The following is a 72,089-nucleotide window of genomic DNA, read 5'->3' as shown; positions in this document are numbered from 1 at the left end:
TTCTGCTCAGCCACTGCAGCTGCTCACCCCAACTCTGATGGGGCTCGGAGGCACATCACGACCCTTCACTTGCACTCTGGCCTAATTGTGATATTTCACTCCATTGCAGCATTCACTGATTGTCATTTATTAACGTGGTGGTAAATGTTGCATCACACCCCCCTCACTCCAGAGCACTTCCCTGGAGAGCAGCATGTGCCCCAGCAGTGCAATTAAAATAATCTTTTCCCCCTTTTTTCTGTGGGAAAAGAAAGTGTTGACTCTGCCAAAGGGTATATTTTATGTCCGTGTACTAGGAGGGAACTCATAGGCCTGGTGATTTTCTAATTGAGCACTAGCGGGAAGCCCCAAGTCCTGTGTGAAATAAATATTCAAGGCAAAGTATGCTTTGTGTACCTATGCAACCTGCTCCTCGTGGTGATGGGTCCTCCGGGTAAGACCAAGGCCATTTAGCTGACTGCATTTGAGGCTGCAGGAGAGCAAAAAGGGTGTAATGGGTTCCCTGAATCATTCAAGCCCCACCTCTTTTGTTTAGAAAAATAAACTATGCTGTGCAAATACTTTGCTGATCACAAAATCTACTGGCAAAATTATTGTATTCTTCATTTTGTACAAAAGGGAAAACAAACGCTGGCAAGGATCACAGTGTGGATATTTATGTCAAATCCAATAAATGGAAAAAAAACCCCACAAGCACTAGTCAGCATCTGAACTGATACGAAATCAAAAGCCATTTTTGTTAAAGTTGGTTGACATAATCTAGAGTGATTCTTAATAACTCCTTTCAACCAGAAAGAGGTAATAAGTTCAGTTTAAACTGTGGGGGATTGTTTCACAAGATTAAGGAAGAAAAATTGAAAGTCAAGATAGAAGGCTATGAGGGTATAACGAACAAGAATGAATACGAGGTTTTAACATAGAAAGTCGAAGACCAGTAACAGGGTAATGTACCTTTTGAAAAGGTAACACCCATGGGATAGAATTTCTTAAACATGAAGATGCTACCATGGTGGTGGTAGTAAGATTTTTCACAGACATAGCATGCCTTCTCCTGGGGAGCTGTGAAAGGTTTGCAATACATAGGAGTAAAAAGGTCCTCTTAAGTGAACAAAATGTGGATTTTGCTTGTGTATATGTTCTCCTTTCTGGCTGAACTAAATGTAAGAGGTTTGCCTCAGATGCTCAAGCAGATGTTGCACTGTAATTACTGTTTTGGGTTATAATAATATAGGCCAAAGCCTTTTAATTCTTCCAGCCATGAAGCAGCTACCACTGCCTTGCAAGGTCTGGCTAGGTTACCATCCAGTGAACATTCAAACAACTTTTGTTTCAAATCAATAGAAATATTTGCTTTGCAATGTGAACCCTCAATTTCCATTGGAAAGCTCAGTGCTCAACACCCTGCTCCCATCTTTTTTTCATTGGGAGTGAGAAACGGTGTTTCCTGGGACCTGAGTTTCAAACTGATGGTAGAAACCAAAGTCTTTCAGTTCCAGTCCACCAAATATAAATATTTGGATTTGTTTGTTCTTACGAACATTCCCAATTTTTCCAGAAATTATATTTTCCTGATGTGTTCCAATTCTATTCGCATACTGACTGACAGCTGGGCAGAGACACACCACGGAGGGGATGGCATATTTCAACCACTTTGTGACTAACTCTGGCAGCAGGAAAAGTTCTTTGTGTCCTAATTCATAAATCATCCCCTTCTTTTTTTCTTTTTTTTCTGGAAGGCTTCTTTTAGAAGACAAACTGACCTGGCATGATGATAAACAGTCATGAACTTGAATCACAGAAAGGAAAGTACCTTTTAGAACTATTTTCTTTCTCTTTTAAGACTCAAAGAAAAGCAGATGACCTTTGCAAAATTTCCAGTGGGATAAGGTTCATATTCCTCAGTCAGAAACAGCTTGTCCTTTTGCTTCAAAAATAGGTAGGCAGCTGAACAAACTGGTAAGTGACGTTATCCATGATGTCCGGGTTTATCTGATATGATATGAAGAACAAAGGCTGAGCAATATTTTAAATTGTTACATTATAGCAGAAATTTATTGCAATATATGGTTCTTCCCTAAACTTGCTTTCTGGGTTCCCCCCACCCCTTTAGTTTTAAATAGACCAAATGTTTCAAAAGAACCTCTTTTTTAGCCTGTGACTAACCCATTACTAATGAACCAACCTGCTGCTCAGAAGATGGGATATTTTTGATTAGTGAAAATGCATTCTCTTACTGGAAAAAAGTAAAAGAGGGAGAGGGGCAAGGGAATTCCTGAACACTACAGCCACAAGAACAGACTTGTGTTATAAGTACATATATATACACACATATATATGTGTCCAGGTGGAGCTGCCCTGGGATCAAAGCTTTCCTAAAGGTTTTATGCAGCTGGATCAGTATGCTCTGCTTTATGAATTTTCTAGGAGAGGAGTTTGCCTGACATGTTGCCAGTCTTCAACTCCAAGCCTCTTGAAACCAGTTGAATATGAATCTACAGTAAGATGTGGCTATAAATTGTGGGGAATCCCTTTTGGGACATTGTATTTGTTGATTCAGGGCTAAGTGACTCAATTTGCTATTTATTTAAACATTCCATTCACCAGTACATAGCCACATAAAATGTGGAATCACATTCTTGTGAAAGTCCTAGAGGCCAGTAGGCCACTGCCCCATGCCAAATTTCACTTGAGTTCAAGCCAGGTTTTTTCAGTTCACATATACAATGGATGAGAAAATGTAGTCCACATATTACAGTAGATGCTCAGCAACTTAAAGATATTTAATTTATACCTCAGATTAAGGCCAGAATATTTTCCTTCTATTGTCCAATTACCTGGCAGTACAACTTAGTTAAAGCATTTAATTAAGACCAAGGCAACGTTTGATACCAGCCAAACCTCTCTTGTAACAAGATGAACTACAGCAATATTCTACTGCTAGAAAAGGGCTGTCCGAGGCACCCTCCTTTCCCAGGAAGCCATCTCCAGTTCTGACAGTGGCTCTTCCCTCATATTAAATTATTCTCTTAGTTGTATCCCTGCCGAGGTAGAAACTGCTTTACTGTAATGAATGCATATATATTGTTTATGAAGTGTCATCCTTACTCTGCAGGTTCCATTGGTGCAAGACTCCAGAAAGTGTCATAGAAATGTGAAATTAATTGTATGCTTGCTGCTTTCACTAAAACAGTCATTGCAATAGAAGAAGTTTAGAGAGCATGAAAATGAGTGAAATAATTAAACTGTCTGCACAGGACTTTCCTTTTCATTATTAAGTCTGTTCAAGGTAGGGAATGATCATACATATGCTTCTTTAACACACTTTAAACAAAATTCAGTTCATCTCCCCCTCTATAGAAGATATTAATTAGTCTTGCTTTAGGGGAAAGCTTTAACCTACAAGAGGGAATTGACTGTGTTTTCTAGGTGGAGTGTTTAAACCCTTCTGAGCTGCTGGGAAGGTAAAAAATGATACCACAGTCTAAGACATGCTTCCAGTAGTAAGTTTCCTTCATCTATAAGAATTCAACTGGAAACACGTACTTTCAAACCAGGACAGTACTTCCCTTGCCCATGTCTGCAAAGTGGGAAGGCAGGTAGGGGATGGGGAGTCAGGAAAGCATTATGTCAATCCTCTACTGTTGTAGGGCCTATTTGTTAGCCTGTACTCCGTCTCAATGTTTTACAGACAATTCACAACTATTAAAGTCCAGCCCCAGGACCTTACAATTCACATTTGACACTCATCTCAAGAACCTTAACATAAAAAGTATATTAATACCTTATATTCTATACAAAGCATATTTTATAATGGGAGATACAAAATGAAAAGGAGGTGCATTTATTTTTCCAAAACCAAACTCCTCATTTACATTTTAAGATCATTAAAAGTTGGTTGAAAAGAAAAGTATAACTGAGTTTCAAGCAGAGTATGTGAGCTACTACTGCTGGCAAACAAACCCACCTCCATTAACAACCGTTAACAAATGTGTAGCATGGGAGGAGGTGTTGGAAACATAAGAATACAAAAAAAAGTCAACATCTCAAAACACAGAACTCTGGTAAGAAGTATAGAGACTTGCATGAGGGAAACACCATAAGCCTGTAGGCAGAAGTGAATTGCTTGATCCAGTGAGCAGGATAACTAGAGAGAGAGGTGACTGACTGGTAGCAGAGGAAGTGGGGCAGGAAACTTTGAGAAAGAAAACAAATTTCATTAGAAATGACTGGCCAAGTAAGAATATCAGCAGCTATATCTAGTAGTTATAGATGGTGAATTGGCCCCTGTGGTGGGGAAATCAGAAAGAATCCCAAGCTACCCTGGAAACAAGGAAATTAAGAACTGAACAGAATTACCATGGCTGCTATACCCATCAGGGCTATTCCAACAGCAGATAGCTACCTGGATCTGTACCGTCCCTTACCTGACTTTGATTTCCCTGCTTCTGCCTAAGTTTTGGCTGCTACTTGCAGGGAACATTTTTTATTCACTTTAGCAATACAGGCTAGCCCAGAGTGTATAAACTGACATTTCTCTCTTTAGCATACAGATTTAGAAATAAGCTGCCACAGTCAGCTTTCAGAGCTAGTTTACTATTATAGATAGAAACTTCTGGTCCTTTTGATACTACCTTTTAAAAAACTTGCTCCCTTCAGCTGTATTAAGCTTACAATAACCTAGGTTCCTCAGGTCACTCTCTACGCTTTTACAACCTGAAATCCCAGAACTTCCTTCCTGATGTGGTCAGAGCCAGCAAACAGCTGGACAAGGTTGTCCTAATTGGTGTCAACCACTGCTTCTTATAAAGGTCAGGTGATCCCCCCGCCATACCACTATTTCTTAATGAGCTCTGACTTAGTGAGTTGTGGTGAGTGCTGTAGAGAGTACAGGCAGCTTTTGCTCTGCCTTAGGCATATCAATAGGTGAATGGTCTTCTTTCTCAGATATTACTTGTTTTGGTGGCTGTTCAGTGTGTTTCTGCTCAGTGATTTGGGTCTAAGAAGTTCAGTGTAAGTCTCCCCTTGTGTGTTCTGGCAAGTTAGCTGGTCACAATGGGCTGCGTGTGCTGTGTGGTTGCTCCTTCCCCATGACTGGGGAGGGGAACGCCAGTAGTCAGAGAAGCTGAAGAAATTGAGGTGCTTTTAAGGGTATTTAGCAGGTGGTATGCTTCTACCAGCAGATTTACCAATATATAAAATGTAGAGAGTTGAATGGTTCCTGTGGAGGTACCTTGTAGCACTGTATAAATTTACTGGAGGAATGTGCTGCTTCTCTGACAGTCTCCAACTACTGTGCTTCCCTTTGAAAGACTGCAGGAGCCTATTTCTACCTTGCTCTAAATACCATCAGCTCTCATTACTTGGTACCCTTATTTTCCCTATACCAGACTCAAGTTAAAGAGATGCAGGTAAAAGATACTTTAAACTTCCAGTTTACCGACACAAGCTGGTTCTACTTACTACATCTTTCTCCTCTGACTTTCACTGTGAATGACAAAGACACTGGCTCAATTTTAATGTCCTTCTTAGAGCTGGGTGGCCAGGTCAATATTTTTTTTATAACAAAAAATTACTATTCTTTTCCTTCACCAGATGCTTTTTGTGTACCCAGACTGGTTTCTTAAATTCATAGAGTAGCTGGTACAGTTCGTTCTCCTCACTTCTTCCTCAGGTTGTACATAGGAAAGGGCTCATGGGTACTGAGAAATGCTGCACAGCTAGGAACAAGGAGAGACTAAGCTTTTTCTGAAATATCTGCCCTGGGCAAGGGTTGGCCATCATGGCATATTGAAAAAATACAACTTCTTATAGAAATCCTTGTCCCTAATTTTACAGAAGTGTTCCTTCATGTTTGGATTTATATACAGCCATGTAAATAGATGTATTTGAAACACTTTCACCTCTGTGGTTTGCTATCAATATTAAGAATGTTACAGTATCCTTTGAGTCAAAAGTGCCTTTTTTCTTTTATATGGAAACTTTTTTTTTTTAAAAAAAGCTCTCACTACTGTAAAGATCAAGTATCTATCTCTGAGAGATCCCTACATTCCTTTTTCAGGAGCCAGGGCTTAACAATGCTGTAGGAAAAAAAAAAATCTATATGGCAAATCTTGTAGTACAAGTTTTTGTGGTTAACCGAGAAACATGCCATGAATCAAGCCTTTGGAAACAGTTTAGTAATTAAAGACAAATGCTATGACATAATCATTTACACGCAGCAGAAAGATTTTTAGATTAAATCTGGCCTGACCCATTGCTCAGCAAGTGTTATCTGGGATTCTTGAAAGTCATTCATTTATTTACATCCTAATTTGGCCCACATGTTTTATTAAAAACAAAAGCCTGTATTTCTCAGAGGAGTGAGCTCTATTCCAACTCCGGTTAATGAGTTTGGTCACGCAAGGTATGGACCTGTTCCAATGGGGTACTACACGGAGATACTCATAAAACAACAGAGAAAGTTTTGGCTTTCAAATAACTTTTTTTCACCCAAACTTATGCTTTCTAAGTACATTTATTTCAGGTAAATGAATGAGTCCTCCTTAGCTGCCCTGTCGATCATGCACTTGTATTCTACACATTATAAAATAAGCTGGTCCATAAAGTTAGTGGAGAAACCAGCTAATTTGGGTAGGGCAGCTGGGCACTCCTTGGAGGGGAAAAAAGTGCACATATAAACAGGAGGCGCACACCTTTGTGTATGTCGAGGTATTGCTCCATGTAACCATTGAGCTTAAATCTACCTCTTCTTTCTTGTTCAGCCAGAATTACGTTACTACCAGTTCAGCTAGCTGAATTGTTTCTGCTGGGCATGAGCTGAAAAGGAGGAAGGAGCTTTATATGGATGGAGTTTGGAAAGAAATAGTGCAGAGAGTATCACTGACAAGAGGAGGAGATCAAGGTGTAATACACTTTTGACCTGGCATAGCCAGAAGCAGAGGAGTGTAGTTGAAAGACTGATGACTATAAAAAAATTGAATAGAAATAGAGAAAAGATTTTTTTGGTTATGAAATTCCGGGTTGCTTTCCTCCTTCCTTCCCTGCTCCAGTCTTCCATTTTGCCAGTAAGATGAGCAGCGTGGGCTAATGGAAAAGAAGGGATTAGAAAATGACAAAACAAATGGGATGAGGGAGGACTGAACTTGATGCTTCTGCAGGAAAATAGGGACTTTTTCCAAATGGAACCATGTTGCCCAAAAGGCTATTTTTCCACCCAAAAAGAGATCATGCTCCTTCCATGCAGGGATGTGAATTTCTAGAGTGTCGTAAACAGCTATAAGGAAGGAAAGGTTAGGCTTTATTTTAAGTTGGTCCTCACACATAAAAGAAGCTTCTAATGACCTACACTGCTTCCTATCCCCAGTTGGTGCCTACTCCTGCAGAGACATAAGACAGACCAGTATACTGATAGTGGGCAGGCACCTGTGTGCAGGCAGCCGTCGTCACCTCTCGGCAGACCTTGGGGAGTACTAGCTGTTAATGCTTGTGTGGGAAATGAAGCATTTTAGAAGAGAGAAGTTGGGCTGAAAAAAATAAATATGCATTGCCTCAGGTACAGGTGAGAGTACTGCTGGACTTCTCTATGAGACTGGAGCCAGCTACAAATTCCTGCTCAAAGTGAGTGGAAACCAATGCCTGATCTCTCTGTTCTGCTCTGGAAAGTCTCAGCCAGCTATAATGCGGTTGACAGGGTTGAAGTCACATGTAAGGACACAGAAATAATGTCCCCCCAAACCCCCATGTATTTGGATCTTGTTGCCTTTACAGCACTGCAATGCTTATCCCTTAGCACTGAGGCAGGTGGGCTGATGTAGCAGTAGCTGTGATTGCAAGCACTTTGGGCAGAGTTGCTGCTCCACTCCTCCATGATACACTTCAAGTTAAAGATGGGCATCTGCTCTGTACGGTTCTGCTCAAGGCCCTGGCTGTGACTGGGCAGGTGCTTTTGCAGGACCATACCAACACTGGTACAGCTCCTTGAGCATGAGCCTGCATGTTTCCAGAGTCAGGGCACCTCACTGCAATGCATACACGCTTTGCAAGTAAAGAACCAGGGCCTCTGGCCCTATACATTCAAAAAGAAGTATGAAAATGATTGCAGGATAAGCTAATATTGTCCAAGATGTGTTTTTCACTTTTTCATGCATCTGTAGATCAAATAGAGAGTGCTGCAGGAGAGTGGCTTTCTTGATTTGCTGGTGCAAATTTTTTAAAATTTATTTGCTTAGGAGAGGTAAAATCTGATTCAAAGATGCATTTGCTATTAGTAAGTGTTTGGCACTAGTATTTAAAACAGCTCTTTTCTATCTGTGGCAGCTTTTACCTTTGCTTAAGCCTCACAAACCCAAGATTTACAAGCTAATGAATACTAACTGACAATACGTAGACGATACCCTGTGCACCGGCTGTTCAGTGTAGATAACTAAGGCTTGTGAGTTTACTCTCAAACTGACTGCCTAAGCCTGGATATCTGCTGAGATACTTTATCCTTTTATGAGGGTGAATCCAGAGTGCACTGAGTAATGCACAATAAAATTAGTTTGAGAGGGGAAAAAGAGAGCAAAAAGATAAGCACAGTAAAATAAGCTCAAATGACTTCACTGTTCAGTAATGACTCCTACCAAATAACTGCATTGTAGTTTTATCTTTCCAACCAAGATTGTGTTAATGCTCTAAAATTAAATCTCTTGTGAAAGTTATCTGGAATTTCTCAAACAAGTTTTAAAGGGGTTTATTTTTTCATCAGAGGTCATGCCTCAAGAATTTGTAGGAATTCCGCCTGGAAAGTAATAATCAGTGGAAACTGGCAGTCAAAGCTAATTTATATTACTCTTCCAGATAAAAATTCCTTCCGTCTTAGACCTGCATTTCAAAAAAGATGATTATCACTCTTGAGAGAATACATCAGTGAAAAAAGAGAAGGAATGACTTAAGAGACGTCTCTCCTGCATCTGTAGATTCAGGTTTTATGGTGGGTTTTTTATAATTCTTCCTTCTGAAATGTGTGAAGAACTGAGACAAAAGGGCAAGAAAAGAAGAAGGGGAGGTATGTATGAGGAGACACCAAAGCAAACTTAAGAAATCAGCTGCCAGGTAATTTCCCAGGAGCTTCAGAATAAGTGACTTCAAAGCAGGATGACACTTCACCAAATAGAGATGTTAGACCCTATTCTTTCCTTTTGTTCTGCTTGTGGAGTTATACCATGTCTGTCACTACTGTATCTGGCTTTCTGCCAATATTCAGTTTAACAGGTTAACTGTTGCAAGAGGAAAAATAAAACCATCTCTCTAACTTAAAAAAAGTTTCCGTCTCTGCGTGCTGGTGGGCCAGTTGTCACTCACTGGCTCTCAAACTCCTCCCCACACCACCAGGCTGAGGCTGAAATGGCAAAGCTCCTAACGCATTTACAGAGTGAATCCTGGACCTGTCTGTCCCCGTGTGGGAAAGGGATTCAAAGGAGTGTGCACTGGCAAGGTCAGAAGAGCAGGAGGTGGTATGAAGTCAAGACGAGGGCATCTTTGGCAATGACACCTTAGGTGGCTTTCAGGTGCCTTCACATGTGCCTTTTTCATGTACTGGCCCCGCTGGCAGACACTGCTTGCCTTCTAAGCCCTGTGGAATAAACACTGTCAAAAGTGGTATGAGTAAGATCTGGTGTTTGATGTTAATCATCTTCTGCAGTGCTGGTCTTCTGCAGGGCTGCCTCTGCTTGGTTTGTCATCAGCCTCATAACTGAAGCACTAATCAACTGCCAGCAGCACCGGTTCACATGATCTGTTTGTGGAAAACTGTGTTAAGCAACCCCACGCAAAGGCAGAGTGAGGCTGTTTGTTAATTGGATCTCAGTCTGAGATGCTGCCAAATGCTACACAGCCCATATGCATGTTACAAAACAATATGTTTTTGCTGTTCTCCTGCATAGTCATGCTAGATTAGATATTTTCCTGTTCAAGCACAAAGCAGAACATTAGCAAATATAGGAAGCCTTCTATTTATTACAAATTCAATCTCTTTTTATTGTAATGTTTCAACAAGTTTTTTAACTTAAATCTGTCAGTGTCACACACACGTGTATGTGTGTGTCTATTTATTTTTTCCACAGAATTCCAAATCATAATTTTGGTGTAAGGCCATCAATAACCCCATGTGCTTCAGAGAGTAGGTAATCCTTTAGGAGTGGAAACAGAAGACAGATTTGCTTCCAATGGTGAGCTCATTCCTAGGTCACCACTGAAAGCAGAAAGAGAAACATGCTCCAAAATAAACAACAGTTTGAACTCGAAAGCATTTTTCTTTTAGGGTGCCCAGCTTTGCATGAAGGAATTCCTGCAAATTCTCCTTAACTATTCTGAGGGCTATTTCAGTTTCCCAGGTCATTAGTGTGCATTTCTAGAGAGCACCGTGACAACCTACTGACTCTACAATACTTTTTGAACATGAGGATTGAAAAGAAATATGTAACCAGATCCCTCAGAGCCTCACAGTTGAAGCTACTTGGAGGGAGGAACAGGGGGGCAGACACAAAATCGGTTATGAACAATGCAAATAAAGACCTTGACTTGGTAAGCAAGACAAACCTGAGTGAGTGCCAGGCAGTTTAACGTTTCCTAACCTAGAGTTTTGCAGCAACTATTGGCTAGCAGATAACTATAGATTTGCATCTGTAGACTCTTGGAATCCTTTTCCAATTAAGCAAATAAAATAGTTTCAGGTAGGCTGCATGAAAGTAATTAATGAAAACTCTAAATTGGTTATCCTTAATTAAAGCAAGAAAAAGTACTTGCTTGTGAAGGTCATGTGCGAGGAGTACCATGTTGTGCAGTACCAGGTGAAGGATTCCTGGTGGAACTACCAGGTGGGACTCCTTACTAGACTGAGGGATTGCTGTGGCAGAGGAAATCCCAGACATAAAACCCAGGCTATTTTCCAATCACTTGGCTTTCATTCAAAGGAATATTTGCCTTTTGGAAATCCAGGCCAGTGACCGGTAAGATATGGGTTGCTTCTGATATTAAGGCAGATAGCTGACAATCGGAAAAAGCAGGAGAAAACCCCTCTGTCACAGAGTAAAGTGTTTGGTTTATGGAGAAGCAGAAGAAATGGTTGAATGAGGTCAGATATCCCCAGTGGAGGACTCTAATGCAGAAAATAGATGGACTCATCTGACACGATCAGCCAAACCCATCCTTGGTAAAGGGAGTTAGGTGGAATCTGCACAATCACATAGACAGTGGCTGTAGTGGAGTGACGGTCTTTTCTTTGAAGGGACAGAGGATGAGAAGGAATTGACAGACCTATTAACCAAATCAAAGGATTTTCACTCATATATTTAGGTGTTTGAAAGTTAGGGTGTTCTGCTGCTGTTGGGAAATAGGCAGTCTTTAGTTTTTCTTTAGAGTTGGATGCCAAATTTTGGGAGAGCTATTTTCAGAAGAAACCAGATGTTCAATGTGATAGTGTTCCACTAAATTGCCATGGCTTTATGAAATTGCTCTTGCTGATTTTTTTCAAAGTTGATATAATTTCATTTCTACATTTTTGAATGAATATGTTTTAGTATTTGATAAGCAAAGTTGCTTTTCATTTAAAATATCACTTACTTCTGTTGAAATGCAAAAATCTAAATTTGAAGCGATGGAAAAAGAAAAGGCCAACAAATAAGAAAAGTTATTCACACGTTTCTTTCAGACCTTAATCTCATGTTACCCCCCTGACTCATGCTCAGATTTGTCCTACTTAAGCAGAAGTACGCTTATGGGGTTGAAAGTTGTGTCCACTGGGGGCCTCCTTCCTTCCTCCCAATGGAGGCACAGGAAACTTGTCTTAAATGTATTTCCTCCCATCCATCCATCTGCCTCAGAAACAAGGGGTGGCCTCCATCCAACTCATTCAGTGATTTGCTCTCAAAGGTCTTTTAAAATATACTGTCAAATAAACAGATTATTTAACTCCTGCTTATCAAATCAAATAACCCATAACTATCTTTAAAAAAAACAACTTCCTCACACAGTGATTTCTTCATTCCCAGCTCTCTAACTATACCTACCATCAGTATCTAGGCCTTTGTAACAACCATCTCTTATTCTCTTTATAGAATAATTGCAGTGATGAAGACAATTTAACAAAATAATACAGCTATGGGAAGAAGTAAACCCTAAAGATCCCTAGGCATTAATTTTAATAGGTAAGCCAAAGCTTCTGGGAACGAAACTTGTTTGAGCAGAAGGTATCTACCTGCCATCCCCTATTAGAGCTCAGACACAGTCATAACCTCAGAGGTATTAAAGCAGATCTGCTGAGACCATGCAGACACTCTTCCTGCAAAAGATGGCTTTGTAAGAAATTTCTTGGCTTGTGACTCTCCTGGTAGAGACACCCTGAACTGCTGGAAAGAGAACAGCTTCACTGCTGGGAAGAAGATATGTGGCACTGGTGTCGTGGCAGTCTGCTCTTTCCCAAATGACTTTCCACCTTGCCTTTTGCCTTTTATTCCTTGGGGGCTACTTTGCCACCATGGTTCTCCCCACCACTGTTGGTCTTGATTTTTTTTTTTAAATCCCTCACTTTAAACTGCAGTCTCCTGTGAATTATTCTAATCATGGGAGCAAAAACCTGCCAAAATAGGACTGAGGAAACACACTTTGAATTTCCTAGCATACAGTAACCAGGTGGGTTTAGTACCAGTTGCCATTCTAAGAGGTTAAATGAAGAGTCCAGTCATGACTAGTGATCTTTGGAGGTTCCTTGTAGGCCCTGCAATTGCAGGCTTGCGACCTGGGCTTCAACCCAAGCTCTTATTGCCCATGTTGCCTGTGTATGTCTGATCTGTATTCCAGTGGGTGCAGACAGAGGAAAGTGGTTCCTCAGGTAGGCAAATCCAGATGCGGTTTTGGGACTTGTTTGAAACAGATTCTTACTCTCACAAGTTTTGAACTATCGAATAGGGGGTTTAAGAAGTTTGGTATGGCTAACAAACAGTAAAGACAGGATGTTGGTGAACATTCAAAAGCCCACTTTGAGTCTGTTTCTGTGGTTTCCAAGAAGACAGGATGCTTTTTCTTTTTACGTCCTCCTTTCTTCATTCTCTGCCCTGACTACTGCAAAAATACACCAAACTCTTAACTCTCCCTTCTTGTGCTGGCCTTCCACTCTCCAGCGCAACTTTGACATTTGTACCTGCCTTTCAGGAGGAAGCTGGAGAGTCAGCTGAACAACCTGTATTCTGTATTTATTTACTACCAAAGTGCTCTCAACATTGTCTCCACTCAAGATGAGGGGAATGGTGTTCACCCTGGAACATCCGCCAAGGTTTTTTATGGGTGATATAATCCAGTTGCAGATCCTGATTTATGGAAGAGAGCCAGGCTGTGATGGGCAAATTAGAGCTCCCACCAGATATTCCAATTTCTGCTTTCAGGCAGGAGCTTTTAGGAACTGATTTGTACTTCCCTGAAAGTGGAAACATTTCATTGTTGGGGAATGGGAGAGGAAGAGAGGAATTTTTTTTCTTTTATATTAAAATTTTTTGAAACAGGGCAGTAGGATAAAGAGAAATCACTACAGTTCAATTCTGTTTTTTCTGCCCTTAATCAGTTCCCACCAGCCTGTTCTTTTTATTCCTCATTCCTGCCTGCTCCTGCTCTGTTCCTGAACTGCGACTGGCTGCACCAGAAGGCAGATCAGGCTTTTTCTTTGTATATACATCTTAATAAAGAGTGGTGGTTATACGGTACCATATTGTCCGACATTAATCTGGTAAAAATTTTTGTAAAAAACAACTGAACGCATCTGGGAAGTTGTGGCATTGGAATGAAAATAAGGCGATGATTATGTACCAGTTTCATTCTGAATGCTGGTGGTGATTAAGGAGAGGCAGATCCTGTTTTAACAATCTCTGAAACCTCAGATTGCTTTAACCATTGGTTTCTGTCTAGGTTCAGGACCAAAAATGCCATTACAGCATTTAAAAATTAATTTCATGGTATTTTAGGCAAGGGAAGCTACCAAAAAACTGATATACTAATACTAGCTCAATTACACATATAGGCTCAGCTGATTATACAAGTTATCCAGAGAGACAACTTGTCCTGAGACTCTTTCCATAAGGCACTTCTGGAAGACCTGAAGTAAAAGGTGTTTTAAAGGGTTGACAGACATAGTGGCTGGGTGGCTTATGTGAGAGACACTCCAGGTTAGTAGGGGTAACATTAAAAATAAAAATATTTTTTAAGATTAAAAAATCTTGTAAGTTTACCTAGAAAATAATTCCTGAGGATTACTTGTCACTAATTCTGAGATCCACAATACCTTAATGAATTAATATTTTCCTATATAAATGTAAAAATGTACTTAAAATTCAACAGTTTCTTCCTGTATTTGTAATCTGATTTTAAAAACAAAAAACCCTAAAACAAAACAGCAGAACCCAAGAGCTTGCTATTTCCCAACTCACTGTAACAATATATTTCAAAGCTCTGGCTATTGTGCCAGAGGGAGGTCAATATCTGGATTAGAAAAAGAAAAGTGTAGTACGTGTGGGTTCTTGAATGAAATCTTGTTTCAGATAAGAAGTGATGGTGTCCTTTTCTTAATTTCTGTGTAGAAAGAAGTAAAATTATTGCTGCAGCACTTAAATAAGCCATATGATATTTATCTTGGAAAAGAATCATAATTTGATTTGAACAATTTGTCAAATAAGTATGGTGGTAGGCACTGCCTAAGGTTAGTACATGGAGCCGTTAACAAGGCTCCTGGTTTAAATTTCTAATTCTTCCAGTGACTCATGGACAAGTCACTTAGTGTTTTTATTCTCTGAGGAAATTTTGTAAAACTTCCCTTGATAATAGCAGTGCTGGTAGACAAGTTACTGGTATTTCCCAAGAGGAGATGCAGCATCTGTATCATATTTTCCTTGTCTGCAAATGATCACTAATATCATCTACCTCATGCAAATCATAGAATCATAGAATGTCCTGAGTTGGAAGGGACCTGCTAGGATCATCCAGTCCAACTCCTGTCCCTGCTTAGGACAACCTCAAAATTCACACCATGTGTCTGAGGGTTTTTTTCAAGTATTTCTTCAATATTGTCAGGCTTCGCACCGTGACTGCCTCCCTGGGGAGCCTGTTCCACTGCTCCACCAGCCTCTGGGTGAAGAACCTTTTACTAATATCCAACCTAAACATCCCCTGGCACATCTTTCTGCCATTCCCTTGGGTCCTATCGTTGGTCACCAGAGAGAAGAGATCAGCACCTGCCCCTCCTCTTCCTCTTGTGAGGAAGTTGTAGACCATAATGAGGTCTCCCCTCAGTCTCCTCTTCTCCAGGCTGAATAAACCAAGTGACTTTAGCTGCTCCTTATATGTCTTCCCCTCTAAACCCTTCACCAACTTCATGGCCCTCCTCTGGACACTCTCTAGTAGCTTTATATCCTTAATATTCTGTAGTGGCCAAAACTGCACACAGTACTTGAGGTGAGGCCTCACCAGTGCAGAGTAGAGTGGGACTATCGCCTCCCTTGACCGGCTAGCAATGCAGTGCTTGATGTACTCCAGGACACAGTTGGCCCCCTTGGCTGCCAGAGCACGCTGTTGGCTCATGTTCAACTTGCTGTTGACCAGAACCCCCAGGTCCCTCTCTGCAGAGATGCTCTCCAGCCTCTTGTTCCCCAGTCTGTATGTACACCCAGGGTTGCTGTGGCCCAGGTGCAAAATCTGGCACTTGCTCTCATTAAACTTCACACAGTTGGTGACTGCCCAGCTCTCCAGTCTGTCCAGATCTCTCTGCAGGGCCTCTCTGCCCTTGACAGTGTCAACAGCTCTTCGCAATTTTGTGTCATCAGCAAACTGAATTAGTATTCCTTCCAGTCCTGCATTGAAGTAATTTATGAAGAGATTAAAGAGTACTGGCCCTAAGATGGATCCCTGTGGAACCCTGCCAGTGACTGGCTGCCAGCCCCATGTAACCCCATTTACTATGACCCTTTGAGCCTGACCCATCAGCCAGTTGCTCACCCACCACATTACGCGTTTATCCAGCTGTACGCTGCACATTTTGTCCAGGAGGATTCTGTGAGAGACAGTATTTACAGCTTTACTGAAATCCAAAAAGATCACATCGACTGGCTTCCCTTGGTCAACTAGGTGGGGAACCTTGTCATAGAAGGAAATTAAGTTCATTAAGCAGGACTTTCCCCTCATGAACCTGTGTTGGTTGGGACCAATGACTGTGTTGTCTTTCAGGTGTTTTTCAGTAACTCCCAGAATAATCTTCTCCATATTTTTATCAGGCACAGAAGTGAGACTGACAGGCCTATAGTTACCTGGGTCATCCCTCTTGCCCTTCTTCAAGACTGGGACAATGTTTGCCAGCTTCCAGTCAACTAGGAATTCTCCAGATTCCCAAGAGCATTGAAAAATCATTGAGAGAGGTCTCGCTATGACATCAGCCAGCTCTTTAAGTACCCTTGGATGAATCACATTAGGCCTCATTGACTTACAAGGATCCAGCTGGAGCAGCAAGTCCTGCACAAATCTGGGGTTGATTGGGAGTTTATAATTCCCACAACCATGGTTCTCTAGCCCAGGGCTCTGGGGGGCCCTGAGCCCACCACTGGTGTTGAACACTGAGGTGAGGAAAGCATTAAATGTCTCTGCTTTGTCTATGTCCCTGTTTGTGGGGTGACTGTGTTCATCAAGTAATGGGCCAATGTTATTTCTGGCCTGCCTTTTGCCGTTAACATATTTTAAAGAGCCCTTTTTATTGTCCCTTATGGTACTGGTCAGCTTCAACTCTAATTGAGCTTTGGCTGCATTAATTTCCTCCCTACAGTGGCAAACAGCATCTGCGTAGTCTTCTCATGTCACCTGACCTTGCTTCTACTGGCCATATACTTTCCTTTTTTGCCTTATTTCTAGAAGATCCCTGCTCAGCCAAGCCAGCCTTCTGCCTCACCTGCTTGACTTCCTACACTTTGGAATTGCCTGCTCCTGTGCTCTTAGGCGGTGGTACTTAAAAAAGTGACCAGCACTGATGGGTCCCAGCACCTTCAAAAGCCTTTTCCCACTGGACCTTACTAAACAGTTCCCTGAGCAACCTAAAGTCTGCTCTTCTCATGTCCAGGGCTGAGGTCTTACTGGCAGTTTTCCACCTGTTACCATAGTTTTTAAACCTGACTGCTTCATGGTCGCTATGGCCAAGGCAGCCACCAATCTCCACTTCATACATGAGACCCTCTCTGTTAATAAGCAACAAGTGTTGGAAACTCAACAGATTAACAGTTTTATAAAAAATGAACAAACCAATTTAGAGCAAAGGTCAGATGAAAGCTACCATATATGAGGTGGAAGATGTTACCCACATTTTATCATTACTACTTTATGACCAGTAATAAAGTTATATGTACCATCCCCTCTCACAGCTGAGGACTTCATGAAGAGTTCAAACTGATCAAGTCATATTAACTACAGCTTAGATATCCTCTTTAACCAAATGCAAAGGTCTGCAATGAATAGCTAAACTGACACACAGAGTTGCCTTGTAGACTAGACAAACACTCAGGAAATTACTAAAGTTGGACATTCATGGTCACAGAAACTGGCAACAGAGAGAAGTCCGTGGGCAAATCTTCTGGATTTTGGATGACTGGCTGTGGTCACTTCAAGTTGTCTTCCATTGCACTCACCACTTTCAAAATATCCTGTGGCAATCAATAGATAAATAAAAAATTAGGTTCAGAGCCTTTACAGTCAATTCCAACCCTTAATCCAGTCCCATGACAGTAGGAATTAATTCACATAGTTGGGGGCTGAATATCTTAAAATGTCACCCTGTGTTTCTGTAACATCTTCAGAAAGAACATGAAATTCCAGTTTCTGTATAAAGAATGCATTTATTTGTTTTTCATTAATCCATCCTTTGTCAACATTGTACCTCTTCCCAGTAAACTAATTCCTTTCAGTCACTATCCTTAAAAAGCGCAGCTGAGAAGATAGGGCAAACCAAAGTAAAAGAATGTTATTTTAAAAACTTTTTTTCATTGTAAGAGAATTCATAGTGCTGTATTACCCTGAGCAGTTTCAGTCTTTACATTTCGAGAGTACTCCAGCAGGTGGATGTTTTACAATATGTATCACCTAAATGGACTTTTCTTTACCAGCAGCATTTTAGAATTAAACTCCTGCCAAGACTATCGGATGTCCATGAAAGTGATGTTGCTTTCTATATCAGAGTTTGCGACAGCTACAATATTTGTTTGCAGCATTAAATACATGCTTGCAGCAAATATGTTTTGTGCCAAAGGGAGGTATGTCTTCTGAGGAAGGTGGCAAGCACCTGGCTTTCTGGTCACAGAGAAAATGAATGCTACATTTTCAAGGAAATATATGGTGTCTGGTGGGAACTAGATTTTGAATATATTAGAGTTAAATTTCAAAGGTTTTTAGATGCCTGTCTAAAGATGCAGACATGTCTTACTAGGTTTTTAAAAAGTGCCTAGCCATATAGGAATTATTTCTCTGAAAGACAATTTCCTTAGGATTCCACTATTTCTGTCTCTTTCAGTGATGAAACATAAAATTTAATCCATAAAACCTGGATCGCCTGGCTCTCCACATACAAAATCTCAAAATATTTTGTAACAAGCAAAATACCTTGTGTCCCTGCCTCAGCCAAAATTTCCTACCTTGTACGGACAGCAGGATGAAATGTGAGCTGAAATTTTTTTTCACCTTTATTTTATTTATTTTAGATTGACTATGTGACAATTCTATTAAATAAAAATAAAAAAAAGGACAGTGACACTTAAAATCTCAGTCTCGCAGACATCTAATGTGATTTCAGCCCCTAGGGCCTAAGGGAATTAGAAAAGTGAGATGTGGGGCTCTTAATTTTGGTGGTTTTGTTTGTTTGTTTGTTTTTACTTCAAATCATTAAATTAAACATATGACTGCCTGCCTTAAGACATTATGAATTTTTGAGAGATTTAATCAGGGAAGAATGTTTATGGCAATAACTTAACTGGATATACCACGTTTTATTGTCTCTTCTTTGTCATTGTCTCACTCCCTCTCAGAGCTTAAAAAACACTTTGTAGATTTGTCAAAAGCCCAGCTTCACAAAGGCTGCTATATACTGTTCACTGAGGGACTCCAGATCTGTTTTGTATGAGGCTACTAATGAGCTAATATGCTGTTACTGTTTTGGAGAGCTGCTATATGTGCCCTGACATGGCCTTCAGCTGAACAGTGATGGGGACTGAAGCCTGTTTTATTGCCTTCACCAGAGGTTTTTTCAGAAAGGAGGCAGGGATATAATAGAGATGTTAATCTACTGTACTTCTGATCTTCCCTGAATGACTTCATTGCTATAGACAAAAAGCTGTGCCTATTAATCCTTGCCTGTGCCCAAATAATGCTTGGCTTCAGTTAAAATTGCTTTGAAGGGTGTTAATTAGCATGTTGCAGAGAACTGGATTTGTGATCCTACCATTTATCCAATGAGAAAGTGGATTAGGATCATTAGACAGAATGCACCTGCAATACTGGGTGGAAATGGTCATAATTCACAATGCAAATTTAATTTTATTCATCATAATCAGAGTAGAAAGTTTTAATGTCACATTCTCAAAAAACTAGAATCTCTAAAAAAGCTAGATTAGGCAAATATCTTTTACTCCTTATTTTTCCTTTACTTCACCTTACTAAAAACTGAGAACACTTGGCCAACTACACAAGTTCTTGGCAAGATAACAAACATACACAAGGAACAGAAAAACTTAGTAGGGGAAAGAGACAGCTCTACTATATTTTTTCTTCTTTCTACAAATAGTTTTGTTTCTTGCTCCCTTATTCAAATATTTTATAATCAAAATCTTAAGTGCAGGGATTTTTTTAAATTTGATTTTTGTTTAAGCAAAGAAGAATAAAGATACATACAAAAAGCAATGAGAACATTGAGGAAAGCAGTGGTCATTGTCATCCCTGTTAGGATGCTGCTATTGTTTTTGTGCTCCCTGTTACACAGGACCACAGGCTGGGGAGGGACCTTCTGGGCTCCTTGGGCCACTCAATAACTGCATTATACAAGCTCCTTTCATAACTAACCATGCTCCAACTGAAAGTAGGTCAGTGTTTCACCCATTTCTCCTGACTACAAGACTGTTTCAGACTCTGTACTTAAGCTTCTTCTGAAAGCTTCATTTATTCATGAATTGTTCAAGCTCATTTGTTCATGGGCCAAGAGTATCCTTTAGTTTAAGTAATTCTTTCCTTTCTTCTTAATCCCCATGACTGGCTCACATAGATCAGTCAACTTTCTCATTTTTCAGTGCTGGACAACCAAGTGTTTACCCTCCCTTCACAGGAGACGCATGCTTTAATTTAGTTAATCTTTCCAGAGCACAGATGACCAGAGCTGTGTAGTGCAGTTTTGATGCTATCTCACCAGCACCCTTCACAATGGCATTGTTCTTTCTCTTACCAAAATCTAGTGAAGCAAGAAAGGTTGAAAACTTCACAAAAAAGTTTAGAGGATATCAACCAGTCCCTTACATTCTAGGGTATTTTAGAAGTGTGAATCCCTACTTCACTGACAATTATTTGTATAAGATGAAATGGGCATTGTCCTAATCAGACCTGAATTTAACTGATCAACTACTTGATCCTAAGGAATTTAATACTTATTTTCAGTTTTACCAATCATCTAGCTGGGGCCAGGAGTTGGAAGGCAAGTTTTGCTTACTGATTCTGCAATGCTTCAACAGCAGCATTGTTTTGGACAAGTTCAGGGATTCATCTGAGTTAATGTAGTTGCACAATAAAAGTCAAAAATCCATTCTTCATCCAGATCTCTTCTTAGGTCAGTAGCTGAACTTAAGAAAAAAAATAAAGAGTTAAAAGGCAAACAGATTGCAAGCAAACATTGATATCTTTCTTAAATTTGGTTAAATAAAAATAATACTAATAAAAATAATCCACGTTCAACCAAGAACATTTTGTTCACACAAAAAGCAAGGTGCATTGCTTTATTCTTTGGCTAAGTTTTTCAGTCATTATTTTCCTCAAAGAGCTGAGGTAAATATTTAACTGAACCTTGATAATGAAAAGTGACTAGCAACTTAAAATGGAATGTAAAAATAATGTGCACTTCAAAAAGTGAAAGAAGAAGAAAAGCATTCCTGAAAGGAATTTCTGCATTTAAATATGTTCATAGTGAAGTATCTGGATGTTTTAAAATCATTCCTGCCCTCTTTGGGATCAAAAACGTGTGTAAAAAATCAAATTGCTCACCTACACTGAGGGCAGGGCAAAGCAACCAAACTTCAAGGTAATGGAATTCTGCACCTGACCTCAGGCACTTACTTCCCTCCTGTACCAAGATCTCTGCAGCTGGAGAGGTTTGCAAATGTGGTTACGAAGCGCCTGAGGCAGCTGCTTCTGCAGGCAGCCTGCACATCTGGGGGGTTACTGAGAGACCATGGGGAAAACATTCATATTTTGATCAGTGAATTGACTGCTCTGAGTCAGGAGATGGCTGTTCTTTGAAGACCATAATTGTTAATGAGCAAACTCTATTCTGTGCTGAGAGAGCAAGCACAGTTTCTCTCAAGATTTGGTTAATTCTGGGTCTTTAAGTGAACTATCATATGGGAAGTAATTTGTTTGGTGATTTCTCTGGGAAAAATTACATATTGTCCCTAAGTTAAATATATACCCTCAAGTGCTGTAAGAAATGTTTTGTTAACTCTCTTCTAATGGATGTAGGATAAAAAACCCTAACCTGTTAAAAAAAAGTACTAAGTGTTCTATTTGGTTCTCTGGTGCTCATGAGCACAGGTTTTCATAAAACTGGTTGGTTGGTATGTAAGTCAGGTTTGATTGGTGTCTAAATGAACAAATGGATTGTGAACACACTTTTACATGTGTAGAAATAGAAAATACACACAGACATGACTTGTAATTGCAGTTATTACTATGCAAAAGAGGTTTTAAACATCTTTATTGGTCCTGCTTTCTCTTCATCTTTATTCTTATGGAACCATCCATCTCAGAGAAGGCTTGAAAATAGACTGAATTACATTTCTTGATCATTTGTAGACTTTAATTTTTAAAGCCTCTTGCCCTTTGTTCCCCTCTTTCCTAATTTACTGCTTCAAAGCCTTAGGAGCCATGGATTTCTACTTTGCTGTTTAGACCTCCATTGTTTTCCTAGAGAGAGGCATTTCAACACAGGAAACTCTTCATAAGTTTCAAAACTCCACATCTCCAACCAAGATATTGAAATACTTCCTAAAGATTCATTTGTGACTTCTATTTGTCCTTGAGGAAAGCACAAAGTACAGACTTTCCATCAGAAACTTTAACACAAAACAGGCTATCAGTCTGAAATGCAAAAGAAATGAAAGTCAAAATCAAACATGGCTAAGCCCATGTCTGAACTTGCTCCTTGATGAAATAAGGAGGTAAAAGGACACATACCAAATTAAAGTAAGCCTTCTCTGGCCACTTTTCAAATGCAGGCCCTTCTCATGCCTGGAATGAGGGGAACTAATGAGATGGATGTTCAGTATGATGAATATCATCACTACCACCATATGGTCTATGGTAATGCTTCTGTGGTTGTCAGTGGTTCCTTTTAAATATATATGTCGCACCATAATTTAATGACAGAAGGGAGTGTGACTAGTTAACCTAGAAGATCACAGACCTTACTGCTTTGAAGCCTTATTATAAGTGGATGAATGTGGTTTTGTTTTAAAATATTGTTTCCCAGTAAAACCATTCAATAGGTCAAAATTAAAATCGGTTTTGGTCAAAAAATGAAGAAAACATCCAGCTCTGAGAGTTACCTCACTAGTGCTAACTGCTGGTAAAAGATTTCAGCCCTGTAGATGTGTTAGTAACATGGCTGTTGCAATTAATTAGAACTAATTCTAATTTCTTTCTTTGCTAGGGAAGTCCTACACTTAAACCAGGCCTTTGGTTGACATTTGTAAGACTGATGACAGAGAACAAACAATTGCTTCATGCTGACCCAAAGCTATAAAAAAGTGAGATTCCAGCATTAAGCAAATTATGCAGCTAGAGAGAGCACATGTAAATTTATAGTGCATTTATAGCGATTATTTTATTAATAAACTGGAGAACTTTCTTTTCTAAGGCTGTCAGTGCAACAGCCCTTCTAAATATCATATTAATTTTAATGCTCTTATTACACATTTTACTGTGCAAAATAAGTTTCATTTTTTCTCTTAGTACATAAATACCCCCCCCAACCTAATGAGTCCATTACTATGTATTACCTCATTGCCCCATTTACAGATATGCACCAAACACAGCACTTTCACACAAGTGGGCTAACAGCGTTCAGCAGCTGGCAGCGCTTTGGAGGCTTGATTCTTTATCTGACAGTAAGTCACTAAGTATATGATATTCTTTTTTTTCCCCCTCACTCTTGCAAACTGAGGAATGTAGCTGTCATCTGGAAGTGGAACGGTGCGGTATTCATAGGTATTGCTTGACCCCTAATGGAATGCGAAATCAATCTTAATTGTTGTTCTTTGTTGATTCACCCCAGAGACATCAAAGACTGTGTAGGTCCATTTTGGAAAACTGGGACATTTATACTTTCTGTGTTTCTACAACTCTCCAAAAAATTGTAATATGTCTATGGTGACATTTTCTAATTCTCTTATTAGAGATATTTTTTTGGTCAACTTATCCTTAAGATACTATTTGGTAACTTGCACTCTTTATGTATAAATTTGTTTCAGAAACAGAGCCCTTAGAAATCACACAATTTTATTTTCTGTACTGCCCTGTTCCAATTCATAATAATGCTGACGGTGCCACTAAGTGTCAAAGAAGCAGACCATAGTTTACAGCTGTGGTCTTATTATGCACAGGTTTCCTGAAGCAATGAGCTAGAAAGTACTTTTCACCTGCATCATACCAAATAGTTACAGAAGTATGGTAAGGTTTTTGAGGGAACCTGTGGGTTTGAAAGATAAACCTATGCAAGGGTTGGAAAATGAGGTGTGCAATCAGCTAGTTCCAAGGGCAACACAAGCTTATTTAGTCTATAGCAGATATTTCTGGTATTTCCAAAAAACAAGATTAAGGTGACTGATTTCTATGACCAGCAGAGAGATCCACCCAGACTTGTTCAAATCCTGGGAGGTCCCAATTCTCTTGGAGAACGTAACTGAAGCTGCATCAAGCATACAATTTAACAACTGTCTATTACATCCCGGCTTTTCATGAAGAATTCAGATGAAGTCAAAGCTTCCAAATGTTAACCTAAGAAGTACTCAGAACCAATCAGATTAAGGAGCTGATGGACGTGTCAGCATCCTCTGAAGTATTACAGGCCATCTGACCACCACCCATCAGAGGACTTACTTTATCAGTAACTTCTGTGGATCCGTTTCTGGCACTTTGTTTCTGTTTCTTCTCTTGCTTGTTTGCTCCCTGTTACCAGGAATGACTACCCAAGCTCAGTTGCCATGATTCCCCTTCACTGGCCTTTGTGTAAGTCATCCTGGATCATCACGTTGTCAAACCCCCCAAACTCTATTTGTTCTCAGCCTTCATACTGTAACTGAGGGCTCCACTGTCTACTCCCTTATGCAGAATCGCAGCCTCTGAGACCAGATTATTTCCCTTTTTCCTATGCAGTGCACCCATCTTTATTGCAACAAAATTTAAAATCTGTTCTTTTGGTTTCATCTTTAGATCATAAACTTTGCCCTTCTCTTACCAAACTGGCATTTGGCTTTTTGCTACCCAAATTTATTCCTGTCTCAGTGGCTTGAATATTACTGTTTACCGGGAATAACTACAGTAGAAATAATTAACTGACATCCCAGTCAGAGTTTGGGTCATCAAACTGTGAGAAGACAATAAGATGAGTCTTGTCTGATGGAGCTTGAGTTTGGTAATTGGCATAACATAGTAAAAACTAAATAGAGTAGGTAGAAGCAAAGAGGTGATTAGATTGTGATGCTACATTAGAAGCAGTAATCCCAGAACCTACATCTCTAGCATGCAAAGATAAATCTTGATCTTATAATTAAATCCTATCATAAGATTGATGAATTAGGAAACTTTTATGGGAAATTCTAGTGAAGAAGGTACTAAAGTGCCTCAAAGAAAGCTGGGCATATCAGCATAGAAGCCGCAATCACCAGCAGGGCTGAAATGAGAAATGATGACCTCAGACCACATAAAATAAGGAAGCCTAGAGTCAGACCAAGATTGCTCTGTTTGGTCCTGAATAAATACAACAACCACCAAAAAAAAAGGCGGAGGTGGGGTGGGAGAAGTGTTTCAAAGTGTCTTGCTGCCACATGAGTATGCCAACAGGTAAATTACTTTAAAGCCACAAGGTCATGCTTTGGAGAGCATAAAGGCAATAAAAGAAAGAGAGAAAAATCTGCCGGTCTGTCCCACTGGTGTCTTAAGCTGTCAACAGGTACACTACAAATACACACAAATCATATGGATACCACATTTTATATATTGCTTTTCGCTGTCTAAGGGAAAAGTGAAATCACAATTAGGCTCCCCATCATGAATGAAGGGTATTGAAGTAGCCTGCATGTGCCCTGGCAGTGTCACATGACATCATAGGATAGCTCAAGATGGATTTCATGTTGATGTAAACCACTGTTTAATTTCAGGAGTATACGTATCAAACAGCTCTAAGACTTGCTTCATGGACGTTAAAAGAAATGTTTACTTTTTCAAGCAATTACTTAACTTTCCCAATTATGCAGAAAAATGACCTCATTGTAGCACATAAATGTGCATTGGAGACTCTATATGTGCATTATAACAAAATATAGCGTTTAAAAATACATATGCAACAGGATTGAGATACTTGAGCCCTAGACACATGCAGTATATATGCAGTGAGAGTAAAGGGATCTTTTCTACTGTCGTTACCACCCAAGCCCCACTGAACATTTACAAAAACAAGAATATCTTCTGAAGTGTTTATAATGGTATCTACCTTATTTGCAGGAAACCAGCCAGATGGGATGACAAAGATCAAGCTTTCACACTGTGAAAAACAAGTCTTTACTTCCAACCTCCTCCTACAACCCTTAGACAGCCCTTACTGTCTACTTTGTGCTGGTACTTTGCTCTGCATTACCACCATACAGATAAGGTTGTGGGATGGGACCTTATTGGATCAAAAAAACCTGAGCTACTGCATCTCTCAGCCTCTAAACTGAACATAAAGAAATAACCTGGAGCTTTCATTAATTCCATTTACCTTTAGAATTTTCTGTAGGCAGCATTTAGTCATTCCTCTCTGCAGATTCAGTAGAAAGGTGGCAGCTGTAATATTCTCTGCTAAAAGGGTATTTTGGTGTATCATACATGATTTGAAAGGTTTGACAGAGCTTCTGCATTTACCATCAACAAGGGCATGATTTGGAAATATCTTTCCTGGACAAGAGGCTTGTGAGAGAAAACTATTATAAAGCTAAGTAAATGCATGCCTAAAATAAAAGGAAGCTATCTGTGTGTGAGCTGCTATAAGGTCAGGAAGTTGGCAGACATCTCCTAAAATTTCTTTTGTCCTTACTTGCAACACTCCATCCTCCATTCAGCTGTGTCTTTCCTTGTAAGTCCTGCAGGTTTAATCTGTGCAAATTAGGAAAGAGCATGCAAAGGCTGGAAGACAACCAGTGACGCCAGCTACAGATTGCTTCTCACGCTCTCCAGCAGTCTAAAAGAGCCACATAGACACATGCATGTGCAATACATGTGTGTTAAAAAAATGGGTTATGCATAAGATTACTAAATATCTACAGGATTCAGATCAGTCCTGTAGGTATTCATTCTTCCATGAGACATTGCATATATTTTCCCAAATAAAATAATCAGCGGAGACTGAAGGGATAAACTCATGGGTGGCACTGAAAAGTATGATGCAAACATAAGCTTTCCCTGCTGTCACCTTCTAATGCCTCTCTGTAAAATATTGAAAGGAAAAATTATCATCAAAAGAAGTTTGCATCCAAGGTTTCAAGAGAGCTGGTTAATATGCACAGTTGTCCCAATAAATCGTTAAATGTGTTTGCACTGAATTCGTAAATCACTGTGTGAGGCACTGAAATAACTGGCACTACTGTTTTGGCTCAGTTACCATTTTTACATCAGGGACTTATTTTCCAGTTTTTTCCTCTAAGTTGCTGTAATCATGTGCTGCAGTTGAATCTAAATTGAATGGCATGCACAATAAATATGCTCCCTCACTGAGATCATGCTAGCACTATAAAATGTAAAAGAAAACAGTGGAAGGCATTGAAGTGGTTCACACTGTGACCTTTTATAAACCAAGAAAAGAAAAACAGCAGAAAAGCAAAATTTGTCAGATTTATCTGCTCCTTTTGGCTTAATAACAGAGACTATGTTTGCTTGTCTTGTGAGGACATCTATGGCACAGGAAAAAGCCTACCTGAGCAGAAAAGAAATCCCAGATCAGAGACTTCTTTCATCCACTCACAGATGTAACCCAACTGTGTATTTTTTTTCAGAATCTTACATCTGAAGTGATGACCCTTATGCAAAAGGAGTCACTGGAGTGAGCAGACACTGACTTGCAAAGTAAGCAACAAGTTTGGAGCCGAAAGACTCATTCTGTACCTCAACAGCGATCCTGTCTGTCACAGCTTTGTTATTACTTGATCTTATGCCATGCAAAACCCACAAATCTTCAGAAAGCAAAATAGCTACAAATGCCAGAAGGGACGTTAGCATCTCTCAGTCTCTTCCAAATATAAACAGCTACAAATCAAAAGCTGATCTTACAAAGTGCTCTTATCAGTGTTTAAAAACAATCAGGATCCTGTAACACAAGGTTATCTGCTTTGCTTGATTTTAGTTCTTGTATTAACAACAAATGCACTGAGCAGGACAGAGAAAAGTGAGCTGGACTAGCCCAGAGTACAGAAGACCTGGTTTCTGATCCCAAATCTGCCCCCTGGCTTCCTGCACACAGAAGCTCCACAACAAGCACCATGGAACACCGATTACTTTGTCTCTAGTTATTTATTCATCTGGTCAAGCTAGACTGTTTTATAGGGCAGGCAATCTTTTTGGTAAGCTTTAAAGTAAAGCTAATGCAAAGTGACAAGACTTGGATTTCTATACAGGCAATATATTAGCAAAAGGCCAGTTCTTTACATTTATTGCCTTCCACAATTGTGCTTCAGCTGAAGGAAACAAAAAAACTCAGTAATAAGTGTAAATCACCTTAGCTTTTCATAATGCTCTACAGTTTTTTGAAAGCGCTGTTTTCTAAAACATCCTATATGACAACCCCATGCTCATGGTTTTTAAAATGCAAAATGATGTATATTAAGTGACTGAAAATGTATAAATCAAAGTTTATATAAACTTAATATACACACACACGTACAAACACACTTGGAGAATGTGACTGATACTTTTCAATGCATGTTAAGGAACATTACAGTCATTCTCTGCTTTGCAATGGAAATATATTTGTTTTTAATGATGTTTTACTTTTGAAAGACAGGAGCTAAAAATGTTAAGCTCTTCTGATTGTAACTGGATTTCTCACTTTCAGACTCTAGACTATTCCTGATTTTATTTTCCAAAGGAAAACTAAATCACTAAAAGTAAATAGCTGGAAATCTATTTCTCTCAGTTGTTCATATAGATATATACTTACGTCTCAACTCCTCAATTCTGGTACTTTTTCTTTTTTCTTTCATATTGGTGCTACCTCTGGTAAAATTAATTCAGATTCACAGAAAAAATTAGGTTGGAAGGGACCTCAGGAGGTCACCTGCTCCAACCTCCTCAGAGCAATGCCAGCTTCAAGGTGTTCAAAGTGAGGTCAGGTCCAACTGAGGTTTGAAAACATCCAAGGAGGGCCTTTTCATGGTGCGTAGCCATTCTTATGATGAAGAATACATTCCTCACATCCAAACACTATTTCCCTCGTTACAACTTGTGATCATCACCTCTTGTCCCTTTGCATGGTGTTCTTCAGAAAGTCTGATCCTATCTCCTCTAAAAGCTCCCTTTGGACAGTGGAAGATGGCAACTGGATTCCCTCAATCACCCATAGCCTTCTTCAGACTAAGCAAACCCGGTTCCCTCAACTCGTATCACCTCTCATGCTCTAGCTTCTAACCATCGTGGTGGCTCTCCTCTGGACTTCACAGAATCACAGGTTGGAAGGGACCTCAGGGATCATCTACTCCAACCGTTGCTCTAGCCTATCACTATCTTTACTGGGGGCTCAACACTATCCAGAGTTTTTCAGATACACCTACTGGAATTCACCTACAAAGTCAACAGGAATAGCTCAGCTCCTCAGTGAAAGCTAAAAAACTACCTTTTCCTGCTGCAGATTATGGTGTTCTCGTATGCTCCCATCCAGTAAAGAGCTACAGGTACTGTAACTTTTGGCAAATGACAGGTACAATCTTCAGCAAGATCTGGGTGAGGTTGTTTTATCTCCTCTCTGGTTCTAAAATCCTTTTAGAAGGGTCTGTGTTTTGGAGACGCTTTATGCTGAAATCCACTCATTTTGCAGTAGAGAAAGGAGGAAAATAAGGAAGAGCAGAGTTGCCCAGTTTCTTAGCTGCTCGGTGTCGTTACTTCAATTCCTCCATAAAGGCACAAAGTTTTCCAGTTGACTGGGAAAGAACAATTGGATTTTTCACTACAATGGTCTGCAGGCTTTGCTCCTACATCCAGGAAAAGGCAAGTGGAGAAATAGTATGGACAGAGATAAAGCCTTCAGCGGGAATGCTAATCCAACCTAAGCTAATTCACTCTTCAGAAATTATTCTCAGTCACCCAGGGGATGTAGATATCACTTTTATCTATGACCTTAAGGCTATTTTTTAGGCACCTGTCTCCCATAACTTATGTTAGAATCATTCCCATTACTGCCCAAAGAAATCTACTTGCTGTCCATTGAGAAGTCCAGAAACAGTGAGCACATCAACATGCCAATGTCCCAGCTGCCTTGACAACCTGGAAAGTTGTCACAGGGCTGAAGGCAAAACTGCCTGGACAAGGCAGCTAAATACAAACCAGCTAGGAATATCACTAGCTCCCAGATGTTCATGCCAGGAAACACCACAGATCCATTGGGATGCAATAACAACAATAATAAAAAAATATTATCTTCAAGGAGAGTCCCAAACCAGAAAAGCAAGGGAACGTTATTTGCTTACACCCTGGTTCCATAATGTGTAAGAGGAACACCATGGGGGCCAAATGAGTGGTGCTGCAACTCTCGCCCTAAGGACTGAAGTGGATAAACAGATCATTTGCACTGAAGCCATTTAGAAAACGGCTATAAATAACCCACATGTTGATCTTTGGCTTGCTGCAGCCTGCGCCAGTATGAGAAATGACTCCAGGAATAATTCCAGAAAAAAGCCCTGTCCACTTGCTGACTTCCATTCTGCCGTTCGCTTTCACATCCACTTTCAGATAAAATTGCTCCTGTTGGAATACCCTAGCATACTGCAATTGTATGAAAAATCACATTGCTGCTCTATTTCTCCTGCCTTGGGAAAGGAAAACAATCTTGATATTCTCTTCTTAGAGTGCCTTTGCATCCGCTTTGTCAGTGGGTTTGGATGGAGTCTGGAAGAACATTTCTATCCTGCAGAACATTGTAGGGACCCTTATCATTTCATGTGTTTTCTGAGTTCCATAACACTCATTCCAGCCCCATTTGATGTAAATTTCTTCCATAAATCTACACTGTAACTTTCCTCAAGCCAGCATTACATTTCCTAGCACCCTCTACCCCAGTAAACAACACATGGTTTGAGTATCTCCATTGGTAAATCTACTGATTGAATGAAACAAACTGCCTAGTCAATAGGAAAAAGTCCAATGGCAACATAGGAAGTCAGGAAACACAGGACAGATCCAGAAGAAATTACTGGGGGGAAAATCAAATGCCTGTATGGAAAGTGTTGTAATTTAGTTTTATTCCAGGTCTAAAAGTGGAAAAACTTAAAGCTTCATAGTGCTTCACAGCGGCGCCGTTCAAGGTCTGCCAATGTTTCCATTATGAACGGCAATTTTCAGGGGTTTATAAGTCAGCCATAAAAATTTGCTTTGGGATGAAACTAGAAATAAAAGCTCTCCACGCAAAAACTAATTCTTCTGCCCCCCTCCCCCCCCCCCCCTTTTTTTTTTTGATGGAGAGAGTTAAATTGAATTTGGTTATTTTTAAGCCAGCTCAGATTAAAAAAATATATAATTGGTCATTTTTTGTACTCATACAAAACATAGATTAACTTATAAGGATCTGTGGTTACAGCAGATGACAAATTAAATGTCAATATCATTACACTGCAAGAGGGCAAAGGTCTTTTTGGTTTGCATTAAAAATGTAAGCATCATTCCCAAGAGACAGGCAGTAGTTATTCTGTGTAACTTTGCAATGGCAAGGTCTCATTCAGAGTACTCTACCCAATTGGAGCATCATGTGCTAAAAAGGAGTAAACCACAGAAGAACAATAAAAATTATACATACATACAAAACATGACATAAGGAAAGACTGAAGAACTTAGATTTCATCTACGAACAGAATATCAAGGGATAAGTGACAATAGCTTCCCACTATGAAAAAAAAAATTGAGGACGGTGTTCAGATGCTTTCCAGGATCACTTCATGAAGAGTAAGAAAGAAAGAAGTTTATCTGCAAGAATGAAGCTTTATGTTACATGCCTGTAAATTCACATGGCAGTGAAGTCATGCAGTGGAATCACCCCATCTTGACCTGGTCATATCACTGAACAAATATTTCTCTTGGGGCTGGATAATTATTTTGAAGTTGGTGGTGGAACATTGCACTCAAATAATTTACTCAAATATAGCACTCAGATATATACCCTGAAGTTGTACGACCAGCTTAAACACACCCACATTATCTTTTTCACTGAACATAATTTGGAGGGTTTTTTCCCCTTTACTTTGTATTTCTAGAATTTTTAGAGTATATTTTCAGCTTCCTGGCAATTCAGACTAAAAACCTGACATGCTACTGAGAAAAGCTCTCACACAATCATGGCTCTATATGAGCTACAGCTTTATGAAATGCATCACAAAATCATGAAATTTGCAACAAAACAACAGGAGGTTTTAGCTCTGCATTTATTCCAGTATGCAGCTGGTTTACTTTCCACATTTTATTCTAGAGAAATTCTCTAGCTTCTAGAGAAACTAGACTGAGCCGTTTCTTTTTTTTTTACGGTGTGTCTTTTGTTTCTCTTTGCTAAACTAACATTATTTTGAGTGTCTTTTAACCAGCAATCTCCTAACCTTTACCTAAAGAGTTATTCCCTATATAACCAAAGGGCCAGAGTTATCTACACTAGTTTGAACAGAATTGAGACTCAATTTTTTTCAGTCTTTTGTGAAAGAATTAGGAGGTTTTTTCTGAGATTATTAGCAAGAAATATTTGCTGGCTTCTAGTCCTTTCTGTGGTAGCTTATCACAAAGGCTGGGAGTTTATGGTAATCTCAATACAGTGTAAAAACATTGATTTATAATTTAAAAGAATATGAAGCTCTGAAAAGCTTCTGACCATGTTTTACATTTGGCTGAGGGATTAGCTGACAAAGCGTTTTATTTTATGCACATCACATAAATTTTAAATATTGCTGATTCTTTCCTAAAGAGAAGCTTATCTCCAAGTGGTGGCTGGGGAACTGATCATAACCTTCTGTCCGTCTCAAAGGCTTCTGACATTTTCTACTCCCCCTTTGGCCCCTGTAAGTATTAGGTCTTCTCTGAAGTGAAGTTATGGCCCCCAGGGTCTTTCCTCTGAAGGTTATTCATCATTTCTGCTGTCCTCCCTCACCCCCTCTGACCATGTCTCACCGGCTTGCATCATGCTGGTACCTCTGATATCTGCTTCCCAAGTGTTGACTGTCAACTTCAAACACTACCCTGACTCAACATATTATACACTGCTTTTCGTACTAAAAAGAAAAAAAAATTAAAACCCCAAAACAAAACAGTAGTGCACACCATTCTTACTCCTAGAAGGTCAAACCCTCAAGAACAGTGTTTCTCGTCCATGCTGCTATGACAGCACCTCACTCAGTATATCTCAGCTTGCAACACCAAATCCAAACAGACTCAAGACCTAGATGTTTTGTCTCCTCATCTGGCTTGTGCAAGTAAAGCCCTGCTTACTGCTGATGGAGTAGGCAAGATCATCACCTACTCCCAGATAATCAAGCTAACAGCATGTTGACAGGCTTACATTATTCTGATGCTGACCAGAGATGATACCCTCATCATCCGTACACCAAACACACCCCTGTAGGCAGAAGAAACTTCTTGAGCATTTGGCTCCTGCCCCTTCTACACTTCTACTCTGAGACAAACATACTGCTCTCACCAAGCGACACGGAAAGAAGCAGGGCTCCAGTCTGAAAACACCTTGGGAAGGGACAAGGTATCTCTTCTCAGGTGAGATCAAACAGAGCTCAGGGCGAGCATATCAAGGTAAATTGACAAATCAGCTTAAATTATCTGTAATGGCACAGACTACACTGAAAGTTTGGTTTTGCCCTGAAACAGTTCAGGAGTTGATTGCCACTAGAGAGGGCCTGAGACACAGGCCACAATTTTCTTGCAGAAACAAGGGCCTGTGTATAAGGTCACAGACAGACTTGGTGCACTCACCTAGTGAAAAAAGTACACAAAGTCTGTGTGTCAGCAAACATTTGATGACTGAGCTTGGATTAACACAGTGAAGTCACAGAAGGGCACAGAAGATTCCCCGTTCCTTGGTCCTCTCTGGATGATGCCCCACAAAGCATACTGCTGCTGTACACACACTGCTCCATGCTGCACTGCAGGAGGACAACACACAAGACTCAATACCCACAGATTGCTTCTCCTCCTCGTTATCATCCTCCCTGCCTCCCCAAGATTTTAACAGAACACACAGCAGATCATATCAGTGGCACAGAACTCTCATTTTTCAGTCTGGTACTTGAGGTTCCCTAGACCACATCTCACCTTCTCCTAAGAAATTTTCAAGAGAAATAACAAAATGAAGCAATACTATTATGAGCACTTGTTGGGTGGGTTACAAGTCAAGCTGCTGATGACTGAGTAAGTTTAATCACCTTCAGAGCCCTGTAACCTCCCTGAAATAGCCCAAAATGTTATGAAATGGATTTTAACGCAGAAAGCAAGGAAAACAGACCTTTTAATTTACCAGACTTACAACTATGATTATGACAATAATGGTGGGTCAGAATGTTCCCATTACATCAGCAGATCTATAATTAGCCCCTAACTTTATTTTTGAGGGAGTAGGAATATCTTTCAGCTTGCCACTGGTTTCTGTATTAATTGCAACAGAAGCGCCCCCTCCCCAGCTGTCAGCATCATGCCACCATTTCACCTACATTTTCTCAAGGCTTAAAAATAAAATAAAATCTCCCACTGCTGAATTGCCCCTTCGACATCCTCTTCTACTTGATGTACTATCCAGCAGAAGCAGCTCCTCAGCTGGCACAGAGTCAAACCCCCAGTAACTCCACTCATGTCAGGTCCTTGGCTGATGTGTATTGGCATGGTTTGACTGGTCCCAAAGGAGCTACACCAATTTACAGAAGGAACTGGCACAGACAACTCCGCTCTACTCTGTATAGCATTAACAGGTCCTCCTAATTATTTATTGAAAGAACATTTTATTTTCCTGCTGCTCTCTGAAGCCAAGTCCCTCCAAGGTGGTCTCAATCCAGTGCCTGGAGATGGAAGTTAAGCTATTTTTGAATGCCTGCAAGTTTTGCGTACCACCGTCAGGTAACCTTACCAGGTTTGGCCAGCCAGCCAGAAGCTAAACAAATTCAAAGCTCTGAATATGATGCTGGGCACAAATATGGGAACAGAACTTGCGCCATTTAATTGTCTCAGTAAGCCAAAACACAATTTTGACTACGAGAGACGTCAGCACATGCAGATGTTATACATGTAAATCATTATAACACACTCACTTGTGCTTATAGCACTGGAGGAAATTTGACAAAGTTAAATGAGGCCCACCCTTCTTAGCACTGCTTCAGCATTTGATTAAGTACAAAGGGAAGGTTTTAAAGTAATTGCAGTACAGTAATTACAGTAAAGTAATTATGGTACAGTAATTTTTAAAGCCCACCTTAATGCACAGACTGCTATGGAGGAACACATTATTAAACTTTCTGATGCTTGTGTATCTGTTTCACTACAAGAAGGGAATGACACTGATTTTGAATACTACTACACACAGCAATCAATATAAGCATGCACAGAAGTGTTTGGTAGGCAAGGATCTACACTATTACTTCTGATGAAACCTTAAGGTAATCTGTTGTGTTAGCCCATTAAACATCTCTGGTTAAAAATGTATTGGCTGAAGCTTCCCCAATACTGCTCCCTGTCAAGGAACATACTGTGACAACTATGGAGAAAAAAAAAAAAAAAGGCAGTGTTTTCTGAAAAAATATTTTTTCAGAAATACATATGCCTATAGTAATAATGTTACTATTGTAAAAAGGCAAGGACAAAAATATTTCCCTTTATTTCCCTGTCTTCCATTTATCTTCCCTTTCCTCCTTTTATCAATTTCCCCTGGTAAAAAGGAAAGAAGTAGAAGAGAAATGGAGACAGAAATCCTCAAAGGAACAAAGGACCTTTATAGCTTTTGAAGATAAAACAAAACTCTCTTCCGGGCTGAGAGGAAGTGGCGGGGAGAAGAAAAGCTTTAGTCAAGCAAAAATTTTTTTAAATTTTTGCACTGTATTCCTCCCCCCCCCAATACTATTTGTTGCATTTCAAAACCTCATACAATAAGGGCAGCCAGCCTGCAAGTCTGGAAGGGAATTCAACACATGTTATTGGTGGATGATTTCAACATAGCCACAAGGGAAATGCATTTAAAGATCCATATGTTTGGTTGGCACCAAATCAAGTTCCATTAAACAACACTGTATTCAGCTACACAACAAATTTACTTACCATACATTTCACATGAGAACTAATTTGTTTGATAGGAATATTGCTGATGTTTATATTGGTTTACTGTAATGAAAACAGTATTTTCCAAACTATGAACAAATGCATACCAGTAGTTTTACAGTGGCTTAACCAAAGTACTGGTAGTGCTTCAAGAAGGGAATTTATACAATACGTATGTTTCTCAGCACTGCTCATGCCAAACGTAGTAAGGGGGTTCCACTACAAAGACAGAACTTGCTTGTAACACTGGGAGAGCAGACCTAAGTCTCCACACAGGCCATGGGGAGAGCTGCTGAGGCCAGCAGAACTACAGGCAATTCCAGGCTTGACAGTTTGCTGTGTCCGAAAATGCCTTCAGTAAAACCAAGCATGTATGTCCAGTTCTGGTGGAGTGGAGCATGACCCGACGCCCTCCTTTCTCTTGACGCTCTACAGAAATTATTAAGGCAATCACTTACCCCGTTTTAGTTGAACATCAAACCCCTAAATTTTAGATGTGAAACCAAGGGTCTTTATATAAAATACGAAATTCACATACCATTGCCTATCTGGTCAACAAAGCTGCCAAATATTTTCACATACAGAAAAACACTGGCAACTGAGTTGTGCTATAAAAACAATAGAACATCTTGAGGATTTCACTTAGTAATTCCATGTGGTCTGGCATTAATCAGTTGGACATCTTCAGAAAAAATATATTTCCCTAGTGGGGGAAAAAAACAGTTCTTCCAAGAAAGTCACCTTCAGTGTTTCACATGTTTATATTTTTGCTTAGAGAAGCATCGTTTAAAAAAGAAACAATTGAGAAGGAGCCAAGGATGATTTAATGATGTACTTACTGAAACCTCTGCAAATTGTCTTTTTTTGTCAGCTTTTGATACACAAAATCTGCCTTGGCACTTGTAATCTTAATATCCATTCTCTTCTTTTCACCAGGACAGTTCTGACTTCTGGTTATGAGTCATACTAAATTATAAATACAAACGGAAGCATGGGCCACATTGTTTCCAAAATATATGTCAACATGTTATTAAAAATACTGGCAGCACCATCTTTCATTTTTGATCCAGTTCATTACTGGGGAAATTATTTTAAATTAGCACACGGCACTCAACATCACCTTTGTACGTGCTGCAGGTGTCTACAGTACAAAAATGTCTTCCTGTAAAGCAAAATCTGCATGGTTCTAAGTGTAAATCTGACCTAATGTGTCATGGGATCAAACACTTCTCCACAGGCTGATTGCCCAAACAGAGAGGGAACCTACTTTTAAACAAGCTGCTTCTCCCTTCCCAAAGTAGAGAAGGAAAGGTGGTAGTCAGACAGGCATTTGGAAGTCCTAACTGGAAAATACTCTGATGCGTACCAAAGAAAGGGTTCATCCCACTTCCAAACCCTGAGCTCCTCACTGGGCATTTATTTAAGCAGATTTAGACTGTAACCTGTTCAGTGGAAACACTTAAAAACATTCATTTCTCTGAAAAGTGCAGGATTGAGGCTTAAGTCAAGATGGGTCTATGGATAAACCTGATTTAAATTATTGCATAAATCCAAATATCCTATTGATGCTAATGCAATAGTTCTTGCCCAGAAGGTTATGAGTCAGCCATTACTATTTCTGCAGGGCAAAGAGAATGAAGGGAAGCTCCATTTTCTTCTAAGTATAAATGACGTTTGCTACCAGAATGATGTACTACATAAACCTGTGGATGTGTGGTGCTTGGTTGCTGGATGGGGTTAAACCACGACACTTACACTTCATAAAAAAGTAAACCCAAAAGAGAGACCTTCCTCAGATATAAGCATACATTAACTGGGCTAGAGATTAGCAATTAAAAATCACAGCCATGGAAGTGAAGGATGGTTGAGCGTTCAACCATTCTTACTACTCTGGAAGTATTAAATCACTGCCTTTGCGTTTTTGGCTTACTACTGTGACTAAGGTTCATAATTATTTTGGCTGCCCCCCACAAGACCTTGGCTACATTAAGAACTTCACCCCAAACCCTCCGAACTCAAACAAAACTAACTCCATCTTTGAAGCCAGACTTTCTACATAGATCCATCAGTGGGAACCATAAGCTCTAAGGCAGCAGAGGTTGTTCACATGCTTGCATATCAGTATTTCGCCAAAAACGTGCTCCAGAAAGGATTTTTACACTAAAATCAGCTATGACAACAGGTAAGCCTTGCAGTCTGGTTTAGTTCTGCATATTTTAAAGGCCAAGAAGCGGCAGAAGCAATATTTTTAGAAATTCTCTACTGTACACATGACAGTAACATCTCTCTGCGGCATTTTTTAATTCAAACTACAATCTAATGTGCTTGATGTCTACCAGAATACATTCTGACAAACAGCTATAATTACACCAAGAGAGCACAAGCAACCAATTAATTCTTCCAAAGTTTTATTCTGAGCTTCAGAGTATTGGATTATTACTCCTTCATGTTCCATTTAATTTAAAACAATAAGCACTTTCAAGAACTCTGAGCAACATATCCTCCAACCACAAAATACCGGCCCTGTGAAGTAGTGGAAAAGCTGTAAGTATACTCTCTGCTCTATTTTGACTGTCTCCACTGTTTTAAGGCCCAGGTTACAAAATCTCATTGGCTTTGCTCTCAGGAATCTAACTTCCTTGTCACTAGCAATTAATGAATGTTTAACACTCATTACACAACTGTTTTTAGAGAACTTAAGTTAATAAGGAGCAACCAACTTCTGCTTGCATTTCAAAGGAGCCTGCAGATTTACACAATGAACCCACAAAAGATTTCAGGTGCCTCCTCACCCAAGCAGCATCTACAGCTTAACAACAGTGGATTTTCTGTACTTCAAATCAAACTCACAAAACCTATCTCAATGACAACAGGTTAGCTAAGGTAGCCAGGCTCACTGCTGTGCCCTGGGGAATAAGGGGCCTTACTGGCTCTTCTAAACTTTGTGTTTTTTGAAAAACCTGTTTGGTAAACAGTGATCACCCAAGACATAGGGAACAAGCTCATTTCCTGCCTCTGCCTGACAGAGTGCAGGTCGGTATCCCACACTTGCAGGAGGTTACTCAAATCAGTGATCAGGAGACTGGTGCAGGGTGCTGTGTCTTCTCTACTTCAAACTGCAACAGTTAAACATTCCTTTAAGAGAGAGATGGAGAACAAGCATAACTCTTTTGCAGGTACACACCCAAGCAAAGGAAAATCTGGAATACCTCCTCTGTTCTAGTAAATGATGATAGTCTATACTAAAAAGATACTAGATAAGTTGACTATATAGGTAACATTTTAAGGCCTGGCACACAGGTGAACAGGCTCAGATGGGCAGAGGTGTTAAATCCAGGTGTCCAACATCTTTAGCTAACACTAGCTACTGAAGCACAGAATTGGGGTGGGGAAACCACCATCTTTTCCTTCTGGCCTTCATTTGTAAAGACAAATATTCTCACTCACAGTTCAGTACAGGAAAAGCACTTGTCTCCCACATGCTGGGTGAGTGCTATTGATCAGTTGGTAACCAAGACATGAGCAGGATGCTGTGAAGTCCCACTGCAGTGTATAGAGAAACATTTGAGCAGACAATCTGGTATTGAAAATAGAACCGCCAGCTGCTCTTCCTTCTGAGTAGCAGTATCAGGTTGCCACAATGGGAGGAGGTTTGGAAAACAAACAAACAAACAGAGGTAGGAAACTACATGAATTGGTAATTGTATTATTTCCTTTCTCTAGAGCACCAGCTGCATCACAAACGGAGGTTGACTCAAGTTGGAAAACTCACAGACTAGGTTTTTCTTCTAAGATCTCCCAGACAACCTTCACAGCTGTCCCAGAATGTGTGTCAACTGGAAAGTAAACTCGTATTGCTCTCCTTCATCTATGTCTTAACAAATTTCATTCTAACATCGTCCACTAGGTTCCCATTTCCGTGTTTTGCCATCTGGATCTCATCTTTATAAATACAAGTTACATTCACCCACTTGGCTCACTTCATCTGTAGAAACTTGTTAAATGGCTTTAAAGATGATTTACTAAAAAAGCTAGATTTAAAGATTTAACATGACAAGAGATTAATTTAAGTAGAGAACATCTTACTTTAATGTCAAAATTACATTCCCAACGACTTCTGGCTTCCCACATTGATCAGCTGATTTCTGCCTTAATTCACATTGGTCCTCTGGCTCTATATGTCTGTACTAGCACATTAATTACTCAGAAGGCACCCAAATTCACAGCAATGATTCAGTCACGAATTTCAAACATCTGAAATACAAATGTGTAATGTCAGAAAATTAGAAAGAAAAAAGCCCAAACACTAGTGCTCTGTTTCTGAAGCTTTATGGAACACACTGAGCCCAAGAGAGTTAAAGTTTAATTTAAACTACTTTTCTTTTGCTTATCAAATTATGTTTTTCATGAAAACAGTACCAAGCTCCAACAAAGTAACATCAGTTTGAATGGATTTACTCAGTTATTTCAGCTATATTTTTAAATGGTATTAAAAGTTTGTACTTAAACGCCAAACTCTTTTCTAAGTTTGAAAACAAGATAAAGAAGAAAAAAAAAGACCTTGAAAGAGTTACAGTAGGAACATAAGCTGCATGCCAACTAATTGCTCTTGCCTCCCCTGGATCAGCACAGCACAGAGCCGCCTTCTTTCTAGTTTATGTTCTCCTATCTTCAGTAGCTCAAGTGATACAGATCCATGCTTGACACTGAAATTTTGCAATATATTTCTTAAAATTTTGTGCAGGACTGTATCTTTAAACATGTTTTTCTCCTTCTGTCTGTAAGAAACAGGAGAAAGCCCAGAAAGAAAAAAGACAGAGTCCTGAGTCGGCTCCTCCTAAGAGTACATGGTATCTCTCTCTTTTAACATCTTCCTGATATGTAAACACCCATCAGGGATGAATGACAACAGCTGCACTCTTTTCCATTCTCTTCGTCTAAGTCTAGCTGAAACTGGTAACACATACCCGTTCAGGGCTCTGTATGCCCTGGCACCTGCTACTGTAACTCTGTCCCAACAACATGCAACCAGTTAGCCGGTAGGGAACTCTTTCTGATCCTTAAACATCCTATGAAGAACTTCAGACTCCACCCAGTAATCAACTGGTAGATCCTGGAGCTGTAGCGCCATAAGCATTGTTGAGACGCCCTTTTGGCAAAGGAACCCCTACCCTGTGCTCCAGTACCAATTTGAAAATTATTTTTTTTTTTAAGTGTAGTAAAAGGGGGCCAGGCCAAAAAAGCCCAGTCAGTCAAACACCTATCTGGATTATTTCTGAAATATGCTGTCAAGCACCTGGGCTAATTTTGACTATTAAAGTTTTCATTTGACTAGAGATCTAACAGCAGACCCACTGTCTTCAAGGACTAATATTGCCTCTGGCTGCTTCTCAATACCAACCAGCAGTCCAACTTTTTCTGGGCTAAACTTCAATCTGTTTGTCCAACCTGAGCTAGGCATCATCTGGGACACAGCCACGCCATCCTCCGCAAACGGGCTAGGCAAGTCACACTGTCCTCACTGTAGCTGCCTGCAGATTGAGGGAAAACAGTACTGAGCAGTTCTGTAACATCCTAAAAGTGACCTCAGGACTCTGAGACTTGGGACCCTTTTACCACATACACCTAACAGATTTCCAATCTTATGTCACAATGCATCTCCTGATTAGTTGGCATTTCACTCACAAGATGAAGATGATGGAAGAAAACAGATGCGAACTGGGGACTTCATTGTTCCCTAAGAATGTAATGAAATGCAGACCTTTGTAACTGCTTCTCAGCCTATTTCAAGGGAACAAACCCAAACTCTTTATCCACTGTGTTTGCAATTATTGAGACTGCAAAAACAATTGAAAGAACTGAGTGTGCCTTGCTAATAATTTCTGTTCCCTCCGTGATCTTACTTCAACTGTTTTGTCCTGTTCTCTGACCTTGTTAAAAGCCACCTTGCCAGGAGGCCGCCACTCTGCCATCTGAACGCACTTGTCACCAAAATGAATTACCACCTTGCAACAGCGGTTCAAATAGCCTCTTGATAGGAACCGCAGGAAGAGCAGGAAATGGTGCAAGACTCAAAATGATGTATTATCGCCAAAATGCTACAACTTCACTTGTCAAGGACTGTAATTAGAGTTGGGCCAAGGCAATGTTAGCTCAGCTGCCTCTGAACACACCTGTTTCAATTTAATTTATAGTAATTAGGAAGCCTAGGGCACTAGGAAAAAATGCTTTTCAGTTACTGTTTCAAATAGCTGCGTTTTCATGTGCCATTTAAAATCCTGTTTTTCAGAACAGACTGCTGACTTGCTAATGCTAGCAAAATGAAATAAAGCAAAATATTTTTAGCAGCAGGAAGTTGTTACTTGCTACTGCCAATTACATGCCTTGTACTTGAATAGTGACATTTTTTCGCCTTTGCTTATTCTTCAAGATAGGTAAAAGCTGGCTTAGGTCTCAGTTCATGAGGATTCGAACAAAACCCTTAGTCCCCTGGAGCTGGCCGACACTTCTGGAGTCATAGCCAATACTGGCAGCAATCTGCTGTGACAGAGCAAACAACAGTGTCCCAGATCCACTCTTCAGAAAAAGGGGAAGGAGAAGATTAAGCAAGAGACTTGGATCTATTGACTTTGGCAAAAGGTTGAATACCTTGTAATGCTAATAAAATTACTGAAATTGGGGAGGAGAATATAGGGCAGAGGGGGGAAAATTAAAAAAGCATTAAAATTACATAAGAATAGATATTTATACTCTGAGTTAATTTATCAAACTGACACAGAGATGAATCATCCACCATTAAAATAATGGGATACAAGTTTTCTTTATATCACAATCATTATTTACAACTCTTACATATTCACAGAGGAGTCAAGTATCCTCATCTTTTAATTTAAAAAGGGATCTTGCAGACCAAAATAAAACTGTTGGCAAAAATAAGTTTCTACAGGAACAGTGCCCAAAGAATGATTTCTTCAGAAACAGGATAGATCTTAACAATCACGATGGTACTTCCCCCACCCCAAACCTACACTATAAACCACATGGGGCTCAAGCAACTCGCATAAAGCTACATCTCTGAGTAACAAAACAATGAGAGTGGGTAATGACAAGAGCCTGAGGAATAGTTAGACACAGCTACTTATGACTTTTAAAAATGTAACACAAACCTCAGTTATTTTTTTTAAGGTGACATACAACTCTGCTTTGAGGCAGATTCATTCCCACATGCTGAGAGTCCAACTGAAGCCAGTATGGTTCCTCTCAGTAAACTAACTTGAATGTATGCATATGTTTCTACAAGTAAAGGTCCATTATTTCAATAGTTGTCCTTTTTCTGCTGTAATGCCATTAGAAAGACAACCATACCAGTGTATATTTTTCCATCTTAGAATACACAGCAAAAAAAAAAAAAGTATCTGGGAAGTTCAGAGCAACGCTTCCTGAATACCGTTTTGATTATTTAGGAATGGATTTAATATTATCAGTCATTATTTTCCATAGACTGACATGGATGTGTATTTAAAAACTGGACAAGAAAACCAGAGAAAAGAGAACAGAAACCCATGATAGAATGAGTGTTAGTAGTCACACCATCATTTCACCACTTAAGTGAACTTTATGGCATATAACCTGAAGCTGAGCCTATATAATGTATACGGGACACCGATATACATGCTACGCATGATCTTAAAACCATAAAAATCAGGAAGTATATGAAAGCTGCATCTTCTTTTATTTGTTTGTCTTTGATGCTTCAACAGGTAATTTCTTTACAATCCAGGTTTTTAGTTTTTCTAGTTCAGTTCTGTTTAACTCATGATTAAGGTTTGGAAAAGTATGAAGTGATGTTGGTACTCCCAGTGACTCTAACATCTTGTTGGTCTCTTCACCCCATGAGTAGAGAACTAGTTCATCAGCAGTTCCATGACATTGAAATAATTCTGGAAGAACACTTTCATTTCTTTTCAAAGCCTAGATGGAGAAGAAACACTGTCAGACACTTCACTAAAAATTTTAAAAGAATAGTTACAATTACATGGTGACAATTCACATAGCATTTCATTTATTAACCTGCGTTTTAGTGGTTGTATTGAACTATACAACAGCAAAGAAATACTGAAGATAACTGCACTTCAAATTCCAATGTGCTAATTCTTTGCAAATGATAAGGTTTACTTTAAAATCTATATCCCTCTCCAAGTAAGTGAAATAGAAAAAATTCATGACAGCAGATGGAGCCCATGAGTATTATAATTAATCAAAGTTTTCAAAGAATAGTTACACTTATGTGGAGTCTCTAACAACTAAGGACAACTTGCAAAGCACTTTAAATAATTGCACTGCCTGTGCAAAAAGAGCAACAAAACATCATGTAAGGGCAGCTTTAAAGCTGCACTTCCCTAATACTCTGCTTATCTATTTCCAGGAAATGTCATAAGTTTAGAATATTAATCAATTGCCTCAGATGAATAAACATGCTATACTGAATTTTAATTACTATGGTTTTCATTTAACTAAGCAGTGTTTCTGTAAAATCTACCACACACTCACCTGGTAAACAGCAGAATCTTTATTGAGAAAACTAGACAAAGCAAAGACTCCTGCCAGATCTTGATGAAACCTATATGCTAAATGCATTGCCATTCCACCTCCCATCGAAAAGCCTCCTAGGATGCAACAAAAGAAACAAAGATTGGATTTTGCTGTATGTCTTTGCAACCCAGCATCCAATTAATTTTTACCTTCAGACTTGTTTCTTTTATACACAAGCAATCAAAAAACATCTTGAGTAACATAAAGGTTACAATGACCTTAAATCAAACCACGATTCAGTTAAGAAGCTGGATATGTAAAGAACTGCTTAAGATTAATTACTGAGAAAGAAAAATAATTTAAAAAATCAGCCCAAATTCCATTACTTTAGAAGCTGTTTGTGTATGGTCCCTACCAGGTAGTTGAACACCATGGCCATATTATTTCTGACATTAACAAAGCAGAAATCTATGAACAGATAATTCTCACTGCTTTTTTATTCAACCTATTTCTCCCCTAGGCTAGTAGCATTCACACATGAAAGATCTGTATCACTACTGTACATAATCAGTGAACATTCACCGCATTAGACCAGTACATAGAGGTTGAGGGTTTTTGTTGTTACACCTTAGGATACAACATAAATAGGGAAAAATTGCAATATACCCCACCTGAGCTTTAACAGGATTTCTGAATTAATGGCGTTCTGTGTTCCATATCTCTTCAGCTGCACTAATTCCTTACGCAAGCTAATTCCTCAGGGATGATTTTTACATGACAAATGCTTAGTCATTAGGAAAGAAAACCAGACTACCAAGTTACTTCAAAAGGACACATGCATAGGCTATTATTGTGACTGTATCCAGATAATGCCTAGGGTGAAGGATGACTGGCTGAAGAAATCTGTTCTAGCACAGAGATGGCAAACAGCAGAAAGGTTATGACTGCAGCTCTACTTAGAGATGCATTAGCATGCAGGGTACTAGTGATACAATTGGTTTGTACCAGGTAGTTAACTAGTGTTAATGAGTTGCAAAATTCTGAAACCACACCTTTTCACAAAAGACACATGAAATTAGGGATTGAAGAAGAAATGCAAAAATAGTAGACAAAATACCAAACTATTTCAGCTTGTTATCTTTTTGAAGTGATTGACATGAAGACTCCAGAACGGGAAGGGCTCTTCTGCAAGGGCCCTCTGGGCTTAACTTCTGTGCTAGGCAGGAGTTTGACACGGATGCTAAACAAAACCCAGGCAGGAAGTGCTGAAATGGAGCCCAATGACCCCCTGCAACTTTGGTACTTCACTGGATCCTGGGACCACACAGGAAATCTCTGGCATACACAACAAGCTCAGAAGCAGAAAAGACTGCACTTTGTAAATATTAGTTGGGTCATGGTGAGACTGTTCCCAATGGGGAATCCTCCTCTGGCATGTGTATTTGCAAATCCCAGCAGGTCTGAGACCCTTCTAGCTCACACTCCATCTCATATTATGGCTGAAAGATTTGGCTGGATTTGTGTAAGCAATGTTCCTGAAAACATTAGACTAACCCAGACACAAAGTGTTTTTTTTTTCTTTCCTTCTTTCTCCAAAACATTATTTTTTTGATTTCTGATGAATTTCTGATCAGAATTTCTACTGAATTTCTGCTTCTTCTTTCTACCTCCTGTCACCTTGTAGTCTTAAGAAATTATTATGGCCGAAAGCAGTAACTGCAGGTTCCTAACTTACAGTACTTGGATCTTCATGATTAAGAGCAAGACCACACAGCGTGGAAGACTGGAGTCTTGCTTTCCTTTTTCAAACACAGTCCTTAACTGAATTAGGTGAGCTGTATCCTCAAACTAGGAGATACACTTGGGATCCCCTAGCTATGCACCCAGAGGGCTAATATCAGGGTATTATCTTTGGTAAATAAAGCCAGGACCTGCTATTTACCCTACAAATCAATCTTTAACCAGTTCAAAGTCAAATGTAGTATGTCTAAGTGCCCAGTGGCAATTCAGAAACAAAGGCAGTTGAGGAGAAGTAGGAATAAATGTGGGTGAAGAAGTTCAGAGCACACCTTTAAAACTCACACAGGCCACATCACCTGAAATTTTGAATAAACTTGTCTTCACAAAAAATAAAAATATTGAAAATACTACTGCAAGCCTTTCATCTGCATCACTGTTTTATAAAATACAACAGCCATGCAAAGTTACATGTAAACAACAACATATTGTGATGAAGTTTCCTTTATTCTCTTTTGTGGAATCTGATCATTTACTTTATTTCCTTTTGATCATTCTGAATATTGCTGTGATCTCCAAACCCAGGAAGCAGCACTTATACTCGAAGAGACCATTTTGCATTTGCTTACAAATAAACACAGATGTACTTTGTCCACATATAAAATAAAGTCCATTTAAAGTATTTTAGAATACAGGAGAAAGAGCTGCATTGAAAACTCATTACGAGTTTGTAAATGATTTAATCTAAAATTTTGTACCCAGTTAGTCATAATTTGGCAACATTATATGCAATTACTCACCAGCAGTCTTTGACAATGCAGTCACCTTCTGTTTAGAAGAATATTAGGTAATGGTTCTTTTATGTGGCTCATACTACTATGAGAAAATGTAACACAAAGGACTAGTTCTTTGATTTTGGTTTTCCAGGGGAAAACCTGAAGTTTATCACTTGATACCACCACAATCTCTGAGTAAATTCCGTATAGTAAATGCTTCAGAAACAACAATTTGAATAAGTATTTGTAGTTGGAGACAATTTTTTTTTTAATTACAGGAAGTATTTCAGTATAAGTGTAAATTTGACATAACATGTATAATACATGCTCAATCAAGAACTTTTATAAGAATTTAAAATTTGGATTAAGGAAAAATAAGAGGCAGGAACAGATATTACACAAAACAATGTCTGATGTGACAGAACGTAAAGAGAACACAAAAGTAGAAGTACGCTTATGTACACCAATGATCTCAGCATAAAGAATACATAAACCTCAAGGCATTGCTAAGCAGATTGTGTCATGAGTATTAATCAAGATCAAAAATGACACAGCAACATTTCAACCTTAGATGGGCAGAACATAGCAAGCCCTTCGCTTGAGACCAATCTATTTCCAAGAAGTACAAAGAAGCGCACAGAAGTTCAGAAGTTCATTTGCCAATAGGTTTCCCACAAAAAGCACATTTGTTTTCTATTTTTCTTCGATATCTATTTTTAAGGAGATCTGTGATTAATGCAGAAAAGTTAAAAAATGTTTGCTCTACAATGCTCAGGATACCAGTTCAGGAAAGCATCTAACTATTTGCATTAACTTTCCTACCTGACAAAGGAGGTTTTTGCACAGGCTAAAGGGAAGCACATACAAAACAGACGCAAGTAAAGCACTTTTCGTTCAGCTGCAAAGAAACTTCACTCAAGTACACACTTATGACCTCAAACCTGCCTCTGTAGTGCTGATTTCTAGGCAATACCCCTTCACAGTGAGAAGAAAGCTGCTTGTAACTTGCTTTGCTAGTTGAGAAAGATTTGCTGAAATCACAGGATCATCACACTTCCAAATCTGAATCAGAAGGAAACTCTCATGCAATACTTTACTAAGAACAAAGCCTTCTTTGCTGGAATATAATCTATAACTATGTCAAGGTAACCCCAGCCATACGACAACATAACACAGAGTGAATAGACTGAATTTCTCATGTGTAATTTATTCCTGCTTGAATAAAATAGAAACCCTCATCACAGCTGCCATTTTTCAGTGATAAAACCTTCTTTCCAGAGCTTGTAAATGGCCTTTGGCACCTTTTAAACATCAAAGTGTTTGTATAAAACCTTGGCTTGCTTCTGCTAAAGATCTTGATTTGCATTAATTTGCTCCTCTTTTGTATCTGTCTGAAATGATAATCTGGTCAATGATGACACTTCAACTTTATATCAAGTTCAGGAAATCAAATATTTACCTACTGTCAAACTTCAGCTTTATTAATTTCTTTGTATTTGTTCTAACAATGTTTGGATTTGTATCTCAGAAAATCACTAACTTTTATGTAGCACAAAGGTTTGTTTATTTAGTCTCTCTCGTGTCCTGTATACATGAGAGAATGCTAAAAAACTCTGCCTTCTCCCCATGCTCCACTTTAGTGACTGCAATGACCTATTCCTGAGTTTTTAGGTTTTCATTCTTCTTTACAGAAAAAACACCTCTAAGAAACACAGGTTTGACACTGTTTATTTCTTCCTGAGTCGTATAGATCTGACTGTAAAACGCTTTAGTCAATTTGTTACAGATAATGACTTTGGACTTAGGAAACAAACCAGATCACTTTTTCAGTCCTTCCAATATAGTTTTAAAATGTGATCAAAGCTGTCTTCCACATAGAAATCCCAGCATAGGAAACAAATTTTAGTTATTAATCACATTCAGTGCATGAATTCTGCCATCTGCATTGAGTATAGATCTTCTGCTCCTTGCAGAGGAAGACTTTGAGCTCTTCTCAAACGCATTTGAGCAGCAGAGGTAGAAACTGCTTCATTACAGCACAGGATCAAAAGAGGAAGAGGAGAAGCTAAGCCCAGGCTTTGATGAGATAAAGATTCAGAATTTGGGGTAGGGGTGGGTTTGGGTTTTTTATTTTAAGCAGTATTTCTTCATTAGATTCTCTATAGTAGTTGTTCATCTTCCCTGTATTTCTTCAAATTTGTCAGTACAGCTTTGGTAATAAAGTGGCAAGAGATGAATGCTATAGCATACAGTGCCTGTACCAGCACAGTGCAAGGAAAGACAAATACTCTTCTGTTGTATAAGGCTACACAAGTACAGTCAGCAGCTGTCTTTGCCCGTTCTCTTATCATCACAATACATTACATACTCTTGCCTCATTTTCTTTCCATTCTCCCAGCATTTTTCATTCACAGTTTCTCCTTTCTTTAGATATTTCAACTCAGAGTTAACTTTAATGAGTTTTTTATCAGGATTTTTTTCCCTAAAGCTACATTTCAGTTTACTTTCCGCTCTCTCTAGGGACTTTCTGTGATTTACCTTGTATTAATAGTACAGCAAAACCTTGTTCTACACACCATCTGTAAAGAAGCTGACTTTGTTTTGACCTTCCTTTTTCATCTGTGAATGGAAGTATTATACACTTTTAACAGTGTTCATATATGAATATCACCAAAGTGTACAAATGCCAGTGGAACAGCAAATTCCCTTCTCCACAGAACTCCCTGAACACTGCTCCTAGTAAGTGCTTAAACATCTACTTTGTCTCAAGTGAGTTTCCTCACAGCAGCCATTTTCTCCTTTTAACCTATTAATGAAACTTAACTAAACACACTAGCAGAACTGCAATGAATGGTTTCCACCTTTGATAGCCTTTTTATTCTGTTTGTTACTCGGTAACTGAGGGTCTTTACAAGAACAAAGGCAACTTCCCTTGACTGGTTCAATCACTTCCACTTGTGAGGAACATGTATCTATTTGCTATCCAACTTTCTCACTCCCCAAAACACATTTTGAAATGCATATAAGTGTTAAAAGTTTTACCGCTTTCTTGTAAAAACAAGTATACCATAGTTTCTAGTGTATCAACTCGCAGGAAAACCAGAACCAGTTATGGTTTTATTTTCAATTGAAACAGGCAGTAGAGAGGAACCCAACACATGTACCTAAGGAATGATACTTCTTCGCACTAGAAGAAAAATAAAAGCAATGAAAAGTCTCAAAGCAATTTTTACTAAGATGTTGCTCTACCAAATCTATGGCTTGCTTTATTTACCTAGTGTGTTTGCTTGGTTGTTTCCGAGGATGACAGCACAGCCCTGCTACAACATTTACCTGTCATTTTTACAGTCATCATAACTACACAACATGGAAAAAGAAAGAGAATATATTCTTTATGCTCATGGTATTCATGACTTTTTAACTGAATCACAGAAAAAACTAGAAAATAGGCTCTCTGAAGCAAAGAGCAGTGAAGCACAGGAACAGGTTGCCTTGGAAAGCTGTGAACCTTCTGTAATGGAGATCTTTTTAGAACAAGTCATAAAAGCAATGGTAAGGATTTGCCTAAATAGAGCTGAACTTGCACTGACACATGAAGATGGATTAGCAGATGTTGTTGGGTCTCATTCTTCTATGATACTGTAGATATGACTGTGAAGGAAGTACAGGTTAGCATGCACCCTGTGGCACGTCTACATGTGACTCTCAAGCATTCTAGAAGCTCATCCATCTTTTTAATTTTCCACTGAATTCAGGTATTTATTAAAGATGAGTAAGCCTGTTTTCAACAGAGTTTCTACTAAGGCTGAAAGGATCAGAACTTGATTCACTTTATAATTCTTTCTTTCCCAAAGCCATTGTCTGCTGATAATGTGTGATGACAATATCATGACTGAATTACATTTGGTTTTACTGCTGTAAGCCTTATTTATTCCTACTCTTCACTATCATTTACTAAGCCTGCCATTCACCCTGCAGATCGAAACTGAGAACATGTCACCTTTCAAAAGACCCTTGTTTCTAGATCATTAATAAGGATACCATCAAGAGCTGGGAAACAAAGTGCCAAGTGGTGGATCCTACTCTCTGGTTAAAATTATTAGCATTTATACCTCCTATTGAATTATTTATGAAGGAAACGGAAACACTCATTTGTTAATGTCTTTTTAATGTTTACATCAGGAAGTAAAAACAGTAGTAGAGATCCAAAAGAAACGTAAATGGCCAGTTCAGGTGCAAACAAACAAGAGGAGCAAACACTTTCCCTGAAGTACAAATGCAATGCAAATTTACACTGATGCACTGAAAATTAATGAAATGTTTGCTGGGTTTATGGGGGAGATGGACTAACAGTACTGCTTTGAGCCCAGCATCTCATAGGCATAATTTAGATAAACCACAAAGCCATGTAATGGGTGGTACAGAAAGAGAAACCTCACTTGAATTGCAGTGACAAATGGCAATATAAAACCATGAATTTACTCTGTGAGAGCAAGGTAGTAAGTGCCTCGAAATGAAAAGACATTTTCCTAAAAAAGACAGAAGATATAATATAGGATGAGTGACAGCAAAAGGCTTAGAAGCAAAAGACACAAAATACCAAGACTGTAGGTGAAGTTAAGTTTGCCCAATTTTTTAATGATTTATTGTTGATTTTATCTTCCCATATTTACAGAATCCTCTTTCTCTGGGATGTCAAAGCTAAGATGTTCCCTCCCCATCCCATTCTCACACACACTGAGAGAGATGGAAATGCTAATATTTACAAGAGCTTTCATGTTACATCCACCATGGTTCAGTAGCTATGTAAGAAGTCGAGCAGTAAACAAAAAGTGGTTGTGTGTCTTGTGTTATTGTTAACAGCACAAGGGGTCAGGAATCATGCATGTGTTTTTTGGCATACACTCAAATCTACAGGGCTGTTATGGAAAGTTTATTTTCACTGGCTGCTTGTACAAGTGACTACAGGTGGCAGAGACCAGCACACTTGGATAAGCATTTCTGCCCTACACAAAAAGTGACCTGTAAAAGTAGGAAAGTAGCACTAAATTAAGAACACAAAAAGAGAACAAAAAGACTGCCTTTCACTGAAGTGTAGTTGTCTAAAGGGAGCACTATCAGAATGCTCCAAATGTGAGGTGGCTGTTTCTTTCAAGAGCTTCTAACATATTCTTTAATAAGATTGTTGAAATCTCTGACAATTTCCACCTAAGCAGGGTTGTAAAATAACTATAGTGCGCTATCACTATGGTTATTGTTAAAAACAAATAAACCAACCCAAATGAACACAAGAAAACAAAACAAAACCACCACCACCTGAAAAATCAACTCAGCTTTAAATAGAAAAATAAATTATTGTCCCACATTTCAAACTGTGATTATTTGCTTGTTTAGCTAATTTAGCAATGAATTCAGGCATTTATAAAGCAGGAATACATGCAGTTTTTAAGAAGGGATACCATCAAAGCTCAAAATTTCAGAATTTGACTAATTTTATCATCCTCTTATCTCTGAAGTCAATATAAACCTACTTACAGGATTATTTGCAAGAAGAGTTTTAGCCAGGAAGACCAGCAAGAGTAACTCAACAGGAATGTTTGTATAAAAAATGACTTCCACTATCAAATTCTAGGGATGATATATTATTCAAATAATTATATATTGCCATCACTCTCCTTTCCTTCCTTCCTCCCTCAATGTCAGGGGAAATAAACCTCAATGAGCCATAAGTCTACTTCCTTTAAAAGACTTCTGTATTAGTAGGAAAGCAATTAACAAAACTGTCAGGAAATAAGAATGGGTAGATGAGCTATGTACTACTGTGTGCTGGTTGTTACACCAAACTGATATGGAGGTTTCAAAGATGACTTTATTTACCTCCAGTGGATTAAGTAATTTAATTCTTCAGAAGTAGATTCATAGAGCAGCTGTTAAAAACAAGGCTGCACCAATATTTTTCTTGATATAGAAAACAAGGAGTGGGCTGGCATAACCTGGACTCCACCCCCAGCTTTAGAGACCTGCCCTATAAGCACCTCTTGAAATCCACAAGTGGCTAACTGTGCTACTGAAGCAAACAGCACAGGCTATAATTTCTTTCAGAACAAGTGATCTTACTGTACCACAATCTTGAGCCTTGTGGAAAGTTTGAATGGCTCCAGGAGAATCATCCCCCAGAACATCACGCTTCTCTTTTCCACTGCTTAAGAGCCTGCTCCTGCTCCCCCTCTCCTCCCACTTGCTCTCCTTTGCACAGTGCTCCCTCAGATCTTGCCTTCTTATCCCACACCTCTGAGCTGTCAGCAGCTACCCACCTTCCTGCTTGCCTAACACCTTGCTCACCCTCATCTAACAATATCTGACACTCATCCTCAGCCTGTAATTTCTAGTCCACTATTCCATATAAAACCATAACCTTCAATCTTGTTACCCTCCTCATACTCATTTTGTTTTCTTTCCACTCATTAAAACTCCCACTCATTACAAAATAGACAGTCACACAACCCAGTTCTCCTTAACTCTTTAACAACCATCTCATTCCACGTAACTCCCTCCTCGTGCAACTGCTCTGTTCCCTTGGCTTCTGTGACCCACCTGAAAAGGCCCTCACTGCTCTTCACAAAATCCTAAGTCCTCCAGCCTCTTCTCTCAACTATTTTGTTTCTATTTTCTATATAAGATATGTATAAGTATTCCCATTACAGATCTTCAACACGATACCATGTCACTGAATGCACTGGGGAAATATTCATAGCAACGTTTCACCATGGTCTCCTCTTCTCTAATAGCCTTTCCCTTCTTTTCAAGAAGGCTGCTTCCTCCAACCCTACTGCACCAGCACTCACAAATCCATTGTCTGTTCCCCGATTGTTACCTCAAGCTGGTACCTCTTTTTGTACCAGACAGATTTTCCTGACTTTTTCAAAGAGAAGTCTAATAAGATATGACATGACATCTACAACTACCTGAAAGGAGGTTATAGTGAGGTGGATGTTGGTCTCTTCTCCCAAGTTACTAGTGATAGAATGAGAGGAAATGACCTTAGGTTGCACCAGGGGAGGTTTAGATTGGATATTAGGAAAAATATCTTCACTGAAAGAGTGGCCAGGCATTGGAACAGGCTGACCAGCAAGGTGGTAGAGTCATCGTCCCTGGAGGTGTTCAAAAAACGTGTAGATGTGGCACTTCAGGGCATGGTTTAGGAGACATGGTAGTGTTGGGTTAACAGCTGGACTTGATCCTAGAGGTCGTTTCAAACCTTAACGATTCTATGATTCAGTTCAACATTCTAAGCAAATAGACCAGCAAATTATCTCCTACACACCAATCTTTCCCTTACTTGGAAAAATTTCAGGACACCCATTTCTACTTTTCCAATTGAGGCTACAGTTTGGTGCAGACATACTGACTGTATCTTCATAACCAAACCTTGGACTCATACTCTTTTGATCAAAAAGCTGTAAAGCTGCCAGGTGCCTTTACAGAACTTCTGATTTCCTGTAAGAGACAATGCCAGAAGAGGGGCAATTATTTGCACAAAGTCGCATCTCAAACAACTAAGAATGTCACATTAGGCTAACTCAGACTATTACTAAACCCAACCTTTATGCACAGAAACTTTATAGGCTCTTCAAGCTTCATTCTCCACTGCATCACATGCTGGTTAATCATCAAAACCAGCACAAAGAAGGCACCAAGTCCTCATGGAAGAACACTTAAACTTGTGCTGCCACAAGTGACAATTTTCCACTAGCAAATTTCTTATGCATCTATAGGGGTCCCCTTCTGCACCTTGGATAGACTTACTTGAGGGCTGCCTTATTTTGTTTGCTACACAAATATTAGATTCAACTGTGAGAATGTATGCATGTGGTCTCTGACACAAGGCAAAGAAACAGTGCCTTACTCTAAAAGCCTGAAATCAAAGCTTTCAGAATGAGGAAATCAGTATAATTATTTCTGATTTACAGATGAGGAATGCAAATACAGAGACGGGGACTTCCAAAGAATCTATGGGCTGAAACAACCAGTGCATACCAACTTTCTTACACTGCTTTTGACTTGTAAGACAACTTTCATACTCCACAGTCTCACTAGATCTAATTTTGAAGGCTAAAGAGAAAGGAAAAAAGCCTAGTAGCAAGTTGTATCTGTACACAGAATATCTCCCAGCTCACCCTACAGAAAAGCACCTGCCTTCTTCAGCTGTTTCCAAGCCAGCAGGTATAACACAGGAAAGACAGATCAAAGAGACTGTGCTGACAGCCATCCAAAACAATGTGTTCTGCAGCCAGGGCAATGAGCCAGAAAGGGAAAGTAAACAGAGGCCTTCAAAGAGCAACATGGGACTGGACCAAGAAAACATGTAGGCTGAATGGTAGTGGCTCTACCACGCAGGATTTTGATGGCATGACTCAGTTGGCCATAAATTTATAAGTTCCCACATTAAGAGTTTTTTCCCCAACCTGAAATAGTTTGTGGTCTAGGGATGAGACAGGGAGCCAAGGACTCGTGAATTCTCATTCCCTCTCTGACACAGTCTACTCCATTCCCTCAACTCCTGTGCCTCAAAATCCTACTATCTGTTTCACAGAAGTACTGTGAAAGTTACTTAAAATATGTGGAAATTAAGAGGGACAGGAAGATAGACATATATGAACTATGACAGCTAATACTTCATTTGTTATCGAGTGTTAATCTTTAGTGATGGGTAACATGCAAATTTTTTCCCCATGAAGTAATTCAAAATGACTAGAGCAGTGAGGAAAAGCTCATGATTATTTATATGCTACATCTCCACTCTCCAAAATACAAGTCATTTTGGGAAAGTATGCCTTTCATTCCTTGAAAAGTACTAAAAGGAAATAGTAAAAATATGTACTTTTTAAAGTAAATCACTGCCCACCCTGTATTTTAAATAACGATTACACATAACTATTCACAAAAAAAAAAAGAACACCAGTTTTAAGTTATATTTTTGAGGACACTGCTTGCAGTTAGCCACATTCCCCACCTGATACAGGTTTAAATAATGATTCAATATTCCTGAGGACTGGCTGCTGAACCAGCTGTTCAGCAGTTGCAAGGCATTCTCATGAGCTTTCAGAATGGAGTAAATTCAAAGCAGATGATCTCTTAACAATTACAAATCATAAAAATAAACACATTAAAAATAAGCCTTTCTTACCTATTAGTATTCTATTCTTTGCAATGCCATTTTTAATCTCATCGTTGATCAAGTCTGTAAGTCCCCGGCACATAGAATCAATACTTTCAATGTGTTCTGGACAATCATTAGAGATCTTATACCTGTCAAACCACACAGTGGAAAAGGCTCCTTTCATAGGTGTATATGGCCTGGAGTGACGGAAGGAAAGAAAACAAATGATTAACCAAGCATAAAAATCAAAACCCTTCAGTATACCTGATAAACAAAAACAATTCAGTTTTTCTCCAGCAAAGGAGAGAAGGAACCTTTTTTGGGTCTAACTCAATTCACATCCAGTCACATTGCATTTCCTTGCATTTGAAACACTGTCCTTCAAGAACGAAGACAGCATTTGCAAGCTGTATAAAATGCAAATTTCGGTCAGTTCAATGTCAAGGTTGATCAGGTCAGCCAAACATTTAAATTCTAAACTTGTGAAAAGGTTCTCAATCCTAAATAAAGTTAGGGTTGAAATGCACCTTGGAACAGGACAAACTGAAGTAACTGCTAAACAAGGCAGCTTGGCAGAGGCTAACTTTATGGGATTCAGTCATCGTATTCTTGTCAGAATTGACAGGAAATAGGTATCATGAACCTCTAGGTATTCACAAAAAAATTTTTCCTCATGTCAATTTTCCTTTTTCTTAAAAAAACAGCCATCCCCACCTTAATGGGGCAGGTACTTTATAAAAATAAGTGAAAGAAATGCCATGCTCTTTACTGGATTGGTTCACAGACACAAATTAGAGACATAATGATACTTTCCCCCATAATACTGTGTGTCAGATTAGTTTTAAGTGCTTTATTATGCTGCCCAAAACTCAGATAATCAAGGAAGCTACAATTCAAAGCAGCCTTTTCTTTGTTTTTAAATAAAGAAGATAAATGGAGCCCTGAAATCCAAAGAAAGGTGATCTAATTGCCTTGCAATGGCTCTACAATTCCATACCAACTGTACTGCTTTGAGATAGATGCTTCATCTCAAAATCCTTAATTGCAATGTTTAATCGGGGGCACATTTTTCATTTTTACTTAAGCTCAGATGAGCTCAGATCAGATTACAATCATTGCCTACAAACAGCCAGCCTTTGATAAATTTGTGTGGATGGGAACCCACTGCAAATGCTAACACTGACTTCTGTGCTCTCTATGGATTTTTTTCAGTAGTAGGATTAAACAAACACACAACTAACAAAATGAGAGAGCCACTATTTCAATTATTCTTAATGAAAGAACAAATTCTGCCTTTATTAATACCAGAGAGGCTTCACATATGTAAATGGCTATTTCTGAACCAGAAATACTGCCAGTAGTACTAGCATACAAGACGCAGTCTAGTATTTGCATTACTCAGTCACACAAGTCAAAAATGAAAGAACACAGATTTTTCTTTTCTGCCCAGTGCCATGAACGTGAAATAAAGTTCATGACTTAAAAGCTGGTGAGCCAAATACAAAGAAAGAGGCAACAAACACCAACAGATAGGTACAGACAGACTACACTGTTTCATCTTTTTGAGCACAGCTTCAGGAACAAGTACCTAAAACCCACAACAATCTACTGTTATTCAAAATGGCATACAAGTATGTGTCACATTTAGTACAGCGTGCACCTTAAGTAGACCCTCAAAACAAACCATATACTTAAGCACCAGAATTAGCAAATTACTATATTTTTTTTCAAGTTAGCCCTTACTTGTCTATCAGAAAAAAGATAACTCCTAAATTAAAGGAAAATCAGGTGAAATATTTTGTATACCCAACAAGGTAAAGCTACAGTTAAAAATGGTTACTAAAATGCTTTTGCTTTTTGTTTGTTTTGGTTTTTGTTGTTGTGGTTTGTTTGATTTGTTTTATTTTTAAACTTCTCTTTAGTATTACCACTGTCTTCAGGATTCTTCCCAAACGAATTGATCAACACCAGAGAAACAAGATTACAGATCTCTAATTCACAAAAGGCAATTTCTAAGAGAAGACATTCCAGTCAACAATACCACCAACAGCAGAATCAGTGGAGTTTCTGGAAGTCACTTGGATGGTGTGATGTACAACAGACTAAGTGCTTGGGCAAAGAGCATTTAATTCATGGTTTTAGCTTCTCTCTCAACGACTTTTACATCAGTCCTGGTTCAAATACTTAGCACCCAGAGTGCTTAATTTTCTAGTAAAACCAAAGTACCTTATATTTGTGTGAGAAAAGACGTGTAAGGTTTTTCGTATTATTACAGCAGGTTGACCCAGTATTTCCATGGAATTAAGATACAAATATGTATTATATTACAGAAATACACATTACAGAAATATTAAACGTGTTTCCCCACAACTGAAAGACAGAATCAAACAATTTACAAACAGGACAAAATCCATTATGAGATTAGAATACTTGATCAGACATTGAAACTCAGGATGTTTACCTGCGGTCTTTGCAAATTCTTCAGTAAAACAGATTAAAGACTAATGTGTCTTAAGCCCACAGGAAGATACCCTCAAGCAAACAGACAAGATGCTTTCAGCTGTCTCAAAACCGTCCTTGCAATCATTCTTGATTCTTCAGAAATGCATTAAAAATAACCTTTACATAAAGCTGAGAAGTAAGATTCTTTTAATGGTTCACCCAACTGGCACATCTGTTTTAGTCATTCACCTTGTTCCTTAAATAAAATCCTTTATTAGCTGGCACACTACAACTCAGACATTACCACGGTAAACAAATATGTTTGGCATGGAACCATCTGTACAGCTCCAAGAATACAGAACAAAATTTTTTCATACAATTAAACCACAAAAGTAAAAAATAATAAAAAAATCCCTACATTACAGTGACATGAGAGGCTGGACTGAAATACACAAAACCAAAGAAATATAGAGTGGAGTGAAAACTCATCTGGAAAGATCAGCATGGTCAGTTAAGGACAGCGTCAGACCAAATGGTCAGCTTTAAGTTCGGATTTTTTGCTCTCCTAAGTTTAATCGAAACTCATAACTTTAGTCCCGATGATTTCTTTTCATCTGTGCCTCAATTTCTTTTTTAAAATGATACTAAAAATAAAGCTCCATGTGTCTGAAACGCATGCTGTTGAAACCGAGAATGAAAATATATAGACCCAAGTTGTGGTGGTGTTTTTGTTGTTGTTGTTATTTATTTAGTTTTAAAGGGGATGTGTGTTTTGTGTGCTCCAGAGCAAGCAAAACAAAAGTGTTCAAATCCATATAAGAAAACAAGAACCAAGAACTTGTACCCATTTTTAGTGGACATTTGAAACACCATTCCCTACAGATTGAACTAACTCTTAACATTTAAAAATAAGGAAGAAGGATGACATAAAAGAGACATGGCTCATATCAAACAGCATTTAAGAAACTGCAGTCACCCTGAGAAAGAGAGTCTTTATAATGCTTCCCAACATCCTAACATCACTCCAGACCATGTTTTCCAATTACTTTATAGGTCTTATTTTTTAAGGGTGTGCATTGATCTACAATTGTTTTCTAACACATACATCTCTTGCATGAGACTGCAGTTTCAAGATCCTACAACACCTAATAATTGAATGTCTTAAAAGGAAATATATAATATGTATCTATTATAATAGAAATATATTACAGGAAATCCTGTAATATCTCTAAGTATTTATCATCCTTTCAATCTTTTAAATGTGTATTCAGAAAGAAGTAAATTTCACTGTTGATTTCACTGCAAAGTTTCAAAGTAATGCAGATCATTCAAGTTTTGACAAACTGAAGACAGGTTAGATAATGTCAGTAATGTTCTAAGGATGAAAATATTATAAAAGCAGGAAGCAGTAACACCACCTTTTTCCATCTTCCTGGAGCATGAATTATACACTCTTGGACTTCTTATATCACGTTTAGAATTGTGCTAAACAGTTTGAAATTATCTTAAGTTAACAGAAGTGGAGCGCAACTGAATTACAAGGTCCAAATTCAGATCTAAAAACATGCCAAATCTTATCTCCAAAATGGTGCTATTAGCATAGCAATTCACATAAAACTACAGGTGTTTTTGTTCGTTATCAAATAAATCACTGTCCCTGACCAGCATTTTAAGTTAAAAGACAAGCCAGCACTACTAGATGCTTTAAATAAGAAACATAAGAGTAGCAGACAGCACGTCAATAACTAGTAAATGTTCCCCCAACTCTCTCCTGATGCACGGTTGTACAACTGCCTTCACACTCAGTGCTACAATCACCCTGCTGATGCAGTCACATAAAACCCAGACCACTGGTGCTGGCTTACAGCTTTCTTGAAGTTCCAGACAGAACTTCCGGAGATGTCAGACAGAACTGGTAATTTATACTGAAGTTAGGCTTCAAGATTCAAAGAAAGAAAGAGAAAGATCATAATTTTTTAAATCCTCTCTTTTGCTTCCTTCCCAAACCCACCTCCTCTCAGTTAAGAGTCACGGAGTTGCAAGAGACATTGTAATGTTGTCTTTTGGAACTCTATGCATCCCTTCAAGAAAATCTACAGAGCACACTGCCAGACTGCTTGAGTTCTAGAAGCAAGTCTTGACTCTCTTAAAGCTGATGGCAGGTTTTTCCAATGAAAGCAAAGTTACTCCCCAGTCCCAAATTCTCTGCTAGCATAAACTCACTGCTGATACTAGCACACCGCAATATAAAATCTGGCTCATAATTCTGCTTTTTAATTCCCACTGTCTGCTTGAAGCAGAAAGTGAATTTTAAAAGAAAAGGGATGAAGGGAAGACAGAGAATCTACCTATTCAAATCAGAGGTCTAATTCAAAGCTCTAGTCCAAAGTGTACCTTATGTTAAATCTGGGGTTCAACACATCTTAACAATGAAGCTTTGTGGTGTGCTAACGCAGCATAAGATGTATCAGAAATTCAAACAGCTTAAACTTGGAACAACAACAAAAAAAGGCAAGGGAAGAGTGATCTCCACTAGGCATATTTTGTCTGTTCCACAGAACAGGCTGCGCCTGTTCACTCAACCACATGCAAATGCTTTTGATAGAGTTGTTCTGGATGTATACTGCCTGAAATGAGAGCTAACTGAGCCACTACAGAACAGTTACCTAAAGAAACACTGTGTTGACAGCTTTTGTTACTTAGGACAAATCCTATTCATTGAAGACAAAGGAAGCCTCAATAGAGGCTGTCATAAAACTCGGCAGGTCAGATTCTGAGTTTGCTTCTGTTTCTTTCTTTCTATTGGTTGGTTGGGGTCTTTTTGGGGTATGGGTTTTTTGGGGGGCTGGTGGCGGTATAAATTGTGGAGATTTGTACTAGTCAGAGACACAGCAATAATGTTAGCACTGAGAAGACCATAAATGACCTTTTCTAGACACTGCCAGTTCCTCAGCAACCAGCTAATAGTTGCTGCTTTATGAATTCATTGAAACAAAGTGGCAAGAGGCAAAGCAGGGTCCAACCTCAATCAGTTCTCCTTTACAGGGTTTGAAAGACACTCTTCAATTCAGGGTTGCATCTTTCACAAGCTGGTGGCAAACAACACTGAGGATGGATGAATATCACTAGCTAAGCACAGACACCCCCCTGAAAAGACTGTAAAGCAAGAGCACAGAATGGCACAGACCCCACAACTGCTTGCTGCAGAGGCCACATAAAAACCAGTGTTTCCAACTCTTCTGTATTGGAAAACAGTTGAGAGAAAAGAAACAAGAGGAAGGATGTCTAAAAGCATCACGTAGTTAAAGGGATTGGAAATCAAAGATTACTGCCATCATGTTCTACTTTGTTTTCCCAAAGCATGACTAAAGTATCTCTGACAAGTGTTCCACATGATATTTAGTGTATGATGTAAGCAATACATGTATGTGTAGCCATAGATAGCATAGCGTAGATATGCGTATCCTCACCTAATCCAAGAGGAGAAATAAAAGGAAAATATTAAATTTATCCAAGCATGCTTCCATCATTATTGTGCAGAATATGTCAAATTTCTACTTACAGAAGGAGATGAAAGAACCATCCCATGATACCAGCCATAACCCCTTCCATTTGTCCATCAAACTTCCACCTCTAAAACGGCTTCTTTGTGTTAAGTTTATGAATGAGATTAGAGCCTACAAAAGTGAAGGATTAATAACATTTGCTTGAGCCAAACATAGTATGATAGGTACCGTGCATGCTCCCCTACGCAGCTCTGCCAATCCATCTCAAGTCTGACCTGCAGTACCCCTGCTGCTTTTCCAGTCCTAGGCCTCTCACAAGTAGAGACTGCCAATGCAGCTGAATGGTGCCAAACTGTCTGGTGGTTTTGCGATATAGCCAAATGGGGACTACGATGAGATGAAACTCATTTCCACCCATGAGCCGAGCAAAGATGTGAACTTAGGTGAAAGGATGGAGTACCAGGCCACATAATGCTGAGCAGTAGTTACCAGGCACATATTTAGAGACAAGGGAAATCAGGGAAAAATGTGGGAAGAAAAAATCCCACACAACAAATTGTGCATAGAGATGTACTGGCCACAGAAAGGTACATTGGGTGAATATCAAAAAGATCCACAAGATAGCCCAAGAAATATTTATAGTTTACTTTCCGACTTGCAAAAGAGAAGGGCTGTCAGAATGGAATGCTAGACAAGGCAAAGAATCTTTGACCTAGATTTTTTTAAGGGGATTACAGAAGGTAAGGTATACTTATTAAAACAAGTGGAGCCTAAATGGTTTTAACTTTACCACGTTAGCTCCTGCAACGCCAATTTAAACTATCACTTTCTATTAAAAAAAAAAAAAGGTTAAATTGGGTGGTATTCAACTCTGATTTAGAAACTCAATAGAAACCTAATGTTTAAGTCACAGTTGTAGCAGCTGAAACAGTATTTAAAGCTGCAGCCATCCTGACCCAAATAAAAAGGGAAAAAGGAAACCCTTTCCTTTAAAACTATTACTGTAGACGTGGCTTTAGGGATTGCATCAGCTGCTAGGGCTACAATTTGAGCTTCTTTTTTTTAATTGAAGATATACATCAGTATTACAGGGAGAGGAAATAGAATCCTGTTGTGTTTAACAAGTTTAATCTATGTACAGAAGCACAGATCTTGAAAGAAAGCTAGATAAAGTTAAAAGAACAACCTATTAAAACAAGGTCTCCACTCATTTTTAAGTATTACAGTTGCCTACATTACAGAGACAAAAACAAAACTTCTCTAAGCAATGCCTAAAAACTTTCATTTGTACAGCAAAATCTGCATGCCCCAGCTGCACACATTAAATTCCAAACTTATTCCAAATTCAGGTGCTGCTACTCTCACTACATCACACTGAGACTTCAAATCCACATATTTTTCCATTTTTTGTCTAAGCATGCTTTTTACCATAAGCATTTTGCTTAGAAATTTTGGGGTTTTCTTAATAGTAAATTGCACTACCTAACATTCTGGTGTTTGCGCTCAGGCAACAAACGAGACTCACAGGACTCTCAAAAGTGACGGGGAATAAGTGTGAGAAAATGCTGCAGACACATTACCTGTCCAGGGGGTATCTGGCTGATTTTTCTCTATACAGACACTGCACATTATAAAAATTATTAAAGAAAAGTAAGTCTTTAAAAAAGTGTAACTTTTTACAGAGACCTATAGAGAATAATCAAAAACAGTTATATAAAATGTAGTTCAGTAACATTCTCTTCCTTTTACCCACAAAATGGAAGTATCCTCTCTAGTGTTTGCTGAAATCAATGCTAATGAAGCCAGAGAGCATGTTTTAGAATTCTTCTAAATTATATGCTGAGCTGGTTTTCCAAAATATTTTCAAACATATTGATTCTTCAATCAAAACATGTCTGAACCTCTGATGTTGTAGTAAATGAGAAGTACTATGTTTCAGTGCCATGGATAAAATCTAAACAAAATGTAAACATAAATGCCATCCGCTCCCACAAAGAAAAAAAATATTGAATATTTTGTTGAAAAAAGGTGAATTCCACTGCTTCTCAGAACACTAATAGAGGTGAAGAATGCATAAAGCCAAGTCTATAGATCTATCAGCAGAATTATATCCAACAAAAACACAAAGAGGTATTCCTGACCTGCAGTTTATCCTGCCAAAGCCTCTAGCATTGCAGTTGTATTATCAAACCTGCTTTTCCTGGCATAACTACTTTGACTCAGAGTGTTGAATGTCTATGTGGTAAGTCATGCTGGAAAAGACAGGAGTTTATAGAGCATGAACTACATCCACATTAACAGTATTTTGCCAGAAAAGCATATTAGCCAAGCAATCCTAGTATGGTCTTGCCTAACTTCAAGCTTTTCTTTGATTTCATCATCAGTGTAAAAACCTGCTGGCAAGCTCTACAATCTGCTGCTATAATTGACAGTGCAGTGGCAGGTTGTGCCACCCACACAGACTCTCACTCACATCAGCATAGCTTTCCACCAGCATATTGCTCTGTCTCTACATGATCAAAGGCTGCATCAGAACTTTCTTCAACATATCTGCACACCTGTAACTGTCTACCTATAGGTCTCATTTTCAAGGATGCTGAATTCCCCTGTTGGTGCCAGAAGCATTTGGAATCCTTAACAAAACATACATATGCACATTAAATCAGACCATATATTCAAGAACCTAATGCATATGTAATTATCATAATGCCTGCCATTCAAGTTTGGATGTTCTAGGCCTTGGTTTTCCTTTCTGTGGAAGAAAGGAGAGCAACCTTTACAAATGTTTCAGAAAGCATAGTGCGTTTTGGACTTGAATACCAGAACAGAATGAAATGGGTCTGTAAAGGCCTCTGTTATGTGTTATTGGTTGAAACTGAAATATCTTCACATGCTTCACTTCAGCATTGCTGCAAACAGTGGCAAACATTATTGGTCTTAAGGGCATCTGTTTTATTTCACTATGTCAGCTAACAGTGCTTATCAGCAACAGAGGGCTGTATGCTAATATTCCCAAGCGTACTTCACATTACCAGTCAAAGACAAACAGCATGGGTATTTTTTATTCTTTGAATATACAACTTTTCAGTTTTGCTAAAAACCACTTCTGATTCAACTCACGCATGACCTCTAACTGCTCAAGAGAAGGTAAGTAACCTCGACTTAAAGAGAGTAGAATTAACTATTCACATCTTTTAATTACTACACACTCTCTTCCCATCTGTTTACTAGAGTACTGAAATCCAAAGTCTTAAGACAAAAACAAATTCCCCATAATCGCCACACATTTGAGTCAGGAGATCTTGCTGGTTAATTATTTATACATAGTTTACATCTGTAGCTATCCAGAGAAACCAACACAAATCAGAAAAGGATGGGACCCCAACAGTGCAGCAGGACGGAAAAGTGAATCATTGGCCTAACAGATATAGTCCGAGGTGCTCTGGCTGCATGGAGCATGTGAAGAAAGATTGTTGCACAGGGAAACAAAGCCTCCTGCATTTCTTCAGTACCTGCTGTGTTTATAGGGAAGAAATGGAGCCCATCAGTATGTGTGATGTGGCACTGATAATTCCAGCACCGCTTTTGCATGTCATCAATGAAGTAACGAGCACATAATTTACAGAAAATAATATTCACTACCTGCTAGCCCAGAACACACTGCTTCAAAGATTTCCACTCATGGGCTTGATTTTTCTGTAACACAGTGAGTACATTCACACTGCAATCTCTCAATTGCTTTTCCTGCCTAAGTAGATCATAAAAATACATGGTTAAGTAAAGGTTTTTTTCATGTATTAGTGAGTGCCAGACAAAATCTGCTATTATACTTGTTTATAGCCTCCAAGAAAATTTCTTCTGACTTTCAAACCTCTGTACCTCGAAAGTGCGTGTAGAATGTCACAATTTCCTTTTCCTTTCAGCATTCATCCACACTTACGCACAAATTCAGAAAGAAACTTAAGCCCCATTACTTTTTGAGGAAGCGTTTTCCTAACTTAGAGCCACAGACACCTTAAAAAGGAATTCACATTAAGAAAAATTAAACATCTCTGAAGTGTAAGGCCATGCCTTCAGATAGATAAAATACAGAGGTAGAGGTCCAACTTTTAGCCTTGAAGTTTGACCTCATTGACTTTCAAATTCCTAGGAGTATATATTTTTATCTGTATTTCCAGTCTACCACTAACACAGTGTCATTTAATAATGAGATTCACACCTACAGTGAATGTTGAACTCAATTCTCTTTGAAACAGTTGGGTCAGGATTCAAACTAGAAGAAATGTGTAATTTCAAATTCCTAGTCCTTTCTCCAGCAGCTGAAGATCTTTCACATCCTACTTGCCAAAAAGACCAACAACCTTCGGAAGTGAAACGTGACATTAAATACAACAAAATATTTTCTTGGTTAATTTATGAGAGTTAATAAAAGGTAGGATTGTGATCCAAACATGGCTCTACAATGCCATTACAACACACATTGAAGTACCTTCTTCTATTTCTATCAAGGAGATGGAACGCTACTACAAAGACAGTACCTGAATTTGAGTTAGAGACTGTGACTTCTGTGAAGTCTTATCCATTTAGAGTCTTAACCACTTAAAATCACAGTCCCTGAGCAGCAATGTATTCTTGAGCTCCAGTTTTGCCAAAAACTATATACATGAGAAAGAAGAAGGAAGTGTTATGACAGTCTATACCAATATTCACAAGCATATTTTACACTACTGGAATAGAGTAATTTAATCCTACCGTTAAAATATATTAAAGAATACCTGGCAGGAGCTGTTGGGTAAATTACTTTTATATGTTGGAAAGCCATGTCTTGATTTAAGATTTGTTTTATCCATGTTCTTGCTCCTTGGCCAGTATCACCTGTGTCACACAGAAGAGTACAACAAGAATTATTCTGTGCATTTAGAAAGAAAACTATACAATGTCAAATATATTTACACCAGATAGAGCTAACCTCTAAATCATTAACTTAATCCTCCAAAATGCTAATAAGGAACTTTGTAGAATAACCTCAGCCCCCTTTCCAATGAAGATGGACTCAAAACTTCCTAGAAAGAGACTACTTAAGAGGTCCCACAGCCTAAGTTTAAGAAATACTTTACTACATCCAATAGATTAAGTACCTCCTAATCAGGCACGAAGCCTTACCTCTTACTTGCAACTTACCTTATTTGCTGTTAGCAGCAAATACAGAAAACAAACACTGATGAACATCTTAAAAAGTAAAATAAAATTTGTGCTGCTCCTCTTAGAAAAGTTAATTACTTTTACTACATAATTTTATATTAAAACTTAGTCAAGAGCAATAAACCAGATATTCACATTTAACTATGCTAATATTACACATAGGCTTTAGGGGAAGTATCAAACACTCCCAAATGTTTTGTAAAAGTGCTCAAGAGATGACTTTATGTTAAAATATCTGGCATGCTCCTCAAAAACCTTAACCCCACAGTTCTGTACGAAAGCTAGTTGAGATCTGACTCTCAATGCACTTTTTCCTAGTCTTATCAACTCAGCCTATAACCAAAACCCCTACAAGACCCCTACAAACAGATATACAGTATGAATTCTTATGCAGATGGCATGTGTTCCTTTCAAACAAATATACACATATACACCAGTCAGTTTCTAGAGCCTGTCTTCCTGTCACTGGTATCTTCAACTCTAAGTTCACCGTCACCTCTCTGAACAGCATGCACACACAAGTCTCCAATAAGAGATGAACAATGCTTCAAGCCTGAGAAAACAGGCCCATCAAGCAATATGGTTTACAGTAGGCACTAATATAACACGTAGTAATGTTCAACCTAAAAATGTGGTGGAGATTCAGCAAGCTGGAATTTCACTACTGCCACTCATGCCATAGAACTTCAGTCTTGTTTGAAGTCGAGGCTCCCACCACATATTATCAACTCAAACTGCTAATCTGAGTTAACAGTGTTCTCTATTACTTTATCTCAGATTGGTCAGTTTGACTTTAGAGCTTTCTCTATTCTTGTCAATAAAATGGCCAAAACATAATAAAAAATACTGCTACCCTAAGGCAGGCTTATTGCCATGTTACATGGGTTCATGTGAACAATGTCACATTAATATATCAAGTTAACTGTTATAATGATTATAATTCCCTAAGCAAGATGATTTGCTCTTCCTTTAGCACTGAAACAAAATTCAGTGATCTTTTTTGATTCTGAAGATGCATTAATTGTATGTGTAAATATAGAAGGCAAGTGGATCCAAACCCAGCATTTTTTTTTCCCTGTTGAGCACAAGTGACATAACCATGAAGTTCTCCACATTTGACCTAAATACTCCAAGTGAAAGATAAGCAATAGGGTCGCAAAACTGACAAGAATCTTATTCTGTGCTATGTTAAACAGTAAAATCAAAGTTACATCTTCAACAGGATGCTTCAGAACACACTGTCACAAGCACTTCGCTTATGTGCTCTGGTTGAAGTCCAAATACACGTCCGATTCTTAGACATGTCACTTGACATGGAAAGGTTTCCTCATGGTTGGTGTCACCTAATTTATGAACAACATATCTTAAAGAGGTTTGAATTTGTTTTTTCTATACACTCTTTTCAATTAGAAAGCAAAAGCCTAGGCTTTGCAAATACTTGCACAGGACCAACCTTTAGGTAGGTCAACCTAAGCAACTATCTGACTGCTTACAAACTGGGACTTAGGTCTCTTACAAACTCCTTAATGGTGCAGTACACATCTTTTATTATTCACTCACATTTCTTAATCTCTGCCAAGATCAGCAGAAACATCTACAGTTAACGAAGCTAGTTGGTCCATGAAAAGTTCATAGAAAACTCATTAAGTAAAAGAAAATTTAACTATGACCTTCTGTGTGTCAAGAGTCCCCACAGTCCAGGTGCTCTGCAACTGCTGTGTGCGCTCGCATGCGGAGACAATGCATTTTGATTTGGTAAGAACAGTATTTAGAGGGGAGAAAGACTGTGACACCAAAGAAAACTCAACAACCTTCTGAAAGGTTGGTCTTGCAAGCTGTTATTAGGTTTTAGCATTATATGTGCTTTTGAACACCACTAAAAAGAGCAAACAATGCACAGACAATTACATTTTGAGTCTGTTTCCAAACCTGAAATAGACTGAGGCAGCAATACTTTCTTCCTCCCCTCAAGTAAAATATGAGCTATGTTCCTTTTAAACATAACTTGAATTTCCAAACTTTCTTTCTGTGCAAACTTTAAACTTAACAACAGGTAACGTGTATGTTATAAAATGCAAAGTTGTAAACCTAAGGGTAAAAAATTATGTCCCTGCTCACTGCAGGGGGTTTGGACTAGATGACCTCTAAAGGTCCCTTCCAACCCAAACCATTCTATGATTATACATTTGTTATGTCCATTTGCCTTCCCTGCTGAGTTACCAAATGGATCTTCTACCTAAATTCGATGTACAGTACTGGGAATTTTCTAAAATTTTTCTATATCATTTTGCATTTACATTCTCCGCAAATGCTCCGTCTGGAGCAAGTGTTATGAACATAACAATTCATGCCATTTGACTGCCGCTTTCCATCACAAGCGCTGTACAGAAGGCACCAATTCAGGTTTCCAGGCCAGCCCACAGCAACAGCACTGTGGCTATTCCTCTTTTAAATTCTATTCTGCCAAACTGCTAAACAAAACCAAATAAAAGCACCCTTATACTTCCCCATTGCAAACATGAATGAAATCATATAAAAAATTAAAAAATTGTAGAGTACTTTAACCACATGTGGAATCAACCTCTAACCATAATCTTCCCTTACTCCTCCAACATGAGAAAATTATTTCCTCAGTCATTAAAGCATTATTGTTAATAAGAGGGCTGAACACATCTCTTACAAACTCTCACTTTCATTCTTTAACGCACAAATTTTGAGAAAGGTAAAATTAAACTAGATTATAAAAATGAAACTAATATAATAAGTACGCACATCTTTGTTAAACTAAATAGAAGCATCAGGTAAAAGCAAAACTAAGAGACACTGAAAGAGTCGAGCATGTTGCCATATGCACAGGGACAGCTCAAGAGAATTGATTCCCAAAGCCTTGATCTAATAAAGACCTACAATTACTATTATTTTTTTTAAGTCATGTGGACTTTGTTGTTATTTAGCAGGTTAGGCATAACTTTCAAGAAAAAAACAAAACAGACACTCCCCTCCTGCCCTCAGGCTGGTCACTGATGCAGGTAACTTCCTTCTGTAAATGGTGGCCATGAAGCCAGTTTGGACACGGCAGGGACCCTTCTGAACGGAGATAAGTCAGTCTGACCATGAACACTGTTTTTTTAAAAGGTGACAACAAAACTCTCAGTCTGATCCTAAAAACGCCGAGAGCCATTTTAACGATTAAAATCACCCTTCACACGTGGTTAACCTCAGAGTGGCCAAATTAAGATAATATTTTCCGGAACGCGTTTGTTCTTGCGGCAAAGCAACCCAGGACTGGCACAGGCACACGGCTTTGCCCAGGGCGGCTCCCCCTCGCCGGCCCCGGGGAGGCCGGAGCCGCAGGGCCGGGGACACCTCACACCCCTTCTCCTCCTCCCCCTCCTCGCTCCCCAGCGCTCCGCAGGCCCCTCACGCAGCACCGGGCCGCCACCTCCCTCCTCAAACCACCCCCGCGCTCCCGGGAGGGCCCCGCCGCGCAGGGAGAGACGGCGGCAAGGCGGCGGCAGCCGTCCCGGCCCCGCGGGCGCAGGGCGGCCTCCCCCGGGCGCCACCGCAGCGCTCGTCCCTAGCGGGAAGCGACGCCGACCCAGCCCCCGCCCCGCGCCCCGGCCCTACCGCGGGGTAGCAGGGGAGAGAAGGGGGAGGAAAGCAGCCACCTGAGCCGTGCAGGAAGATGAGGGAGGCGGTGTGCCTGCCCGCGGGAGACACCACGCTCCTCTGCAGCGCTGCGGGGGCCGCCATGCCCGCTGCTCTCCTCCTCCTCCTCCTCCTCCTCCTCCCGGCCCGGCCCTGCCGGTAGCGCGGCCCAGCGCGCCGGCGCAGAGGCGGCCCCCGCCCGCCCGTAGTGCCCCGGCGCCGGGCCGGGGAGCCCGGCGGGCCCAGGCCTTTCTCGCCCACCTCCCGCTCTCCTGCGGCCCCAAAACAGAAGCGCTCTCACTTTCAACGCCATGTCCCGTCACCAAAATCTATTTATAGAAAATAACCATATCTCTGCACCCCCCATATTAGATATGTCTTGTGGCCGGTAAACTGAGGATCAAACAGTAAAGGGTAGGGTGTTGCCTTTTTCATGTTGCTGTACGTGTTTGGAAAGGCAGTTAGGCTTCAGCCACACCAGGTGCATGATTTCAAGAGTAAAGGCCCAGCTGGCAAGCGAACTGAAGCGAGGCAGGGGCTCCAATGGCTCCTTCGAGGCGCTTCAGAAGGTGAAGGGTGGGAGGGCCACGGTTACAAAGCTCCAGTAGACATTTGAGAGTCTGCCTGACCTTGATCCATACCTGACCACAACTACTAATGGTAGTTTGTACTGAACTGATGTAGAGGTATAAGGAGTAGAAGCTTTCTTTTGCACTTTTAGGTAACATGCACACTTTAAGGTTGTAAGACTTCCCTCCCCCCCCCCCCCCCAGTGGTGTGTAGATTAACCACCTGCATTGGTGCTTTGAGGTCTGCAGCAGTGGAACAGGGATGACCACGCATAAACTCCGCTATTGCCATTTCACTAGCCAGGTGCAGTGCAAGCCAGGGGGTGAGCAACAAGTTTACAGATTAGTTTTGCAGTTCATCATGAAGTATTTTGGCAAACCATAGGGGCACACCTGTTAGTCCTTAAAAATGTAATGAAACCTTAGCCTCTTGAGGTAGCATGTTATTACCTTCAGAACAGCCTGTGGGTTAAGT

The 72,089-nt window shown here is 39.3% G+C and overlaps 1 protein-coding gene and 1 long non-coding RNA gene across 2 annotated transcripts; both read right to left on the bottom strand.

Annotated features, from left to right (window-relative positions):
- Positions 1 to 16,809: 16,809 nt before the first annotated feature.
- On the bottom strand, positions 16,810 to 34,659 carry LOC135312483 (uncharacterized). Its single transcript, XR_010372037.1, has 3 exons — positions 33,718 to 34,659; positions 20,741 to 20,870; positions 16,810 to 17,699 (listed from the first exon to the last, which is right to left on the bottom strand). It is a non-coding gene; the product is annotated as an uncharacterized LOC135312483 (long non-coding RNA).
- A 9,096-nt stretch (positions 34,660 to 43,755) lies between these two features.
- Positions 43,756 to 71,206, bottom strand: LYPLAL1 (lysophospholipase like 1). The gene is made up of 5 exons (XM_064446273.1): positions 71,066 to 71,206; positions 66,971 to 67,070; positions 56,275 to 56,444; positions 44,593 to 44,708; positions 43,756 to 44,013 (listed from the first exon to the last, which is right to left on the bottom strand). The coding sequence occupies exons 1-5, from the start codon at positions 71,148 to 71,150 to the stop codon at positions 43,774 to 43,776; spliced, it is 711 nt and encodes a 236-aa protein (XP_064302343.1). The 5' UTR covers positions 71,151 to 71,206; the 3' UTR covers positions 43,756 to 43,773.
- Between the last annotated feature and the right edge of the window lie 883 nt (positions 71,207 to 72,089).

Source organism: Phalacrocorax carbo, chromosome 3, assembly GCF_963921805.1.
Source record: "Phalacrocorax carbo chromosome 3, bPhaCar2.1, whole genome shotgun sequence".
Lineage (NCBI taxonomy): Eukaryota > Metazoa > Chordata > Aves > Suliformes > Phalacrocoracidae > Phalacrocorax > Phalacrocorax carbo.
The sequence above is the reverse complement of the archived record's forward strand: the minus strand, read 5'-3'. Positions and strand labels throughout refer to the sequence as shown.

Bases quoted from the DNA above. Each gene is read 5' to 3' on its own strand.
- LYPLAL1 (XM_064446273.1), bottom strand. From the start codon at position 71,150: ATGGCGGCCCCCGCAGCGCTGCAGAGGAGCGTGGTGTCTCCCGCGGGC. The intron at 67,071-71,065 runs GTGGCTGCTTTC...TGTGTGACACAG, and splicing joins CATCTTCCTGCACGGCTCAG to GTGATACTGGCCAAGGAGCA. The intron at 44,709-56,274 runs GTAAGAAAGGCT...GTTGCATCCTAG, and splicing joins AAAGAATAGAATACTAATAG to GAGGCTTTTCGATGGGAGGT.